General features: G+C 42.5%; 1 protein-coding gene across 1 annotated transcript; it reads right to left on the bottom strand.

Annotated features, from left to right (window-relative positions):
• Positions 1-46,155: 46,155 nt before the first annotated feature.
• On the bottom strand, positions 46,156-61,714 carry LOC139321081 (phospholipase A2 inhibitor NAI-like). Its single transcript, XM_070949697.1, has 7 exons — positions 61,494-61,714; positions 54,165-54,286; positions 52,658-52,786; positions 51,403-51,519; positions 50,685-50,837; positions 49,147-49,290; positions 46,156-47,543 (listed from the first exon to the last, which is right to left on the bottom strand). Exons 2-7 carry the CDS (start codon positions 54,211-54,213, stop codon positions 47,362-47,364), a joined length of 774 nt encoding a protein of 257 aa, XP_070805798.1. The 5' UTR covers positions 54,214-54,286; positions 61,494-61,714; the 3' UTR covers positions 46,156-47,361.
• Between the last annotated feature and the right edge of the window lie 10,375 nt (positions 61,715-72,089).

Genomic DNA, 72,089 nt, shown 5'->3' with positions numbered 1-72,089 from the left:
AACCATAGCTGAAGCTCAGTTGGGGACCCACTGCTTACAAGACTAGTGGTGAAGTACACTTTGGTTATTGCTTTGAAGTGATCACAACAAAGTTGCTTTTAAACCCTTCATATCTATAAAGGTATGAAGGATCTTTATACAGGCACACGGTGGCTCAGTGGCTAAGATGCTGAGCTTGTCAATCAGAAAGATCAGCAGTTCAGCAGTTCGAATCCCTAGTGCCGCATAACGGTGTGAGCTCCCGTTCCTTGTCCCAGCTTCTGCCAACCTAGCAGTTCGAAAGCACGTAAAAAAGGCAAGTAGAAAAATAGGGACCACCTTTGGTGGGAAGGTAACAGCATTCCATGAGCCTTTGGCATTTAGTCATGCTGGCCATATGACCACGGAGACGTCTTCGGACAGCGCTGGCTCTTCAGCTTTGAAACGGAGATGAGCACCGCCCCCTAGAGTCGGGAATGACTAGCACATATGTGCAAGAGGAACCTTTACCTATAAAGGAGGGGGCGTCCAGATCCAGACAAACAGGCAGATACCAGTCAATCAACCAGACATCGTGGGAGTAGTCAAGGACATGGAGACAGAAATGGCGATAGACTTGGTGCTGCCAAATGACAGCAACATCAGCAGTATGAGCAACTGGAGAAGTCCTAGGGCCTGAAGGAAGAACTAGAGAGGATGGGGGAAGAAAAGAAAAATCAACGAAGAATAATGAGGGGTGAGATAGAAAGAGTGGACAGGCTACCTGTGGGACTGAGGTCCGGTCCATTTAAGACCTCTCCCCTAGCCTTCGCTGCTTTCTTATAAAAGCTGAGCAGAGAGGTGGTGTGGAGGTGTTGGTATTTCGGAGAAACAAACAGGTGGTGTGCTTGTTTGTAAAAGCAGCCCAAAGTAAGATAACAGATAGATTAAAGTTACTGCTGACCAGCAGTAAAACTCACAAGGAGTAGAAACCAGAGTAATAAAAGGAGGAAGTGTCGTAGATGTGGGAAAAAGCAGAGGAGTACGCAGTGAGTATTAGCCTTTGTATGCTTGTGTGTTTGTGGCCTAAGCCCCGTATGATTGTGTTGGGTCTCTTGTAAAAGAACTTGTGACATTTTAATTTAGTTTAGTTCACTTTATTGTCATTGCGGTACATTGCACTACAATGAAATTAAATGCCGTCTTCAGTGTACATTACAACTATAAAAATGAAAACTCAAACATTTCATCCTTTACATTCTAGATAATTGAAATTGAAAACCCGATATTGCACTCTACCGTAGAATTCAATATGGTTATTGCCCTGGGATAGAAGCTGTTTTTCAGCCTATTTGTCCTTGTTTTTATTATCCTGTACCGTCTGCCAAATGGTAATAGTTAAAAAAAAAAAGGTGCCCAGGATGAGATGGATCTTTAAGAATGTTTTGAACTTTCTTAAGGCAGCGGGAGCTATAAAGCTATATACTATATTTTGATATATGTTTGAAAAGAAACTGAAAGATGCTGTACACCGCCCTGAGTCCTCAGGGAGAAGGGCGGTATATAAATTGGAAATAAAATAAAACAAATCCTTGTCCTCCCAGAAAAGAGGTTGGACAAACAGAGCCCATTGCAAAGGCCAGCTGTCTCTCTGGGGTCATTTAATTGACCACCTAGTTCTGAGCAAAGGTTTAACATCTATGACCCAAAAGGTCACTCCCAGTTCTTCAGTTCTTGTGCCGAGTATCCCATTTGATCCACTGACCACTGGAGGGCCACCACCCAAGTTGTCATCCTGTTGTCTTTCCTCAATGGGGTTCATGCCTTAAATTTGTCCAAAACATTTTTTTTAAGAAACTTCTCAAGCCAAATCTGGCAGTCTTGCTCACAGAGGGCTCTAAAGCCGAGAGAAACTGCTTTGACAGAAGGAAAAAGGAAGGGGAGAAGTGTTCTACCTGATTGTAAATGTTTACAATGAAAGGAAGGCCAGACATGTTATGAAGCAAAATAAGGATGATGATTTGGGCAGGTGTGGCACAAAAGTTTGTGCAAACAGAGAGGCATTTGCTAATAACTGGGGAGGGGGTGGGAAATGGGGGGGGGGGCACTCAGTCCAATTGGACCGGTGACCTTCAGTGGTAATTTGTGTCCAATACCTGTGGAGCAAACTAAGATTCTCTTCCAAAATTTCTAATGTCATAAACAATATATAATACCCTGTTTCCCCCAAAATAAGACATCCCCTGATAATAAGCCCAATAGGGCTTTTGAGCGCATGGCAATAAGGCCAAGCGCTTATTTCAGGGTTCAAAAAAATATAAGACAGGGTCTTATTTTCGAGGAAACACGGGGAATCTGGCATTCTTGGCTCTCAAGAGGGCTTGAAGGAAGGAACTGATTTTACAGAAGGAGAAAGAAAGGGCGAACTCTTGTACCTGGCCCACTGTTCCACAGTCTGAATCTTTTATTTGCTGAAGCATGATTAAGTAATAAGTAGCATGGTTTTGGCAGGGGTTGAGCCAAACTTTGTGCAAACAGGAGACACATTTGCTAATAACTGGGGAGGGGATGGCAAGGAGGGTATTCCTTCCAGTTGGAGTGGGGTGGGAATAGAGATTTTACAGTATCCTTCCCCTGCCATGCCCACCAAGCCACGCCCACCAAGACATGCCATGCCTACCAAGCCACACCCACAGCAGCGGTAGTAAATTTTTTTGAAACCCACCACTGAATTGGACACTTGGCTGCCACAATTGCTTGAAAAAGGGGTTCCTTCAATTGAGGTGCCTTGCTTTGCCTGGGGAAGTTGTCCACTCACACAAGCACAGAAGCCACCATCATGAGGGGCAGAGAGAATGCTCCCACAATGTCTTTTCCACAGAGGTAGAGCCTTGAGAGTCCACCTCACAGCCACTTCCGGAAGGCAAATTACCTTCTTGAAGGCAGATCCTCCACAGTCCCTGAAGAAGGTGATTCTACAGAAATGAATAGAGACAACATTGAAGCCTCACAATCGATTAAAAAGGAGTTTTACAAGTGTCTCAGATTTCTTTTTGCTTAGGGATGCCTTGTCTGTTATTCAACAGAACCTCCAGGCCACACAATTGTGTTCCTTCAAGAAGTGCCTAACTCGTCATCATGCAGCTTCTGCTGGGGCTCTTCTTCTTCTCCATCCTGCTGACTACAGGTATGGTCAGGGTTGTTGTCCGGTGTGTGTGTGTGTGTGTGTGTGTGTGTGTGTGTGTGTGTGTGTCACTGGAGCCCAGGAGGATTCTCCACATTGGCTACTTGGATGGTTTCTTAGGGACTGTGAAAAGTCTCAGGAACTCCTGAAAGATGGAAACGTTTTCTGGGAAAAAGAAAGCGGATGTAGAGTCAGAATAGACCAAAGTTTATCAAAAAGTATTTAACTCAAAAAAAAAATTATTTATTTATTGGTTCGATTTATATGCCGCCCTTCTCCGGAGACTCAGGGCGGCTTACAATGCGTTAAGCAATCGCCTTCATACTTTTGTATATACCTGCTTAGTAGGGCTTTCGGGCCCCCCAAACGGTGGTTTTTTTTTATACAAAGTCAGCTTATTGCCCCCACAATCCGGGTCCTCATTTTACCTACCTCGAAAGGATGGAAGGCTGAGTCAACCTTGAGCCTGGTGAGATTTGAACTTGCAGTAATTGCAGGCAGCTGGTGCTACTTAACAGCACTTTAGTCTGCTGTGCCACCAAGGCTCTATTCATGGCCTTTCATGTGACCAGCTTTGTCCTGGAATAACCACTATCCAAATTAATCATTTGTTTAGGAATGCAAGGAAAAGGAGCCACAATGAAGATTTCCCCCATACCCCTTAATTATTTCACTGCCACACTTCGCTTTAGTGCTTTTTCTTATTTTCTTTCTCTGCGTTGTTTGCCTTGTTAAAAGGATGTTTTCCTTTCATTCCATTCTTGGGACATGAATTGTCCTTAATCTGGCCCTGGCTCAGGTAATTGAGTGAGGGTTCTGAGGTGGACCATTTCTTTCTTTCTTTCTTTTTCTTTCTTTCTTTCTTTCTTTCTTTCTTTCTTTCTTTCTTTCTTTCTTTCTTTCTTTCTTTCTTTCCTTCCTTCCTTCCTTCCTTCCTTCCTTCTTTCCTTCCTTCCTTCCTTTCTCTCTCTCTCCCTCCGCCCCCCCTCTCTTTCTTTCTTTCCTTCTTTCTTTCTTTCTTTCTTTCTTTCTTTCTTTCTTTCTTTCTTTCTTTCTTTCCTTCCTTCCTTCCTTCCTTCCTTCCTTCCTTCTTTCCTTCTTCCTTCCTTCCTTTCTCTCTCTCTCCCTCCGCCCCCCCTCTCTCTTTCTTTCTTTCTTTCTTTCTTTCTTTCCTTCCTTCCTTCCTTCCTTCCTTCCTTCTTCCTTCCTTCCTTTCTCTCTCTCTCCCTCCGCCCCATCTTTCTTTCTTTCTTTCTTTCTTTCTTTCTTTCTTTCTTTCTTTCTTTTCTTTCTTTCTTTCTTTCTTTCTTTCTTTCTTTCTTTCTTTCTTTCTTTCTTTCTTTCTATTTGTTTTTCCACCTAACTCATCACAAGGTGAGCTTCAAGACCACAAAACCTGGCCAGGATGTCCCCCTTTAAACTAAAACTGAAGTTTTATCTCCTGCTACCTCCCAAATTTTCTTTTCAAATTGATAGGTGAAAAATTGCTTCAGATTTTTTATTCTTCAAATTTACGTACCACCCATCTCACTCTCGCGGCGACTCAGAATGGTTTACAGCAGGGGTGTCAAATTCGATTTCATTGAGGGCCGCATCAGGGTTGTGTTTGACCTTGTGGGGGGGGCAGGGGTAGGTGTGGCCAGAGTGGGCATGACATGACCTGCTCAATGTCACTCATATCAGCGGCATCTGTGGCAGCCTGAGTGCTCTGCCAGTGAAAACAGGCTCCTGAACTCCGTTTCCGGCTGTGAAGGCCTCCTGCAACTCTCTGCCAGCAAAAACGGAGCTCTGGAGGGCCGCGTGCTCCCACGTTGGGAGCCCCTTTTCACTGGCAGAGACACGGTGGGCTGGTCCATCACTGTTTCCAGGGTGGATCCCATGGGCCAGATCTAAGCACCTTGTGGGCCAGATCCAGTCCGCAGGCCTTGAGTTTTACACCTCTGGTTTACAGTGTTACAGTTTTTATGAAAGAAACTAACAACAGTCAATTTAGAAAAGCAACAAGCTTCCTTTCTTCCTATTTCTAACTTGATAATTCCCTGGGAATTTTGGCGGATTCCAAATGGACGAAAGGAAATTTGTTTTTGCTTTCAGTCTAACCTGTATTTCCTCACTTATCCCTTCCCCTCCCAGCCTAAAAGTTAGTTGTGGGCACCTCCTCTACCTCACAATGGCTTCGGCTAAACTTTGCCTCTGGAAGAGTTCTAGGTTTTGTTCTAGGTTTACCTTAATATGACTTGGATTGGGTCTCACCATCATCTCCACTATCCAGCCTAGGCTAAGATTGCTGAGAGTCCTGGTTCAGTAATATCAAAAGCGTTTCTGATTCCCTATCCCTGTCTTACTTTCTTATCTGCTTTCCACTTTTCTTTCCAGGAAGTTCCATGCAGTGTGAAATCTGTCTAGCAATTAATGGATATTGCTCTGGTGTAAAGGCAGAGTGTCCTTATGAGAATCATGTCTGCATGAGCTTGGTTCTGAAGTCTTATGATAAAACATGTGAGTAAGACAAGCCCCATAAATCTGATTGATCAAGTGCTGTCATATTGGTGATGTTCTCCTTCATGTTTTCCAACAATGCCCCAATCACCAATGTAATGAAGCCCATGCACCTTATTGCTGGTTGTCTTCTTCTTCTTCTTCTTCTTCTTCTTCTTCTTCTTCTTCTTCTTCTTCTTCTTCTTCTTCTTCTTCTTCTTCTTCTTCTTCTTCTTCTTCTTCTTCTTCTTCTTCTTCTTCTTCTTCTTCTCTTCCTCCTCCTCCTCCTCCTCCTCCTCCTCCTCCTCCTCCTCCTCCTCCTCCTCCTCCTCCTCCTCCTCTTTACTTCACTCTGCTTTTCCCAGCATTGGAGCTTTCTTCAGAGAGTTGGGCTTTCACATAATGTGTCTGATGTGGGATAATTTAAGCCTGGTTGCATAGACAGTATTGGAAACCTGTATTTGGGTGGGTGGAGGAATTCCTTTAAATCTGAGTGATGGCTCTGATCACTGACGTTTCTCTCTTGCTCCTGCAGACCAGGCCATCGTGAAAACGTGCACTACAAAAGATAATTGCAACTTATATAAAGATCGGAAAGATAAACTTCTCCCTAAAAAGATAGAAGGTGTTCCAGATGGATCTGTCATTAAAGAAGTTACTTGCAGCAAAGCCCCTCCCTCATTCGCATCCTTCTTCCCAGCATTCCTTGGGCTCCTCCTGATGAAGCTCCTCTTCTAAAACTTCTCTTCCTTCCACCCAAGAAATTGTCCCTTTTCTTGGCCTCTATAACCTTTCCAGCTGATCAGGTGGGCTCTTGGATGTTATGCATCGGTCTCTAAATTTTCCCCCTATTTCCTGTTTTCCTATATTTTCTTCTATATGGAAACCAACTAAGCAAAAAAAATATAATCAGCAGCATTGAATGTGTGCTTGGAGGGGGAAAAAATGGTGTAATTCAAATAAAGAAAACGATGAGTAATAAATAATAGGACTCCAGTCTTTGCCTGATTCTTTTGATTTGGTATAGGGGGGAAAAAAATCCACGTTTGGCATTCTTCAAGAAAGTTTGCTATTCCCTTCTTCCAGATTTGATATCCATTTATTTATTTAGCGTATGTATGGCATCTACAGACATCATGCAATTTCTGATATATAGATTGTTAGGTGTTTTGTGCCAGCCATGGCAGTCTCTTCAAAGGCCACCAGATGGGAGCAAAGAGGCACCTTTGATCCCACTGGTGGGTCAAGGGGCTCCAGCCTCTGCAGCCCCATTGGGGAGACTTAATGGCCCTCCGGCCCCCTCACATACATGGGTAAGGGAGGGGCCAAGGGCCCCTATAAGAACCTCTGCACAGGGGTTGCTCTTGCCGGCTTCTTCCCTTCCCCCCCCCCCCGCTTTTTCCCTGCTCTTGTTCTACCTTCCTATGGGACTGATCCATGGGCTCAATCCAGGCATGGATGCCTCCATGCCTGGGAATTTACTTTACTCTACTTTTACTTCTAAATAAAGACTCAGTTTGATTGCATCCTTGCGTGCTGACCTTTTCTTGGAAGCGCCCTCAACGAACCATCATTCTTCGTGAGATCCCTCACATAGATATAGTTTAAATAAAGCATAAAGCATAAACCATAATAAAATCTCCCTAATATGGAGGTACAGAATTGCAATGGGATTGATGCTATAGTGCAGGGGTGTAAAACTCAATTTCATTGAGGGCCACATCAGGGTTGTTTTTGACCTTTTTTTTACTACCAGTTCTGTGGGCATGGCTTGGTGGATGTGGCTTGGTGGGCATGGCTTGGTGGATGTGACATGGCTTGATGGGCGTGGCAGGGGAAGGATACTGTTATGTCCTTATAAGGACATCCGCCCTGATTGGCTGCCAGCCATCGGGCGGGAGATTTGAATCCCTGTCTAGGGGCGGTGCGTCTGCCGGGAGCGAATATAAGGAGAGCTCCGGCAGCGCGCCAGCAGTCTTCTTTTACTTGTTACTTGTAAATAAAGTTTGTTACATGTATCGAGCTGGTCACGTCTTCTGTTCCTGCGCCTGATCTAACACTGGCGACGAAGGACTAGAGAAGAGAACCTGAGAAAGACTCACGGCACGATCGCCCATGATCTAACAGATACTGTAAAATCTCCATTTCCTCCCCAATCCAGGGGAAGGTTACTACAAAATCCCCATTTCCTCCCGATCAGCTGGGACCCAGGAGGCAGAGAATAGATGGGGGTGGGGCCAGTCAGAATTTTTACTACTGGTTCTCCAGAACTGGTCAGAACCTGCTGAAACCCACCTCTGGACTCCCTGCCTTAGAAAAGTGAGGAAAATCCTCAGGGATGACTCACACCCTGGTAAGCGCTTCTTTACCCTCCTTCCATCGGGTAGGAGATCTAGAAGCATAGCCAGTCGTATTGAACAGGATAAAGAACAGTTTTTATCCGTGGGCTGTCAGGCTCCTGAATGCAACATAACATCATAAGTATGTAGTATGATAGACTTGCAGAGCCGGTGCAACACGTTCATATTGGTGCATTACATTATAATGTAATGTACGCATATATATGTATTGTATGTTGTTAGTATGATCTATTGGGTTAGGGATTTTCCTTCTTTCACTGTGAGTTATTGATATGTAATTATGTTGGGGGGGGTGCACTAAGGGAGGCTCAGCCAATCTCATTGTACACATGTTGTGCATTAACAATAAATATGGAATATAGAATAACAGAGTTGGAAGGGGCCTTGGAGGTCTTCTAGTCTAATCCCCTGCTTAGGCAGGAAACCCTACACCACTTCAGACAAATGGTTATCCAACACTTCCAGTGTTGGAGCACTCACAACTTCTGGAGGCAAGTTGTTCCACTGATTAATTGTTCTAACTGTCAGGAAATTTATCCTTAGTTCTAGGTTGCTTCTTTCCTTGATTAGTTTCCACCCATCGCTTCTTGTCCTGCCCTCAGGGGCTTTGTAGGATAGGTTGACTCCCCGCTTCTTTGTGGCAGCCCCTGAGATATTGGAACCCTGCTCTCATGTCTCCCCTAGTCCTTCTTTTCATTAAACTAGACATACCCAGTTCCTGCAACCGTTCTTCATATGTTTTAGCCTCCAGTCCCCTAATCGTCTTTGTTGCTCTTCTCTGCACTCTTTCCAGAGTCTCAACATCTTTTTTACATCATGGCGACCAAAACTGAATGCATTATTCCAAGTGTGGCCTTACTAAGGCCTTATAAAGTAGTATTAACACTTCATGTAATCTTAATTCTATCCCTCTGTTTATGCAGCCCAGAACTGTGTTGGCTTTTTTGGCAGCTGCTGCACACGGCTGGCTCATATTTCAATGGTTGTCCACTAGGACTCCAAGATCCCTCTCACAGTTACTACTATTGAGCAAGGTACCACATATACTGTACCTGTGCATTTTGTTTTTCTTGCCTAAATGTAGAACTTTACTGTTTTCACCGCTGAATTTCATTTTGTTAGATAGCGCCCAATGTTCAAGTCTGAACTGAAGATTGAAAATAAAGGTTAAATTGAATGGAAGGGGGCTTCCCATAATTCACTGTCAAAATAGGGGAAGGACACAAAGATGTCAGTAGCCTCACAAAGAAACAGAAGTCAAAGTAGGAGGCTGTTTCGTGCCTGCAAGATGGCCAACCTGGTCGTCCATTGCCCTATCCCTTTAAGACCTTCCTCTCACCAGCTCAGCCACTTGGCTTTCAAAGATGAGCGGAGAAGGGCGTATTGCTTCTTGGGTGGGAGAGAAGGATGTGGTTTTGTTTATAAAAGCAGCCTAAAGAAGCCCACAAGGAATCGAAACCGAAGTAGTAGAAGGCGGTGTAGAAGAAGTGCAAAGAACTGGAGGAGTGCGCAGTGAGTACTATCTGTTGAATTTTGTTTGTGTGTTGCCTAAGCCTTGTTGATTGTTGATATCCAAGCCTCTCTTGGATATTGGAGCCTGTTAACCTGGGTCTATGTAAAAGAACTAGTGGCATTTTAGTTTAGTTTAGTTTAGTTTAGTTTAGTTTAGTTTAGTTTAGTTTAGTTTAGTTTAGTTTAGTTTAGTTTAGTTTAGTTTAGTTTAGTTTATTGTCATTGCACATGGTACAACGAAATTAAATGCCATCTTCAGTGTACATTATAAGTATAAAAATAAAAACACAAACATGCATCCTTTACATTCTATATAATTGAAATTGAAAACCCGATATTGCACTCTACCGTAGAATTCAATATGGTTATTGCCCTGGGATAGAAGCTGTTTTTCAGCCTATTTGTCCTTGGTTTTATTGTCCTGTACCGTCCGCCAGATGGTAATAGTTCAAAAAAAAAAAAAAAGGTGCCCAGGATGAGATGGATCTTTAAGAATGTTTTGAACTTTCTTAAGGCAGAAATTTAAATTGGTTTAAATTTGTCCAAAATATTTTTAAAAGAAACTTCTCAAGCCAATTCTGGCATTCTTGGCTCACAGAGGGCTCTAAAGTCAGAGGAACTGCTTTGACAGAAGGAAAAAGGAAGGGGAGAACTCTTCTACCTGAGAAATTTTTATAAGGAAGGGAGGGGCAAATGCTTTGTGAAGCAAAATAAGGAGGAGGATTTGGACAGATGGGGAGCAACACCTTGTGCAAACAGAGAGGCACTTGCTAATAACTGGGGAGGGGGTGGTGGGGTGATGGTAGTGGCACTCAGTCCCAATTGGATTTATATATCTTTTATACCTCTTGTTTGTCCTAGGGTTTGCACTGTTAACAGGCTGACACAAAACAGTTTTTAACAGAAAATGCAAGCTGTTTGGATTGTGGTTGTTCCTCCCGTCCCCATCCCCCAAAAGGCTTTTGTTCAGTATATTTTTTAGAAATTAATTTGCACAGCTGATCATCTGTATGCTTAAGGTGTGTGGTTTAATGAATGGCTCAAAAGTCTGGAAAAAGAGGGAGCAGATCTGGGGTTAATGACAGTGTTGGAATCTCCGGATAGCAATAGCAATAGCACTTAGATTTATATACAGCTTCACAGTTCTTTACAGCCCTCGCTAAACCGTTTTACAGAGTCAGCCTATTGCCCCTAACAATCTGGATCCTCATTTTACCCACCTTGGAAGGCTGGAAGGCTGAATCAACCTTGAGCCTGGTGAGATTTGAGCTGCCAAATTGCAGGCAGCCGGCAGTTAGCAGAAGTAGCCTGCAGTACTGCACTCTAACCATCGCGCCACCAAGGCTCATAATAGATTTGCAGGTTGTGGTGGGTAAGCAACCTTTAAGGGACAAGACAGACGAGGAATGTAAACAAAGGAGCCTAGGCAGGGGTGAAATGCTACCAGTTAGCTCCGGTTTGGGTGAACTGGTAGTGATAAAAACTACAATTTCGGGAGAACCAGTAGTAAAAAAAAAAAAAAGCTACTGGTTTTGTCAAACCAGTAGTTTAAAAAGGCTACCGATTCCTCTGAACTGGTATTTCTGGCGATCAGCTATACTGTGTGGTTAAGCTTTGCTAGACAGCAGGAAATTCTGCTTTCTAGGTAAGCTAAATCGCGTGGCACAGCGGATTCCCCCCCGGCTGTTCTACTTACCTTCCCAAGCCTCCTTTTGGTGTGCACTGCACATGCACACACAGTGCGTACATGGTGTGCAGTGCGCATGCTCGTATGTGCAGCCAGCAAACCGGTAGCAAACCGGTTTGGATTTCATCCCTGAGCCTAGGATCCGTGGATTTCTAAAATGGAAGGTAAAGTTGGACATTCAAGCTGTCGCTCGGTGCAGTAGGACTGCGCCCACCTTAAAAACGGGTGGTGACGGGAGCAATGTGGCGCTCTCATGTGACCCCCCTCCTGCGCGAGCTACACTGGCTCCCGGTGGTCTTCCGGGTGCGCTTCAAGGTTTTGGTTACCATCTTTAGAGCACTCCATGGCTCAGGACCAGGGTACTTACGAGACTGCCTCCTGCCACCAGTAGCCTCTCACCGACCAGTTCGTTCCCATAGAGAGGGGCTCCTCAGGGTGCCGTCAGCCAAACAATGTCGACTGGCGGCCCCCAGGGGGAGAGCCTTCTCTGTGGGGGCACCCGCCATCTGGAACGAGCTCCCCCCGGAGATACGGAGGATCCAAGACCTACGCATCTTCCGCCGCACCCTAAAAACATTTTTATTCCAACAGGCTGGTCTGGCCTAACTCTCCCTTTTAAATTGGCCTTTAAATTGGCTTTTAAATTGGGTTTTAAATCTCTTTTAGATAAATTTGGATGTTTTAATCTTTGAACCTAAACCTAAATTATTTAATCTGTTTTTTAATAGTTTTTAACTTTTGTATGTCTTTGTATTTATTTATGGCTGTTCACCGCCCTGAGTCCCTCGGGAGTAGGGCGGTATACAAATATGAAAAATAAATTAAAAAATAAATAAATAAAAATGATTGGATAGAGATTCTTGGGACCACACGGGTCAGATTAAACCTCTGCTAGTCATTACAGCATTTCCACCCTGTCTCTGGTCTATGGACAAATCTTTAAAAAAAAGAATGCATTTTTGCATTTGGTGTCTTTTTGGAGTTTTCGGCAGGCCCTGCTGTGCTTTAGGGAGTTTCAGACACTACCGATTAAGTCCTTGACTTGCATCCCTTTGTTCAGTGACTGTTCAAAGTTACAGCTGGATCGAAAATGATGACCATCGCAGCAAAACCCCATAGTCACCTGATTAAAATTTGGGCACTTGGGCTCAGCATGTATTCATGATGGTTGCAGTGTCCCAGGTCAGCATGATGACTTTCCCAGCTGCCTTCCAAGAAGCAAAGTTTAATGGGGGAGGCTGGATTTTGCCTAACAACTGCAGTAGTTCACTTAGAAACTGTGGCAAGGAAGGTCGTAAAATCGGGTGCAACTGATTTAACCATTGCCTTGCTTAGCGACAGAAATTCTGGTCCCAATTGTGATCGTAGGTCGAGGACTAGCACTAGCACTTAGACTTATATACCACTCCACAATGCTTTACAGCCCTCTCTAAGTGATTTGCAGAGTCAGCCTATTGCCCCGACAATCTGGGTCCTCACATTACCCACCTCGGAAGGATGGAAGGCTGAGTCAACCTTGAGCCTGGTGAGATTCAATCTGCCAAACTGCAGCTAGCAGTCAGCAGATGTAGCCTGCAGTACTGCACCCTTAACCACTGCGCCACCTCAGCTCTTACAAATGTCACCTTACAGAGCATGAATGAGTAGCTAGAGAAATGCAACTGGAGCAATTTCCCTGCCAGTCAAAGCGGTCGTCTCTTGAAGAGGATTTCTCTGGGGTTTTGTTTTTTGTTTTTTGTTTGCATTGCATGGGAAGAGCCAATCCTGCCCTGATTCACATGAACCCCTGGCTCAGGCATCACTTTGGGAAGGGCAGCCATTGGACTCCATGTCCTCCATCTGAAGCATCACTTGGTGTCTTCCCTTCTTCAAGTGGTCATCAGCGGAGACCATCAGCCAACTGAGATACTAAGAGGAATTTCTGGGTGGCCAAAATTAAAATTAGGTGAGAGGAGGTGGAGAAGGGTGGTGGGTTGCTACCGGTTTGCCCGAGTCAGGTGTTGTGACCCAGACCCAACGTTGACTGTTTCCTATGATTCGATTGCTTATTTGTACCCTATGACTATCATTAAGTGTTGTGCCTTATGATTCTTGATGAATGTATCTTTTCTTTTTATGCACTCCAAGAGCATATGCAGCAAGACAAATTCCTTGTGTGTCCAATCACACTGGGCCAATAAAGTTTCTATTCTATTCTATTCTATTCTATTCTATTCTATTCTATTCTATTCTATTCTATTCTATTCCATTCCATTCCATTCCATTCCATTCCATTCCATTCCACCTCTGTAAGGTGAATTACCTTCTCAAGGCAGGTCCTCCACAGTCCCTGCAGAAGGTGATTCTACAGTAATGATTAGAGACAACATTGAAGCCTCACAGTCAATTAAAAAGGAGTTTTACAAGTGTCTCAGATTTCTTTTTGTTTAGGGATACCTTGTCTGTTATTCTGCAGAACCTCCAGGCCACACAATTGTGTTCCTTCAAGAAGTGCCTAACTCGTCATCATGCAGCTTCTGCTGGGGCTCTTCTCCTTCTCCATCCTGCTGACTACAGGTATGGTCAGGGTTGTTGTCCGGTGTGTGTGTGTGTGTGTGTGTGTGTGTGTGTGTGTGTCACTGGAGCCCAGGAGGATTCTCCACATTGGCTACTTGAATGGTTTCTTGGGGACTGTAAAAAGCTTCAAGAATTTCTGAAAGATGGAATGGTTTTCTAGGAAAAAAGAAAGTGGGTGTAGAGTCAGAGTAGACCAAAGCTTATCAAAAAGTATTTAGCTGAAGAAAATTTACCACACTCATGGCCTTTCATGCGATCAGATTTGTCCTGGAATAACCACTAACCAAATTAAAATTTCTTTAGGACAGCAAGGAAAAAGAGGCACAATGAAGATTTCCCCCATACTTAGATGCCCTTAATTATTTCACTGCCACACTTGGCTTTAGTGCTTTTTCTTATTTTCTTTCTTTATTTGACTTTAACCTGCATGAAAGAAACAAACAACGGTCAATTTAGAAAAGCGACAAGTTTCCTTCCTTCCTATTTCTAACTTGAGAATTTCCCTGGGAATTTTGGCAGATTCCAAATGGAAGAAAGGACATTTGTTTTTGCTTTCAATCTAACCTGTGTTTCCTCACTTATTCCTTCCCCTCCCCACCACAGATGAGTTGTAGGCACCTCCTCTACCTCATAATGGCTGGAAGGAATCTTGTAGGTAATCTAGTCCAACCCCCCACCCAAGCAGGAGACCCTGCACCATTTCTGACAGATGGCAGTCCAGTCTCTTCTTGAAAGCCTCCAGTGATGAAGCTCCCACAACTTCTGAGGGCAACTTATGTTCCATGGGTTGATTGTTCTCAAAGTCAAAAAATTTCTCTTTATTTCTAGGTTGAATATCTCTTTGTTCAGTTTCCATCCGTTATTCCTTGTCCGGCCTTCAGGTGCCTTGGAAAATAGCTTGACCCCTTCCTCACTGTGGCAGCCCCTCAAGTACTGGAAGACTGCTATCATGTCTCCCCTGGTCCTTCTCTTCTGCTAAACTTTATCTTTGGAAGAGTTCTTCATCTTGTTCTAGGTTTACCTTAATATGGCTCGGATTGGGTTTCGCCATCTCCACTGACCAGCCTAGCTAAGGGTCCTGAGGCTCCTGGTTCAGTAATATCGAAAGTGTTTCTGACTCCCTATCTCTGGCTTACTTTCTTATCTCCTTTCCACTTTTCTTTCCAGGTAGCTCCATGCAGTGTGTAAACTGTGTAGCAATTAATGGATATTGCTCTGATGTAAAGGAAGAATGTCCTAATGGGACTGATACCTGTCTGAGTTTGTTTCTGAAGAAAGAAGTTAATATACGTGAGTAAGACAAGCCACATAAATCCAATGGTGGGATTTATTTTTTTTACTACTGGTTCTGTGGGCGTGGCTTGGTGGGTGTGGCATTGTGGTCATGTGACTGTGTGGGCGTGGCTGGTTGGTCATGTGACTGGGTGGGCATGGCCAATTCGATATCACTCACGTTGAGGGGTGCCTCACCCAGCCCCTCCCCTTCCAGCCACTCCTTGTCACGCCAGCCTCAACGTATCTATAGTTCTGTAAAAATGTTGTTCACCTTTTTTTGACTTTATTATCTGCATCTACATACTATAGATATACTTTCATGGACCACTGAAAGGAGGAAATGGCTCACATGCTTTGCCCAAGAGTGTGATAGGGAGGTCACAAAACAGGTGTCAGCTTTGGAAGCCATATTAGGCCGGAAGCTGTCACCTTCTCATGTGTAGGAAAGTAGGAGGAGGATTTAGTAGAGGGGTTGTCTGTAGACATAATAGCATTCTTCCTGTCCGTCAAAGTCAGGCCGATCCTGCATCTGGAGAAGGAGTGGTTGGAGTGATGTCTCGAGTTGGGATGGCTGTTGATTGGAGCATGTGATCGACTGAGGAGTGAGGGGACGGTTTTGGGGGGTTTTGATCAGTGGTGAAATGTAAAATTTGTTACTACTGGTTCTGTGGGCGTGGCTTGGTGGGGGGGTGTTAATGTGACTCGGTGGGCATGGTCAACTTTTTTTTTTTTACTTTTAAAAACATTTTTTCCACAACTTTAAGAGGTTGTAGAAAAATATGCTTTTAAACGCCTCCGACGATCCCAGCTGAGCTGCGCAACCATCAGAGGCTTTTTTTTTTAACTTTTAAAAGCATTTTTTTGGCCGAAGAGGTGCAGAAAAAATGCTTTTAAAAGTAAAAAAAAAAAAAGCCTCTGATGATCGCGTGGCTCAGCTGGGCATTTGGGGGGAGGGGGGGCAAGGATTTTTGCTACCGGTTCTCTGAACCACCCACCACCATCGCTACCAAATCGGACGATCCGGTCTGAACCGGGAGCATTTCACCCCTGGTTTTGATTTACTGAGGGAAAACCTGGACCTCTCAGATTCGTCTTTTCCCAGATGTGCCAGTTTACCTATTCTAGTAAATAGAACTTTGGAAAATGCTTGCTTCAGAGTTTTTACTTGGAGTTTACTTATTTACTTTGAAACTCTGGTGCATTTTCTTCCCATTCACCCTCACATGCATATCAGTGGTGGGTTTCAACATTTTTTACTACCGGTCCTGAGGGCGTGGCTTGGTGGGCGTGGCAGGGGAAGGATACTGTAAAATCTCCATTCCCTCCCCAATCCAGGGGAAGGATACTGCAAAATCCCCATTCCCTCTCAATAAGAGAATAGATGGGGGCGGGGCCAGTCAGAATTTTTACTATCAGTTCTCCGAACTACTCAAACTTTTCGCTACTGGTTCTCCAGAACTGGTCAGAACCTGCTGAAACCCACCTCTGATGCATATGCTTATATGCGCATGTCTCACTAAACATGCTGATGTCTTCTTTTAAAACAACATGAAACCTAGAGAAATATCCTTAATCACCTTCAAGATCCAAACCTTGTTAAAGCGTGTTAAATAACATGCTTGGAAAGATCTGGACTCGGAAACCTGGAGGAGGAGGGCTTTAAACCAGAAAATTTAATGTTCTACGGAACGAGGAAGGAGAGCCATTTCATTGAGGGGTCCTTGGTATTCTCTGAGCTTGGTTGTTTTCTTGCAGATGTTTCATGAATCAAACTAGCTAACATTGTCAGTATGCACTCATGATATTATCTAGTTATGTTCATGAAACATCTGAAAGAAAACAACCAAGCTCAGAGAGAACCAAGAACCCCTTGTTTCAACCCTGAAGTACAAATATTCTCCTTTATTGGAGCCATTTCATTTTCAGATATTGTCGTAGCAAGAGAGGGGAACCCACAAAATTTTACTGCTACCATTTCTAGGATTGAGAATCTTACTGGGTGTGTAAGGATTTATATTCACAATTTTGGATCTCATGAAATAGATCCAGTATCACTACAATGGTAACAGTATGGGATAATCTCATTTATGAACAGACCTTGCTAAGAAGCTTTCCAACACAATTCCTTGACTCCAGTTTTTTTTTCTCTCTCTCTCCCTCCCTCCCTCCCTCTCTCTCTCATATCACTTCCTCTTTCTTTCTCCCCCTCTCTCTGTTTTTCATCTCTCTTTCTCTCTCATCTCTCTCTCCCCATATTCCATTCGCCGCCTCCATGGCTTGCTTGTTGCTTGTGCAGCCTACGATTTGAGGCTGTGGCGATTGGATGGGGGTAGGCCACACTGTCCAGGCAGGAGGCAGGCCTACAAGGCTGTGGCAATCAGATGGAGGTAGGCTGCAGCTGGCAGCCAGGTGGGCACTGGTCGATCACCCTTCCCAGCCCTGCTTCCCCGAGAGGGCACCCACTTACCTGTTCTGCTGCTGGAGCTTCATGTTTTCCAACAGTGCCCCCATCACCATTGTAATGAAGCTCATCCACCTTATTGCTGGTTGTCTTCTTCTTTTTTAGTTTTTTTTCACTCTGCTTTTCCCAGCATTGGAGCTTTCTCCAGAGAGTTGGGTTTTCACATAATGTGTCTGAGGTAGGATAATTTAAGCCTGGTTGCATAGACAGTATAGGAAACCTGTATTTGGGTGGGTGAAGGAATTTCTTTAAGTCTGAGTGATGGCTCTGATCACTGACGTTTTTCTCTTCCTCCAGCGATCGAGATCTTCCTGAAACATTGCAGTATAGAAAAAGAATGCAAGAAATATGAAAGTCTGATAGGGAAACCTCCTCCTTTTAGAATTCCATTCCTTCCAGATGGAGCTGTCATTAAAGAAGTTACCTGCAGCAAAGCCCCTCCCTCGTTCGCATCCTTCTTCAGAGTATTCCTTGGGCTCCTCCTGATGAAACTTCTCTTCTAAAGCTCTTATTTCCACCCAAGAATTTGTCCCCTTTTTCTTGTCCTGTATAATCTCTCAAGATGATCAGGTGGGGTCTTGGAGGTCATGCATAGGTCTCTAAATTTTCCTCCTATTTCCTGTTTTCCTATATTTTCTTCTATATGGAACATAACTAATCAGACAGAAATATAACCAGCAGCCTTGAATGTGTGCTTGAAGAAAAAAAAGGTGTAATTCAAATAAAGAAAACAATAATAAACAATAGGTCTCCAGTTTTTGCCTGATTCTTTTGATTTGGTATAGGGGGAAAAAATTCCATGTTTGACATCCTACAAGAAAGTTTGCTATTCCCTTCTTCCAGATTTGATATCCATTTATTTATTTAGCATATGTATGGCATCTACAGACATCATGCAATTACTGATATAGAGATATAGTTTCAATAAAGCATAAACCATAATTCATAAATCACCCCAATATGGAGGTATAGTATTGCAATGGGATAGATGCTATAATGCAGGGGTGTAAAACTCGATTTCATTGAGGGCTACATGAGGGTTGTTTTTGACCTTGGGGGGGGAGGTGGGGGTGGCTGGGCTGGGCTGGGCATGGCCCTCTGCCAGTGAAAACAAAGCTCGGGGGGGGGGGGTCACGTATGGCCCTCTGCCAGTTAAATTGAGATAAAAAGAACCAGCTTTCACTGGCAGAAGGCTTCAGGAGGCCGTCGCAGCCAAAAATGGAGCATGAGCTCCATTTTCACTGGCAGAGGCACCACAGGCTGGCCCTTTGCTGTTTCCAGGGCAACCCCGTAGGCCAGATCTAAGCAACTCTTAGTGGGCCTTGGGTTTGACACCGGGAGTTGCCTTCCTCTGACATCTGGTCTGAGTCGACCTCATCTTGATGGACAGTGGTGGTTTTAGTGGCTGCCGATGGGCTGAGGGACTTCCTTATTTCAGTTGCTGACCTAATGGACAATTCAGAGGCACGAGTCTCATCCAGTGCAGTTTGCAGTGTGACATCCATCTTGGCTAACAGACAGCGTTGCAAACGGATATCCCTGACCCCACATATCAACTGATCCAGAAGAATATCCTCCAGATTCCTAAATTCACAGTACAGGGCAGCTGATCTTAATGCTGCCATGTACTGTCTTATGGTTTCCCTTTCTGTCTGGTATTGATGTCAAAATGCATGGCGTCTAGTGACTCTCGACGGCAAGGGAGCATAAAATCCCTTCAGTTTAGCTAATAGGGTTTCCCACAGCATGTCCTGGACCTTCTGAGGTGCCAATAGCGCACGGGCTGTCTCAAACATGTCATGTCCGCAAACGCTGAGGAAAACAGCTAGCTTCCTATCTCCTGGAAGGTCTCCTTTGTAGTCGTTTAAGGCTAAGAAACAATCAAAACAGTCTAGGAAAGAGTCCCAGGTTTCCGTCACCTGGTTGAAAGGTGCAAATGGAGCCATGTTCAGGGAGGACAACGTCTGAAGTAATTTCAGTAGTGTGACATCTTGTCGCCGTGGCTCAGCTCAGTGCAACAGCTCTTCGTGAGTGACTTCTCTGGACCTGCCACCTCAGTTGTCACATCCCACCTTCGTCGCCAGTGTTCAATTCTCTGAGCAATGCGAGCAAGGACGGAGGCAAGGCAGGGTAACAGTTTACAGTCTCTTTGTTGCTAACAATAACGTCTAACAGTGACTCGCTCTGTGCAGTAATGAACAGGGTGAGCGAGAGAGCTTTTCCCAAACTGACAGCTCTTTTATAACTGAGCTGTCAGCGGCTTAGACAATCAGGACGCACCAATTTCAGGAGGTGGACCAATCAGCTGTGCTTCTCTGTCTTGTGTTTGCCGGCCGAACCTAACAAAGACATTCTTGAACTACATGTCTTAATGGCTTGTTCCAGTGCATCTCAGTCACATTGCAGCCCCTCGGCCAATATGATTTGATATTGATTTATTTTTTATTGATTTTTGTATCAGTGTCGATGTTGAACCTGCCCATCTCTCAGAGATTTCATTTTTCAACCATTTTATTGATTAGCTGTTTATTTTGTTTTATTATGTTCATTCCATTTGCATCCTGAAGGCAACTCTGTGCATTATTTTCCTTCTTTCCAGTTTAGTCTACAGCCCTGGAGTTTCTCTAGGGGTCTCCCTATACAAGAAAGTTTCATGAACACATCTAAGGATCTGGCTCAAAGGCACACACACACACACACTCTTAAAAGGCTGCACTTTGCAATCTTAATTAGTAGATTAGTACCCTCCTGACACTTGTGTTTTTCTCTGAAATTCTCACAGCCTTATTCAGTTACATTAAGCAGTGGTGGGATTCAAAGTTTTTTACTACCGGTTCTGTGGGCGTGGCTTGGTGGGCATGGCAGGGGAAGGATACTGTAAAATCTCCATTCCCTCCCCACTCCAGGGGAAGGATACTGCAAAATCCCCATTCCCACCCCACTCCAGGGGAAGGTTACTGCAAAATCCCCATTTCCTCCTGATCAGCTGGGACTCAGAAGGCAGAGAATAGATGGGGACGGGGCCAGGCAGAGGTGGTATTTATCAAACTACTCAAACTTTCCGCTACCAGTTCTCCAGAACTGGTCAGAACCTGCTGAATACCACCTCTGTATTAAGGTTTTTCTCTTGACAACCGTGGAGAGAAAGACACAGGGCTTCCCATAATTCACTATCAAGATAGGGGAAGGATACAAAGATGGCAGTAGCCTCACAAAGAAACAGAAGTCAAAAATAGGAGGATGCTTCGTGCCTGCAAGATGGCCAATACCTGGTCGTCTGTTGCCCTATTTCTTTATTTTGGAAAAAAAGCTGAAAGATGCTATTCTTGTCCTCCCAGAAAAAGACAAATAGAGCCAATTGCAAAGGCCAATTGTCTCTCTGGGGTCACTGAATTGACCACCTAGTTCTGAGCAAAGGTTTAACATCTACGACCCAAACTGTCACTCTCAGTTCTTCAGTTCTCATGCCGAGTGTCCTGTTTGACCCACTGACCACTGGAGGGCTACTACCCAAGTTTATTTTATTTATTTATTTTTGTCAAGCATATACAAGATTATAGATATAAGTATAAATATGATTATGAATCCATGAAATGGATACAAATAAATGGGGGACAGTAGGACAGGGATGGAAGGCACGCTGGTGCACTTATGCACGCCCCTTACAGACCTCTTAGGAATGGGGTGAGGTCAACAGTAGACAATCTAAGGGGGCTTAAAGTTTTGGGGGTTTGGGGAAGAAACCACAGAGTCAGGTAGTGCATTCTAGGCATTGACCACTCTGTTGCTGAAGTCGTATTTTCTGCAATCGAGTTTGGAACAATTCACTTTAAGTTTGTATCTATTGTGTGCTCATGTATTGTTGTCGTTGAAGCTGAAGTAGTCATTGACAGGTAGGACATTGTAGCAGATAATTTTATGTACTACGCTTAGGTCAGACTGAAGTCAGCGTAGTTCTAAGTTGTCTAAGCCCAAAATTTGGAGTCTGGTGGCATAAGGTATTTTATTGAGGGTAGAGGAATGGAGGACTCTTCTCGTAAAATATCTCTGGACTCTCTCAATTGTATTTATGTCCGATATGCAGTGCGGGTTCCAGACAGATGAGTTGTATTCAAGAATTGGTCTGGCAAAAGTTTTATATGATCTAGTTAGCAGTACAATATTACCAGAGAAGAAGCTACTCAAGATTAGGTTAACAACTCTTAATGCCTTTTTGGCAATGTTCTTACAGTGGGCTCTGGCACTTAGATCATTAGATATGAGTACTCAAAGGTCATTGACAGAGTGAGGGTCATCTATGAGGTCATATCTGCCCAGCTTCAAAGATAAGAAGGTATAGGCAGGAGGCTGCTCACATTAGTAGTGAAGTTAACTTGTTCGCATGTACGATGTCGTAATCTGGGGCTCTGTAACATAGTAAGAACCCAAATGTGGTATTTAAGGACAGCTCGCAGACGATGATCTAGGAAGAGCGAGTTCCTGTGTAACTTAGATATTTTTTAAATTTGAATTACTTCTATGGAGTCAATGGATGTTTCTATGGAGTCAATGGATGTTCCTATGGTTTCGACTCTTATTAGACAGGACAATTAATTTATCCAGCTTAAGTAAACATGATGGACAGAGATAAGGAAATGCAGCTTATGTTTGTAGGAGATTGGCTACTTGCTTGGTTACTTTTAAGCAGGTGTGGTGGGCGTACTTGTCACATAGGTAGCATTTCATGATATCCTCATTATTCTTGATAGTTTCAGAACATTTAAAGCATTTGCAGGAGTCGTTTGGGTCATCATTTGGTAGAGATATCTTTCTTTTGTGAGTGTTTGGTAGTGGAGTGTTTGGAGTTTTTGCTTGGCATGGTAGATTTCTTGTGTAGATGTATAGTTGAGTACTTCTTACTTGTTGCTATTCTTATTTGTTCTTATTTATTAATTTTTGATGTAATTCAACATTAATTAATTCAAATTAATCTCTGATTTGATGGTATGGATTAATTAATCTCTTACTTGCTGGTAATTTATGCCACACTAATCAATAATACTAAATATTCAATATGATAGACAATCAATTAATTAAATTAATTAGTTGGACAATAAATCAGCAATTAATGTCACTCTAACCAATTAAGATAAGCTATTAATCTAGTAGGCAATCAATTAATCAGCTAGACAATCAGTGATACTGTAATCAGTTACAATTGATCAGTTACACTAGTCATGTTAATCAATTAATAGGTCAATTAATTAATTAATTAATGCTACAATTGATTATATTATATTGTATTAGAAAGTATGAATTAATCAATGTTATAAGTATTGAGGTAATGAAGCAGTATTGAAGATGTTGGGCGCAGGGAAAAACAAGCTCTGGTGGGGGGAAAACAGACTCTGATGGAGGAAACAGGCTTCGATGGGGGAAATATGTTCTATTTTACGCTGAAATAGGCTCCGGCGCTCCTTTCTTTCCTTTCTTTCTGATCTTTGGTGGGGATTGATCTCCTACGAACAGTAGTGGGTTTCAATTTTGTTTGCTACCGGTTCGAGCGTGGGAGTGTGTGTGGTGAGACACTTCTGTGCATGCACAGAGATGTCTGGGTGGGTGGGCGCAGCCTCCCTCCGCCACTGCTACAGATTCACCCAATCCGGGGTGAACTGGTAGCAACCCACCACTGCCTACGATCGCTCCAACGATCGCTCCAACGATTGCTCCTACGATCTCCTACGATCACTCCTACGATCGCTCCTACGATTGTGCTCTGCTCCAAAGTTGTCACCTTGTTGTCTTTTCTCAATGGGGATCATGGTTTAAATTTGTCCAAAATATTTTATAAAGAAACTTCTCAAGATGAATCTGGCTCACAGAGGGCGCTAAAGGTGGGGGAAACTGCATTGACAGAAGGAAAAAGGAAGGGGAGAACTCTTCTACCTGAGAACTTTTATAAGGAAGGGAGGGGCAGATGCTTTATGAAGCAAAATAAGGAGGAGGATTTGGGCAGGTGTGGAGCAAAACCTTGTGCAAACAGAGAGGCATTTGCTAATAACTGGGGAGGGGGTGGCTGTATTGCAGGCAAACTCTGATTTCCATTGCCTGGAGTTTGATCCTGACTGGCTTCAGGATTGACTCAGCCTTCCGTCCTTCTGAGGTCAGTAAAAGGAGGACCCAGATTGTCGGGGGCAACATGCTGACTCGGTAAACTGCTATGACAATGCTCTAAAACAGGGGCGTCAAACTTGATTTCATTGAGGGCCGCATCAGTGTTGTGTTTGATGTTGGAGGGAGGGCTGGGGGGCATGGCCAGGGAATGTGGTCAGCTCGACATCACTCCTGTTGGGGATGCCTGTAGTGGCCCAAGTGCTCTGCCAGCGAAAAAAGGCTAACGAGCTCCATTTTCCACGCGGGCCTCCCCAGCTCTGTTTTCATTGGCAGAGGGTTGCAGGAGGCTGTGGCAGCTGAAAATGGAGCTCAGGAGCCTGTTTTCACCGGCAGAATCACCACGGGCTGGTCCTTCACTGTTTCCATGGTAGCCCCATGGGCCAGATCTAAGTACCCCATGGGCCATATCCGGCCCCCGGGCCTTGAGTTTGACACCCCTGCTCTAAAACACTGTGAAGAGGTATATTAGTCTAAGCTCCTTCTTCTTCTTCTTCTTCTTCTTCTTCTTCTTCTTCTTCTTCTTCTTCTTCTTCTTCTTCTTCTTCTTCTTCTTCTTCTTCTTCTTCTTCTTCTTCTTCTTCTCCTTCTCCTCCTCCTCCTCCTCCTCCTCCTCCTCCTCCTCCTCCACCTCCACCTCCACCTCCTCCTCCTCCACCTCCTCCTCCTCCTCCTCCTCCTCCTCCTCTTTTCTTCACTCTGCTTTTCCCAGCATTGGAGCTTTCTCCAGAGAGTTGGGCTTTCACATAATGTGTCTGAGGTAGGATAATTTAAGCCTGGTTGCATAGACAGTACTGGAAACCTGTATTTGGGTGGGTGAAGGAATTTCTTTAAGTCTGAGTGATGGCTCTGATCACTGACGTTTCTCTCTTCCTCCAGCGATCCAGGTCATCGAGAAACTTTGTGCAACAAAAAAATTTTGTGAGGAATTTGAAACTCTGATAGGGAACGTTTACCCTGTTAAATCACTGAACTTGGAGTTTAGAGCTGTCCTTAAAGAAGTTACCTGCAGCAAAGCCCCTCCCTCATTCACATCCTTCTTCCCAGAATTCCTTGGACTCCTCCTGATGAAGCTCCTCTTCTAAAGCTTCTCTTCCTTCCACCCAAGAAGTTGTCCCCTTTTTCTTGGCCCGTCTAATCTCTCCAGTTGATCAGGCAGGGTCTTCGATGTTATGCATCAGTCTCTAAATTTTCCTCCTATTTTCTGTTTTCCTATATTTTCTTCTATATGAAAATCAACTAAGCAGACAGAAATATAATCAGCAGCCTTGAGTGTGTGCTTGAAGAAAGAAGATGGTGTAATTCAAAGAAAATAAGAAATAAGTAATAAATAATAAAACCCATCATTGCCTGATTCTTTTGATTTGGTGTAGGAAAAAAATATATCCACATTTTGCATTCTACAGGGGTTGTTTGTTGTTCCCTTCTTCCAGATGTGATGTGTTTTGATATTGATATATTTTTGAATATTTTGCATATGGATATATGGATTCATTTGTCCTGGGGGTGGTGATGGAGTGAGTGGTTGGCACATTTAACAGATTGGCACATGGGACTTTTTTTTTTTTTTAAAGTAAGCTATTGGATTGTGATTGTTTCCACCAAAATAAAGACAATGCTGTTTTCATTGTTTCCTTTTGATCACTGTTTGTTTAGAAATTAATCTGCACACCAATTACTTTGTCTGCTGAAGGGGAGGGCTCTAATACGTGGCTCTGAGGACCGAGAAAGTGAGGAGATCTTGTGTTGATGCAAGTGTTAGAGAGTTTCTATGCATGGAATGAATGCTAATGAATGCTGGACCTTTTGACCTTTTATTGACAAATAAGTCAAGAAAAGTTTTATTGACTTCTCTCCTTTGGGGGGGGGGAGAACCAACTGAGACACCGAGAGGGACTTTGAGGCTGCAGAATTAAAATTATGAATACCATGTTAGATATTCAATAAGCCTTGGTAGTACAGTAGTTTAATGCACCCTGTTATTAACACAGCTGCCTGCAATTTCTGCAGGTTCGAATCTTACCAGGCTCAAGGTTGACTCAGCCTTCCATCCTTTCTAAGGTAGGTTAAATGAGGACCCAGTTTGTGAGGGCGATAAGCTGACTTTGTATAAAATATACAAAAGTATGAAGGCTATTGCTTAACGCACTGTAAGCCGCCCTGAGTCTCCGGAGAAGGGCGGCATATAAATCAAATTAAAAAAAAAAAAAAACAGTAAGTTTTTTTTTTATCAATGAAAATGAGCCTGGACTTTTATTTGGATACTCAAGCTGGATGTTGACATTAAATTAACACTCTATTTTGCAGCCTGCCTGGGTTTCCTCCCCAGGAGTGCTGAATATTGTGAGAACTGTCATGGATAGGAAGGCGGATGGAGGGAGAATGCAGGGAGAAGCCCCTCCCTTCACGGTCAGTGATTGTAATCCAGACGGGAGACACCACTTTGTCACGGGGGTGGGGGGAGGAAGGGGGTGCTTAGCAGAAGCAGAAAACTGGATTGTTAGAGCCACCACGAATTGCTGGAGGTGGGAAAGAGTCGGAGGCTCCATGCCTGGCGCCTAGAACTACATGGATGAGTGGCCTCGGGAAAGCAGCAGAAGCTGAATTTCTTCAGAGTTCATCTGAGGCTTGGGTGACTTTGGGCCTATCACCAAGAGACTGTGAATTCTAGTCCCGCCTTAAGCATGAAAGTCAGTTGGATGACATTGGGCCAGTTACGCTCTATCAGTCCAACTGACCACACATACATTCTAATGAGGGGAAAATAGGAAGAAAATGCAACATTGGGTATGCTCGTTGCTTTGAGTTATTTATAAAAATAATAAAGGTGAGATATAAATTAGATAGATAGATAGGTAGATAGATAGATAGATAGATAGATAGATAGATAGATAGATAGATAATAGAAATTATAATAGATAGATTAGATAGATAATGATGATGATGAAAGATAGATAGATAGATAGATAGATAGATAGATAGACAGACAGATAAACAGACAAAGACAGATAGATAGATAGATAGATAGATAGATAGATAGATAGATAGATAGATAAATAGATAGATAGATAGATAGATAGATAATGATAGGTAGGTAGATAGATAGATAGAAAATGATAGATTAGATAGAGAGAGAGAGAGAGAATGATGATGAAAGATAAATAGATAGATAATAATAATGATAGATAGATAGATAGATAGATAGATAGATAGATAGATAGATAGATGATATAGATGATAGATTAGATAGATAGATAGATAGATAGATAGATAGATAGATAGATAATAGAAATTATAATAGATAGATTAGATAGATAATGATGATGATGAAAGATAGATAGATAGATAGATAGATAGATAGATAGACAGACAGATAAACAGACAAAGACAGATAGATAGATAGATAGATAGATAGATAGATAGATAGATAGATAGATAATGATAGGTAGGTAGATAGATAGATAGAAAATGATAGATTAGATAGAGAGAGAGAGAGAGAGAGAATGATGATGAAAGATAAATAGATAGATAGATAATAATAATGATAGATAGATAATGATGATGATGATGATAAATAAATAATGATAGATAGATGATAGAAAATGATAGATAAATTAGATAGATAATAATGATGAAAGATAGATGATAGATAGACAGATGATAGATAGAAAATGATGATAGAGATAGATAGATAGATAATGATGATGAAAGATAAATAGATAGATAATAATAATGATAGCTAGATAGATAATGATGATGATGATAGATAAATAATGATAGATAGATGATAGAAAATGATGATAGAGATAGATTAGATAGATAATAACGATGAAAGATAGATGATAGATAGATAGATGATAGATAGAAAATGATGATAGAGATAGATAGATAATGATGATGAAAGATAAATAGATAGATAATAATAATGATAGCTAGATAGATAATGATGGTGATGATAGATAAATAATGATAGATAGATGATAGAAAATGATGATAGAGATAGATTAGATAGATAATAATGATGATAGATAGATGATAGATAGATAGATAGATAATGATGATGAAAGATAAATAGATAGATAATACTAATGAGAGAGAGCTAGATAGATAATAATGATGATGATAGATAATAATGATAGATAGATAGATAGATAGATAGATAGATAGATAGATAGATAGATAGATAGATAGAGGTAAGAGAGGCCTCCAGAGTCTGTGCAGAAGGCGATTCTACAGTAATGATCAGAGACAACTTTGAATCCGGATGGGTAATTAAACAGCAATTGTACAAGTGCTTCTGATATACAGTATGCTTCTGTGCTTAGATGCCTTGTGTGTTGTTTTGCAGAACTTCCAGGCCACACAATTGTGCTCCTTCAAGAAAAGATCATTTTTTTAACCTCCGTGCCTAACTCATCATCATGCGGTTTCTGCTGGGGCTCTTCTTCTTCTCCATCCTCCTGACTGCAGGTATGGTCAGAGTTTTTTTCCTGGGAGCTTCAGTGGAACTATAAGGAGGCTGTTCCATACTGGCCATGGGGGGTTCTCTAGGGACTGTGAAAAACCTCAAGAACTCCTCAAAGATGGAGCCATTTGCTGTGGGGGCAGATTCAGAACAGACCAAGGTTTATCAAAAGTATTTAAATCAAGAGCAGATTTATCAGGTGTGTTGTCCTTTCATGTGGAATGACCATTAAGCAAAATAAGAAGATGTTTAGAACACTACAGGAAGGAAGCGTCACAAAGATTTTCCTCATAGTTACATCCCCTTAATTATTTCACTGTCACATGTCACATTTGTTGTCATCCCCCCTCTTTTTTTGGGCATTGTCTTTATCTTCTGTCCTTGATTTTTTTTTATTTTTTTATTTTATTTATTGAATTTGTATACCGCCCTACTCCCGAAGGACTCAGGGCGGTGAACAGCCATAAAAATAAAACATGGAAATACAAAATTTAAAATTTAAAATTTAAAATAGAGATAAACATAAAGATTTTAATCTGCATTGTTAAAAAAAATAAATCACTTCCATTGAGGGCTACCATTGTTGGGACATCAGTTGGCCTTGATCTGGTCCTGGGCCAGATAATTGAATGAGAGTCCTGAGGTGGGTTTTTTTTTGAGCTTCAAGATAACACAACATGGCCAGAATGTTTCTTCTCAAAATAAAACTGAAAGTCTGTCTTGAAAATCTCTTCTACCTTAGGTGCCTCCACCCAAAACATCTCTCGAAATTAATGGGTGGGAGGGATAACCCATGGTTCAGAGTTTTTTAAATTTTATTTATGAAATTTAAGTACTGTCCATCTCAGTCTCAGAGAGTCTGACCCAGGGATGAAATTCAGCAGGTTCTGACAGGTTCTGGAGAACCGGCAGTGGAAATTTTGAGTAGTTCGGAGAACTGGCAAATACCATCCCTGGCTGGCCCCAGAGTGGGGTGGGAATGGATATTTTGCAATATCCTTCCCTCAGGAGTGGGGAGGGAATGGGGATTTTGCAGTATACTTCCCCTGGAGTGCGGTGGGAATGGGGATTTTGCAGCATCCTTCCCCTACCACACCCACCAAGCCACGCCCACCAAGCCACACCACACCCACCAAGCCACACCCACAGAACCGGTAATAAAAAAATTTGAATTCCACCACTGCTCTGACTGGTTTACAATTACCAGGTTTACAACTATCAGGTAGTCCTCAATTTACGAACACAATTGAGCCCAAAAATGGATGTTGTGAAGTGAGAAGTTTGTTAAGTGACTTTCGCCCCATTTTGCGACTTTTCTTGCCGTATTTGTTAAGCGAATCACCGCCGTTGTTAAATTAGTCACACGGTTGTTAAGTGAATCTGGCTTCCGTGTTGACTTTTGATTGTCAGAAGGTCGCAAAAGGGGATCACGTGACCCCGGGACACTGCAACCGTCATAAATACGAATCAGTGGTCAAGCATCCAAATGTAAAGCACGTGACCATGGGGATGCTCCAATGGTCATAAGTGTGAAAAATGGTTGTAAGTCAGTTTTTTCAAGAATAGAATAGAATAGAATAACAGAGTTGGAAGGGACCTTGGAGGTCTTCTAGTCCAACCCCCTCCTTAGGCAGGATTCCTTACACCATATCAGACAAATGGTTATCCAGCATCTTCTTTTAGCTCCACCTACTTTCCCCTCCTTTCCAGGTAGTTCCTTGAAGTGTGAATTTTGTGCATCAACTACTTCAAATTGTTCTGGTCCAGAAGTAAAATGTTCTAAGAAGAACAGTGTCTGCATGACTGTGATAACTGAAATTATCACAAGTGAGTAAGAATAGTCCAATTTTTCCCAGCAAGGAAATAAGTAACACGGGTTTTACAAGCTACATAAATCTGACTGACCATGCCCCATCAGGTTGGTGATGGTTCTTGAGGTCTTGCAACAGTGACTCCATCACCACTGAAACGAAACCCATCCACCTTGATGCTGGTTGCTCTCATCTTCTCTTTTCTTCTAATTTTCCCAGATTTATGGCCTTCTCCAGAGAGCTGGGTCTTCATATAATGTTGCTGATGTAGGATAATTAAAAAAAAATAAAAATATTTATACATTTTTCTTTAACGTACATTAGTGCTTGGCAAACAGTGTATTGTCTGGGTCAATTTACTTATACATAGTAATAGTAGTAGTAATAATAATATTGTTAACTTCTACCTCTATTATCTAACCATTAATAGAACAAATCCCATGTTAAAAAATGTTCTGCATCTTCTTTGTCTTTTATCTTTAGGATTAACCTGTCCATTTCTGCACATTTTAATATTTTTAAAATTAAATATTTCTGGCTTTAAATCTATTTGTTGCCTTTAACATTTTTTCTAACCATGTGTGTATTTTTGCCCATTTTTTTTTTTTTTTTTTGCCTTTGGGCATGTCCACCACATATGATAGTAGGAACCCAACATCTGGTTACATTTCCAACATTTAGCAGACATGCTTTTGAACATCTTTGCTAGCCTTGCTGGTGGCAGATGTAGGATAATTTGAGCCTGGTCACGTCGATAGGATTGGAAACCTGTATTGGGGTGGGTGGAGGAATTCCTTCAAGTTCAAGTGATGGCTCTGATCACTGTTTTTTCTCTCTTCCTCCAGAGGGGAAAATTCCTGCCAGCATGAAACGTTGCAGCAATGTAGATGATTGCAAGCATTATGAAGGTCTAAAAGGGAAGCTTATATCTGGCCAGCCACTCAACATAACAGATAATTTAGGTGGCCTTCTAATTGGATCTGTCATTAAAGACGTTATCTGCAGCGAAGTCCTTTCCTCCTTTGCTTCTCAGCATTCCTTGGGCTTCTTCTCAGCATTCCTTGGGCTCCTCCTGATAAAGCTTCTCTTCTAAAGCTCTTCCTTCCACCCAAGAAATTGTCTCCTTTTCTTGGCCAGTATGTCCTCTCCAGCTGATCAGGCGGGATCTTGGATGTTACGCGTATGTGTCTAAATTTTCCCAAATGGAAACCAGTTAAGCCATCAGAAATACAATCAGCCGCCTTAAATGCATGTTTGAAGAAAGCTATTTTATGTTAATTTATTCATTCAGCTTTTTTTTCTCTCTTATTCTGTGGATGCCATCTCAATCCTGAAGGCAACTCCGTGCATTACTTATTTTTTCTTCCAGTTTAGTCTACAACCCTGGAGTTTTCTAGAGAGAAGAAAGCTTCGTGAACATATCTAGTTGAGCTGGCTCAAAAGCATTAAACACACAGAGAGAGACACAGAAACAAAGAGACACAGATGCGCGCGCACACAAGTGGTGGGTTTCTACCGGTTCATCCCAGTTCGTGCGAACTGGTAGCGGCAGCAGCAGGAAGCTCTGCCCAACCACCCGGACGTCATCATGGACGGTCTGCACATGCGCAGAAGCGGTACACGTGTAAGCAGTCAGAATTGTAAACCGGTAGTGAAGGTAAGTGGAACCCACCATACACACACACACACACACACACACACACACACACACACACAGAAAATTAACAAGCTCCACTCTGCAACCATTTTTTCTTGTCTGGTAACAGCCTAAATTAGGATCAAGTTGTTTATGTTGGCATATGTACCAGAGGTGGGTTTCAGCAGGTTCTGACCAGTTTTGGAGAACCGGTAGTGGAAATTTTGAGTAGTTCAGAGTAACCAGTAGTAAAAATTCTGACTGGCCCCGCCCCTATCTATTCTCTGCCTCCCAAATCCCAGCTGATTGGGAGGGAATGGGGATTTTGCAGTAACCTTCCCCTGGAGTGGGGAGGGAATGGAGATTTTACAGTATCCTTCCCCTGCCATGCCCACCAAGCCATGCCATGCCCACCAAGCCACATCCACAGAACCGGTAGTAAAAAAAATTTGAAACCCACCACTGATATGTACTAATTCATATTGGCCTTCTTGGTTCATTCAAACATCACAAGGAAGCTTCATCTTCATCTTTCATCTACTTTGAAGAAAGCATTCTCTTTCTCCTGGAGAAATTCTCCATCCCCATTTACTGCTCACAACTTTGGTGGGTAATGTCGAAAAACCATTTGCATAGAACTTTAAGAGAAACACCAAAGGATGGAGCTACTGGTACTTTGCACTTCACCCTACTTACTCTGAGTTGTTCTGTTGTGCATGAGCGTGAGAGGCTGACCCATCACCAGAGATCAAGCAAGAGTCAATGATTGCTGTAGGTTATTGCTCCGCTTTGAAAGAAAGAGGTGCTAATTTAATCTGCACCTTAAGCAATTCAACAGATATCTTCAATAATTTCTTCATCCATGATTGCCATGCGCTGAAAAGCCCGATTGGGCTTATTATCAGGGGATGTCTTATTTTGGGGGAAACAGGATGTATATGTATATGTATATGTATATGTATATGTATATGTATATGTATATGTATATGTATATGTATATGTATATGTATATGTATATGTATATACTGTATATGTGTGTGTGTGTGTGTGTATATTTATATATTTATATATATATATATATATATATATATATATATATATATATATATATATATATAAAAATATAAATATTTTTCTTTTTCGAAGGCTTTTATGTGCATATTCTTTCTAGCCAGGTTTTACCTACGCAAGTATGTTGCTTTTCAGCAAGATACAAAAAGCCCAGAAACTTGTGAATGAGATTTCACAGAACTAGGGCTGAAGAACATCTTAGCTTGCGTAGGTAAAACCTGGCTAGAAAGAATATGCATATGTCTTTTTTCCTTTTTCGTAGGCTTTTATGTGCATATTCTTTCTAGCCAGGTTTTACCTACGTAAACTAAGTTGTTCTACAGCCCTGGTTCTGTGAAATCTCATTCACAAGTTTCTGGGCCTTTTTTCTGCTGACAAACTGCAACTCTGTGTTGCTCTCTGGGAGACTCAGATAGCTATTTCTGCCTATTAAGGCGTCATCAGTGAGCCACACCCACTTCTCAGATATCCTCCCTGTAAAGGTACAATGTGTCTTTTTTCCTTTCAAGACACATTGTACCTTTACAGGGAGGATATCTGAGAAGTGGGTGTGGCTCACTGAAAGTTTTGAGGTTTTATAACAAACCGCAGGAAGCTCAAGAACACCAAATGTTATCTTTTGAGAAAGGAAGAGCAATTTTTTAAAAATTTACTCCTTTCCCTTTTTTTCTTTGCCAGTACCGACTCAAAACAATCAACAACCACACGAATGCACGGATTAAAATTCGCTTTTGCAGATGCTCTTTTATGAACGCCCTTCTAAACAGTTTCTCTCTAATGTGGGATTGAACGTCTGCAGAACATGGCCAAGGAAACCCCTCCCAGTGAAAAACTTGGTCTTTAATCGCAAGGTGTTTTAAGTGCAGATTACTCATCATCTATTCTCTGCACAAAAGTCAAAGGATCATATTTATCTAAAGTTATGTAAAATGTGCTAAAACCTAAAATTGCAAAAATGTGGTGCTAGCTAAAGGCATGTTAATATCTGAAGTTACATCCGTTTCTAAGGCCAATCCTAACTTTCATTAACAGAGGGAGACAATCAAGATCAAACAGTTGTGCTCATAAATTTACATACCCTGGCAGAATTTATGATTTTTTTGGCCATTTTTTTTTTTAATTTGATTTATATGCTGCCCTTCTCCGGAGACTCAGGGCGGCTTACAATGCTTTAAGCAATAGCCTTCATTCTTTTGTATATTTTATACAAAGTCAGCTTATTGCCCCCCCAAACTGGGTCCTCATTTCACCTACCTTAGAAAGGATGGAAGGCTGAGTCAACCTTGAGCCTTGGAGAGATTCGAACCAGCAGAAATTGCAGGCAGCTGTGTTAATAACAGGGTGCTTAGACCACTGTACTATCAAGGCTCTTATTATCAGCGAATATGAATGATAACACGAAAACTTTTCTTTCACTCATGGTTAGTGTTTGGGTAGTTTCTGTTGTCGTTATGATTGAAAAAGAGTAAACAGAGTTGATTGATAATAAATGGCTTCAGCCAAACACTAACCATGAGTGAAAGAAAGGTTTTCGTGTTATCATTCATATTCGCTGAAAAATGGCCAAAAAAATCATAAATTCTGCCAGGGTATGTAAACTTACGAGCACAACTGTACTAATAGGCAAAGGTAAAGGTTTCCCTCGCACATATGTGCTAGTCGTTCCCAACTCTAGGGGGCGGTGCTCATCTCCGTTTCAAAGCCAAAAAGCCAGCACTTCCCAAAGACGTCTCCGTGGTTATGTGGCCGGCATTAATAAAAGCCAAAGGCACGCGAAATGCTGTTACCTTCCCACCAAAGGTGGTCCCTATTTTTCTACTTGCATTTTTTTTTAATGTGCTTTCGAACTGCTAGGTTGGCAGAAGCTGGGACAAGGAATGGGAGCTCACCCCGTTACGTGGCACTAGGGATTCGAACTGCTGAACTGCCGATCTTTTGATCGACAAGCTCAGCCTCTTAGCCACTGAGCCACCGTGTCCCTTTTGAGGTACTAATACCACTCTATAAAGCCTTGGTAAGACCACACCTAGAATATTGCATCCAGTTTTAGTCACCACTCTATAAAAAAGATGTGGAGACTCTAGAAAGAGTGCAGAGAAAAGCAATCAGGATGATTAGAGGACTGGAAGCTAAAACGTACGATGAACGGTTGCAGGAACTGGGCATGGCTAGTCTAGTGAAGACATGATAGCAATGTTCCAATACTTGAGGGGTTGCCACAGAGAGGAAGGGGTCAAGTTATTTTCTAAAGCATCTGAAGGCCGGACAAGGAATAATGGATGGAAACTGATCAAGGAGAGATTCAACCTAGAAATAAGGAGAAATTTCCTGGCAGTTAGAACAATTAATCAGTGGAACTGCTTGCCTCTGGAAGTTGTAGGAGCTTCATCACTGGAAGCTTTCAAGAAGAGACTGGATTGCCACCTGTCAGAAATGGTGTAGGGTCTCCTGCTTGGGCAGGGGGTTGGACTAGATGACCTACAAGGTCCCTTCCAACTCTGTTAATCTGTAAGCAGGAACTTGGCCTTCACTGTCTGATGGATTGCACATGTGGCAGCAGAACATTTAAATCCAGGGTGCAGTAACGTCAATTCATTTTCAAACAGCATCTGGGCTTAGGCCAAACTTGCTCAATCCGATCTGCTAGCGAGAGAGAAGCTAAATCTGGTGTGCATGCCACAAAAACAAGAAGAAAGAACAAAAAGAGCATATGCTGTAGTTTCTATTACTCCAAAAGGACAAGAGCAGAACATTTCACATGCTACTTTTTAATACTTGCCCTCAAATACTGGGAAAGGAAAGAGTGCATGACCTCAAGTGAAAGAAGAAGTTTTCTAATGTGGGTGTTTCAGCTTTCAAACTTTCAAACAGGAAAGACTGTAATGATGAAACCGATAAGGCCAATCTCTTCAACATGTTATTCGGTTCAGTCTTTGTAAACAGCAATGCCCCACATTTCCTAGTCATACCACAACTAATTACAACAATCTTTTTTTTTTTTTAAATATACTTCATTGGTTTTAAAATTATAGAAAACATCAAATCTCTATTAACATCTGAGGTGTCGTGTGTTTACATATTCACATTTTATATACATCAAATAAATTCGAATCTACCATTATTGAAAATAAACGTAACCTAACATTACAATCTCATTCTATTATTCCACCATTTGTACCACCTTTCCTATACTGCATTGAATTTTGAGTTTTTTGTTTTTTTTTAATTTGATTTATATGCCGCCCTTCTCCGGAGACTCAGGGCGGCTTACAATGCGCTAAGCAATAGCCTTCATCCTTTTGTATATTTATACAAAGTCAGCTTATTGCCCCCACAAACTGGGTCCTCATTTCACCTACCTTAGAAAGGATGGAAGGCTGAGTCAACCTTGAGCCTGGTAAGATTCGAACCTGCAGAAATTGCAGGCAGCTGTGTTAATTACAGGGTGCATTAAACCACTGTACTACCAAAGCTCTGGTAGTACTGTACTACCAAGGTTCACATCATTATTAAGATCACTTGTTAATTTTGCCATTTCTGCACAATCTAAGATTTTGTTTATTAGTATTACCCCTGGAGGAGTTGATTTGTCCTTCCAGTACTTTGCAAAAACTAGCCTGGCCGCTGTTGTGACGTGTATTATAAGATGTATCTTATCTTTAGAAAATCCATCTCTAATCATTCCCAGGGGATTTCTGTTTCAGGGGATAATTCTATTTCTTCTTCCACTATTTCTCGTAACCAGTTTCGTATTTTTGTCCAAAACTTTTTTGTCTCGGGGCAGGACCACCACATATGATAGAAGGTGCCAACCTCCTTTCCACACTTCCAACACGTTGCTGAAGCACTGGGAAATATTTTCGCTAATCTAGCTGGTGCTAGATACCATCTATGGAAAATTTTGTAATGGTTCTCCCTATAAGTTGCTGATTTAGTCAAATTGTAATTTCTATTCCAGGCCTCAACTAATTACAACAATCTACTACATATCAATTTTACAGAAGATACAGTTGAAAAGGCACTATGCAGCCTAAAACCATCTCTCTCTATTGGCCCTGATGGATTATGTGCCTACTTCTTAAAAAAGCTTTCCACTTCCATAGCAGAACCACTAAGCATAATCTATGAAATATCTTTCAGAACCAGCTCCTTGCCTAAACTACGGTCACTAGCCACGGTCATCCCTATCTTCAAAAAGAGTGACCCCAGCCTAGTTGAAAATTACAGACCAATCTCATTGTGTTGTGTCACCTGCAAAGTCATGGAATCAATCATAAACCAATCCATTACCCTCCACTTAGAGAAAAACAACCTACTCTCTAACAAGCAGTTTGGTTTCAGGAAAAATTTGTCCTTTAATCTGCAACTCTTACACTGCAAAAACATATGGACTACACAACTCGACCAGGGTAAAGCAATAGATGCAATTTACATAGACTTCTGCAAAGCCTTTGATTCACAACAAATTACTTTTAAAACTCAAATCTTATGGCATTTCTGGATCCCTGCATGTGGATAGCTGCGTTCCTGTCAAACAGGCAACAAGTAGGAGCCTTGGTAGTACAGTGGTTTAAGGCACCCTGTTATTAAGCTGGTTATTAAGACCAGCTGCCTGCAATTACTGCAGGGTTCGAATCTCGCCAAGGCTCAAGGTTGACTCAGCCTTCCATCCTTTCTAAGGTAGGTAAATTGAGGACCCAGTTTGTGGGGGCAATAAGCTGACTTTGTATAAATATACAAAAGGATGAAGGCTATTGCTGAGCACATTGTAAGCCGCCCTGAGTCTCCGGAGAAGGGCGGCATATAAATCAAATTAAAAAAAAAAAGTAGTCAAAATAGGGAATCCCCTATCAAACCCTGCACCTGTTAACAGTGGTGTCCCCCAAAGCAGCGTTTTAGAACCCACGCTATACTTTACATAAATGACCTTTGCTATCATATAATAAGCAACTGCGTTCTCTTCGCTGAGGATGTAAAACTATTATTTATTTATTTATTTATTTTATTTTATTTCATTTTATTAAATTTTTATACCGCCCTTCTCCCGGAGGACTCAGGGTGGTGTACAGCCAGAGATAAAACCCACAACAATATAAAAGTTAAAAGACGAATTAAAAGTATTAAATAAATTTGGCCGAAAAAGCTAAAATAAAGACAACCCATTAAAATAGCATTTAGGCCAGCCCTGCTTGGTAAAACAATAGCGTTTTGAGGGCACGGCGAAAGGTGCGAAGGTCGGGAATCCTATGAATCTCCGGGGGCAGCTCATTCCAGAGGGCAGGTGCCCCCACAGAGAAAGCTCTCCCCCTGGGGGTTGCCAGTCAACATTGTTTGACTGACGGCACCCTGAGGAGTGCCTCTCTGTGGGAGCATACTGGTCGATGGGAGGCTATCAGTGGCAGAAGGCGATCTCGTAAGTACCCGGGTCCTAAGCCATGGAGCGCTTTAAAGGTAGCGACCAACACCTTGAATTGCACCCGGAAGACCACCGGGAGCCAGTGCAGCTCGCGCAGGAGCGGTGTTACATGGGAGCGTCGAGTTGTTCCCATAATTACCCGCGCGGCCGCATTCTGGACCAGTTGGAACCTCCGGGTGCTCTTCAAGGGGAGCCCAATGTGATTAATATCACCGACAATGCTGCTACCCTACAAAGAGACTTTGACTATGTGTCAGAATGGTCAAACAACTGGCAACTCCAAATCTCAACTAACAAATGCTCTGCCTTACACATTGGTAACAAAAATCAGAACACCAAATACAAGCTGGGTGGACACAACCTCGTAGATGACCCTCATTCTGTCAAGGACCTTGGAGTACTCATCTCAAATGGTCTAAGTGCCAGAGCCCACTGTAACAACATTGTTAAGAAGTCATTAAGAGTTGTTAACCTAATCTTGCGAAGCTTCTTCTCTGGTAATATTGTACTGCAAACTAGAGCATACAAAACCTTTGCTAGACCAATTCTCAAATACAGCTCATCTGTTTGGAACCCACATTGTATATCAGACATTAATACAATTGAGAGAGTCCAGAGATATTTCACGAGAAGAGTACTCCACTCCTCTGCTCACAACAGAATACCTTATGCCACCAGGCTTGAAATTTTGGGATTAGACAATTTAGAAAGCCGAAAAGCCAGAGCTGTCTGAAGACCTCTCCATGGTCATGTGGCCAGCATGACTTTAATGCCAAAGGGGCACGGAATGCTGTTACCTTCCCACCAAAGGTGGTCCCTATTTTTTCTACTTGCATTTTTTACGTGCTTTCGAACTGCTAGGTTGGCAGAAGCTGGGACAAGTCATGGGAGCTCACTCCATTATGCGGCGCTAGGGATTCGAACTGCTGAATTGCCGATCTTCTGACTGACAAGCTCAGTGTCTTAGCCACTGAGCCACCATGTCCCTTCCACCCCGCTCCCCATACCACTCCCTTTATTCTGTTCTGACTCCAAACCTACTTTGTAATCAGATTGGAATTAATGTAAATAGCCAGCAATATCTGGGAATATTTGCAACTGAGATACCATTGTATTCTTAAATTTCTTGTGCAAGCTTGGAAAACCAGAGATTAGCAATCATAATTTCAAATCGCTAGATCGCTAAATTGCTGGCTGGGGATTTTTGGCAGCTGAAATCTACACATTTTAAAGTTGCCAAGTTTGGAGGGGGGAAAAAAAAAAGAAACCACTGATCTGAACACTGCAGAGAGGGTGGGCAACCTCCAGAGAATTCTAGCACTGGAGAATTGAACATTGTTGAGTTGGAAAACATCCCAGGGGGGGAAAAAAATCCTGTTGACAAGAAACTTTCCTTAATCTGACATTGTTCTTCAACTTTCTTCATCCCCTTTTCCTGTCTTGCAGATAGAGATGGGAAAATGGCTTCAATACAATAAAACTAATGGCAGGAAAGCACTGGCTTAGATTTATTTCTTGTCCTTCTAACTTTGTGTGGGTTATAAAATCCCACAAGCAGCTGAACCAAACTTCCCTCTCCTACATCACGGCCCTGATGTCATTTAGTCTCGGAATAAATAGTCTGCCAGAAAGAAACCAAGTACATACGCCAGTAAGAATTCCACAGCCTTCCTTCTAACGGTATGCTTTTTTTTAAAAAAATTGATTTATATGCCGCCCTTCTCCGAAGACTCAGGGCGGCTTACAATGTGCTCAGCAATAGCCTTCATCCTTTTGTATATTTATACAAAGTCAGCTTATTGCCCCCACAAACTGGGTCCTCATTTCACCTACCTTAGAAAGAATGGAAGGCTGAGTCAACCTTGAGCCTTGGCGAGATTCGAACCTGCAGTAATTGCAGGCAGCTGGTCTTAATAACCAGCTTAATAACAGGGTGCCTTAGACCACTGTACTACCAAGGCTCTATTTAAAACAACATTTTAGAAACCTTCCAGGAAACGACAACAACAATAAAATAATGACAGCGATTAAGTGCAATAAATAAATAATATTTATTTAGGCGGGAAGGGTGCAAAACATATAAACCCTCGTTGTCCTGTTAGAGTGGATGCCGAAAACGAAACTGAGAACAAAAATGGGACAAAGTTCCTGAATGAAGCTGCAACTTTTTTTGCTGACTGCCTCCCCCCCCCCAAAAAAAACCCCCACATTACCCTGTCCTTTTTTCATTGTTAACCCGAGGAGGAACAAGGATCTTTGTTCACAATTGCTGTTTGCATTTTCCAAAACGAGAGGCGCAACGTGCTACTTGAGGTCAGTGTTTCTCAACCACTTTAAGATGGGAGGATGCCAACTTGCAGAATTCCCCAGCCAGCACCTGGGTTGGTAATTGAGCTAAATCATTGCCCAAAATAAGACCTTCCCCTTTCACTTTTGGTGAAAAGGAGATCTGAACATTTGTGATTAGCAACTGATTACTCTGTGCGGCAACTGTAGCTGGATCACACACACACACACACACACACACACACACACACACACACACAAACACACAAACACACACACACACACACTTTGGTGACACCCAGGCTGAAGGCAATTAGAAATTTAAGTAAATGAAAGTAGATATGATATTGTTGCCATTATGGAAACTTTGGTGGGATGAAACCCACAAATGGAACATACAACTAGAGGGATTTAAATTATTTAAAAGAAATAGACCAAATAAAAGAGGAGGTGGAGTTGCACTATAGAGAAGAAGCAACTACATCTCTACAGAAATAGAGCACAAACAATGATGAAAACTGTCTTGAATGCATTTGGGTCAACCTAAAAGGGGGACAAATGACATCACCCTAGGTGTATACTATAGGCCACCCAACCAAACAGAGGCAATAGATTAACTTTTTGCTCATCAGTTAACTAAGGTATGTAGGAATAGAGTAGAATAGAATAGAATAGAATAGAATAGAATAGAATAGAATAGAATAGAATAGAATAGAATAGAATGAGTTGGAAGGGACCTTGGAGGTCTTCTAGTCCAACCCCCTGCTTAGGCAGGAAACCCTACACCAGTTCAGACAAATGGTTATCCAACATCTTCTTAAAAATTTCCAGTGTTGGAGCATTCACAATTTCTGGAGGCAAGTTGTTCCACTGATTAATTGTTTTAAGTGTCAGGAAATTTCTCCTTAGTTCTAAGTTGCTTCTCTCCTTAATTAGTTTCCGCCCATTGCTTTTTTTTTTCTACCCTCAGGTGCTTTGGAGAATAGGTTGACTCCCTCTTCTTTGTGGCAACCCCTGGAAGGACATCACAATACAACTACCCTGACATTAACTGGGAGACAAACTCCACAACAAGTGGAAGATCAAACAGGTTCCTGACAAATCTAGCAGACAACTTGTCTCCCAAAGACTTCATTCTCACTAACAGAGATGAAATGATAGAAGGTGTTGAAGCTACAGGAACCTTGGGGTGGGGGAGTGATCATGCAATATTGGAATTCAACATTATGGAAGCACAAACAACAGAACAAAGTCAAACTAGAGTCTTGGACTTTAAGAGAGCTAATTTCAATAAATTTAGAGAGAGCTTGGGAAGGATTCCATGGATGAGAATCCTCAAGGGGAAAACAACTCAAGAAGCTTGGGAAATTTTGAAAGCTGAAATTATAAAAGCCCAATCTAGCACAATACCATTGAAGAAGAAAAATAACAGCTCTCAAAGGAAAAATATAAAAAGTGGAAAGAGGAGCACATAACTAAGGCAAAACATCAGAAAATAGCCCGATAAATAGAGCAATATTTTTGAAACCAGCCTGGCTTCATACATTACATCGAGGTCCATATCATGTATCCAGAAACCAATTCAATATTCAATATCTGCAAAGGCAGACATACAAAATTGTATTTATTAAATGTCTATACACACACCATCACCTGCTAAGTGATTCTACTCTAAGCAAATCATAGAATATCTTTCTCGTAATAATGCCCAAAGCAAAATATTATACCTAGCCCAGAAAAAAATAATAATGATTTTCTTGAGTAGTATAGGTTTGCTCCTCCAAAACCCTTTCCTGTTGTGTAAATTGGGAGGGGTACCTTGCTTCTCCTTCCTGTTGCATCCTCTCTGTACATCTATTGCACCAGAAAACGATTCTCTGAAGAAGATGCATCTTTGTGATGACACAAATACAAATGGCACAGCCTCATGGTCCCTGGGGGTAGTGCTTCTTCAGAGATGGGACTTGTAAGATGTCCTGCCTATTAGATCTTATACGATAGGCAGAAAATGCAGACAGAAGGGGAGGGGGGAATCATGCAGACACAGGTAGTCCTTGATTTATCACCCATCTCCTCCCACTTAATGACTGCATGACTGTAACTTTTATCCTTATGATTTATATTTATTTATTTATTTATTTATTAGTCATATTTCTATGCCGCCCACTCTCCGAGGACTCTGGGCAGCTTAAACCAAAGACAGTATACTAAATAGCATATTGCCCCCAACAATCTGGGTCCTCATTTTACCCACCTCGGAAGGATGGAAGGCTGAGTCAACCTTGAGCCGGTGAGATTTGATCCGCTGATCTGCTGAACTAGCAGTCAGCTGAAGTAGCTGCAGTATTGCACTCTAACCACTGTGCCACCTCGGCTCTTGATATTGTTTACTAGTATGATTTGATTGCTTACCTGTACCCTATGACTATCATTAAGTGTTGTACCTTCTGATTCTTGACGAATGTATCTTGTCTTTTTATGTACACTGAAAGCGTATGCACCAATTCCTTGTGTGTCCAATCACACTTGGCCAATAAGAATTCTATTCTATTCTATTCTATTCTATTCTATTCTATTCTATTCTATTCTATTCTATTCTATTCTATTCAACTCAACTCAACTCTATTCTATTCTGACTGATTCGCTTAACAACTTTAAGCTGTTAAAGAGCCTTGGTGGTGCAGCGGATTAAAGTGCTGTTAAGTAGCACTTAGCTGCCAGCTGCCTGCAATTACTGCAAGTTCAAATCTCACCAGGCTCAAGGTTGACTCAGCCTTCCATCCTTTCGAGGTAGGTAAAATGAGGACCCGGATTGTGGGGGCAATAAGATGACTTTGTATAAAAAGAACAACCGAAAGCCCTACTAAGCAGGTATATACAAAAGTATGAAGGCTATTGCTTAACGCATTGTAAGCCGCCCTGAGTCTCCGGAGAAGGGCGGCATATAAATCGAACTAATAAATAAATAAATAAATAAATAAATAAATAAATAAATAAATAAATAAATAAATAAATAAATAAATAAAATAAACTGTGGCAAGAAAGGTCGTAAAATGGGGCAAAAATCACTTAACAAATTTCTCACTTAGCAACATAAATTTTGGGCTCAATTGTGGTCATAAGTCGAGAGCTACCTGTAAATGTATATTTTTCCTGTCAATGTTTACCCTTTAGGACATAGAAGTGGCCTCACTGCAGAAGCCGTTCCAGGGAGACACTGCCATCTTCATCACTCAAGTTCTTCATTATGGAAGTTCTTCTGAACCTATTTTGCATTTCTGTACTCGTTTCTTCTGGTAAGAAACATCTCATAATTCCTCAACAGCTGGGCAAACATCTGACATATTATGAAGGCAAGGCAGGCCTAAGCAGATCTTCTTGTTACCCCATGAAAACCCTTTCCAAGATACGCCTGCTCTAACTTGGAACTTCCAGAATTTCCCCAGGTAGCGTAGCTCCATACCTGAACTTGTGTAGACAACAACAGAAGAAGCAGGAGTTTTGCCCCAGGAAATGGGAGAAGATTAGAAGAGCGTCTCACCTCACAAGTTCCTGGGGAAATAAGATGGAGGAAATCGAAATCCCAGTTGGATTTGAAGTGATAATGGCCTCAGAAAGGATGCTTTATGGTCTATAAAACAGCCCATTGTAAAATGCCAGGCCCCTTTTCATCTTCAGTGCATTCTAGCTCAGTCTTTACATCGTCAAACTTTGATTTTTCATGCAAATTTATAATTTATTTATTCATTTATTTATTTATTCACATTTATATGCCCCCCCTCTCCCGAAGGACTCGGGCGGCTCACAACAATAAAAGGACAACAATAAAATGAAATAGAAAAATAATTCAATTAAAAACCCAACAATTAAATAATCATTCCCTTTATTTCCTAACACATCGTCTTTATCAGTTCGTTAAGTTCCTGTTCCATTTTATTCTTTCCAGGTTGATATTATTCCAGTTTTAAGTCGCATTACGGTCCTTCTTTTTTAATCATCAAAGTCTATCCTCTTATAGGCAAAAGAGGAGGAGAAAGATTGCTGGGTAATAAAAAAGATGAAGTAGAAGAAAGGCAACTCCGAACAAATATAAATATAAATATCTTAATATAAATATATTAAGATAAAGAATGAACTGTTTAAGAATAAAAGAAAATAAATATGAATAAATAGTAAAGTTAGAATCTAGTGATAAATTTTATATATGTGTTTCTGTATGCAAGTATAGAAATATTGAGATATGTTTTAAAAAAAAAAGAAAAGGGGGGAAAACGATTTTGGTAAAAATTGGAATCGAGTAAAATGTATTTGAATTTGATTAATTGTAAAAGATAAGAAATGGTCAACACTCTGTTCAAAAAAAAAGATGTGGGTGAATGTGGGAGAGCAGAAAAAACCAATAAAAGTTGTTTAAAAAAAAAAGAAAGAAAACTCAGCATAAGACAACTAGTCTATAGCAACTATCTGAACATAATCTGGGTTCCCAATTTCACACGTGTATAATAGTTCTTACACTTTTTGTTTTGTTCTTTTCAGGTAGCTCCTGACTCTGTACTTGGACAGAAAAATAAAAACATTCCCTAAAAAAAAAAAAGTAAAATATCATGCCCCGCCCTCTGCAGTCACATGATTGCATTTCAGGTGCTAGGAGACCAGCTCACATTTACAACTGGTTGCAGCATCCTGTCACCGTTATTTTCGACAGGTTTTGCTGATTCCTACGGGGTTGTGGGCACTGTTTTCCTAGATTGTTTGCCGGAAAACAAGCTCACTTGGGAGAATGGCTTAACGATCTCTGCAAAAATAGGAAAAAAATCCATGTCCAGTCCCATAAAGGAAAAAGTAAAGGAGTCCCTGTGGATTTTACTCTGCGGTGCTCACCTCTGTTTCAAGGCCATTGAGCCAGAGCTGCCCGAAGACATTTCCGCATCATTTGGCCAGAATGATGTCACAGAGCGCCGTTGCTTCCCACCGAAGTGGTACCTATTTATCTACTCGCATTTGCATCAGGGGTGAAATGCTCCCGGTTCGGATCGGATCGCCCGATCCGGTAGCGATGGCAATGGGAGATTCAGAGAACCAGTAGCAGAAATCCCTGGAATTTCTGGAAGGGACCTTGGAGATCTTTTAGTCCAACCCCCTACTCACGCAGGAGACCCCACACAAATAGCTATACAGCTTCTTCTTAAAAATGTCCAGTGTTGGAGCACCTACAACTTTTGGAGGCTAGTCGTTCCACTGATTAATCGTTCACTGTCTGAAAATAATGTCCAATAAGACATTGAAATAATGGACTGAAGTGGGAAGATCTTGGAAGACCAGAGTAGGCATAGGTAACCATAGGAGGATTAGGGGGGAAAAATGCCTTTAAAAGCCTCTGGCGATCCCAGCTGACTTGCCTGATCGTCAGAAGCTTCTAAAAGCATTTTTTTCTGCAACCTCTTAAGGTTGTAGAAAAAATGCTTTAAAAGTTAAAAAAATAAATAAATAAATGTTGGCCACGCCCACCCAGTCACATTACCCCTACAAGCCACGCCCACAAAATAAGCCACGCCCACAGAACCGGTAGTAAAAAAATTTAGAACCCACTTCTGCCAGGGCGGTCCTGCGGGCCAGATCGAAGCACCCCATTGGCCGTGACTTTGATACCCCTGTGGTAGGGTTTCAATATTTTAAGGCATAAAACCAACTGATCTTAAAGGGCTGAAATGAATTTTCCTTTATTACAGCCCAGTTAGCCTCACTCCTGGCTTGGCAAGATACCTTGGGCACCGTCTTGCGTAATGTCCTCTCATCCCAATTCCCCAATGAGATCCCCAATGAGACCATCAGACTCTTGCAAGAGCTCATCGAGTTTAAAACCATATTTTATTTGGAGGTCTGGAGGTGTCTCTCAGAGATTCAAATGGCTTTGAGTAAGTTCAAATGGCTATGTAACATTTCTCCCCCAAATATCCAGCAGGAAAGGAGGAAAACGAGGAATTTTACCGTAAACCGAGTCAAGCATTTTGGTCCATTTGAAGCAGAGGTTTAACACTGCTCGCTCATTGGCAGAACATGCTAACGTGATTACTGTAAACCCATACAATTGGCACCATATTTGCCATATTTTTGTGCCATGACTGCATCAAACTTCATATACATATACTTCATATACATCCAGAAACCAGAGTTAAAAACTAACCAAGCCTAACCAGCTGTCCTGATTAGATCTGCCATGGGAACACCACCATTACTCTTTACACTAACCCAGGGGTCAGCAACCTGGGGCTCTGGAGCCGCATGTGGCTCTTTCATCCCTCTGCTGCGGCTCCCTGTTGCTGGTCAGCTCCACAATTGATAGGGGTTTCAGCTGGGATAGGTAGAGGAAAAAGGACGCCGCACTAGGAGGAGACTATGATAGGGGAACCAGGCTTCCAGTTGGCTCCAGAATTGAACGGGGGCTTCCGGTTAGGACCTTTGTGACTCTTTGAGTGTTTAAGGTTGCCGACCCCTGCACTAACCTGGTAGCAGATCCCAGGTTTTAAGCATTACATTGTGCAAATCTTCAGAAGATTGTTTTGCAGGGGAGACACAGAGCTCTCCACCTTCTTAAGTATAGTACCAGAGTGGTATGGCCAAACTTTATTTGTGAAAAGCAGCAGCTTCTGTGCATGGGTGGCAGGCCTCCAGAAGTCCCATCCTCCGAGACGAAATCCTAAATCAAGGACGATCACCCTGGATGGTTGGTTTGATCACCTTGGATGGCCACTCTACCTTGCACATGTCTGTTAAGTACAGGCATTTTCCAGGAGAAATGTTGTTTCTGCGTATTCATGGCTTGACAAGCTATTCCTCATTGGTTAAAAAGAGGGTCCAAATTCAAGTCCCAGCATTTCCTCTGGAGACCTTGTGATGGTCAGTTAGTGAGAAAACTGAGCGAGTGGACTCAAACGGTGGCATGTTTTGGTGGTATGTGATATTTCTTGGTGAAATGCCACTTCCATGTTCTATGTTCTTCTTTCTGAGAAGGAGAAACAAGGAACCTTTAACGGCTGCTTCTCGCAAGAGGGGCCTCACAAGAGGACTGTCATCAGCAGGTGTGCAGCGAGCGTGAGGTGGAGACATCCTGTCAGCTGGGACACCTGGTTGGCTGGCCGGCAAGTGACAGTATCCGTATCAAACAAGTTCACTTTTCCAGAGTGTAAAGCATTGCAGATGGACTCCGTTGTGCAACCTTTCAGAGTGATGCGTTTTTCTAAATATGACAAACAAGAAGGAAAGTCACACAGAGCCTGGTGATGATGACCTAAGAAGTCCACTCATCCATGTAGTGGCTGCCTAACACAACACGCTAATCTTTCAACTTGTTTAACAAAGTGCCAGTATTATATTCACTAAATATGTGATTATAAACCATATCATAGTGCAGGGGTGTCAAACTCGCGTCGTCATGGCAGCGCCCAGGGGTGAAATACGGCCGGCACTATTCAGCTCGCAGGAGCTGGTAGCGCCGGCCGCAGGTAGTTCGGAGAACTAATAGCGCGGGCGGCGGGAGGTTCCATCCCCCCAAACTGGGAGCAGAAGGCTTTGTGCAATGCGCAGATGACGGTGTGTGCACATCAGCAAACTGGTAGGAAAGGTAAGTACATTTCACCCAGAGGTGGGTTTCAGCAGGTTCTGACCAGTTCTGGAGAACCGGTAGTGGAAATTTTGAGTAGTTCAGAGAACCGGTAGTAAAAATTCTGACTGGTCCCACCCCCATCTATTCTCGGCCTCCCAAGTCCCAGCCGATTGGGAGGAAATGGGGATTTTGCAGTAACCTTCCCTTGGATTGGGGACGGAATGGAGATTTTACAGTAGCCTTCCCCTGCCATGCCCACCAAGCCACGCCCAACAAGCCATGCCATGCCCACCAAGCCACACCGACAGAACCAGTAGTAAAAAATTTTGAAACCCACCACTGATTTCACCCCTGGGCAGCATCACATGATGTATTGTGACTTTTTTCACCCTTGCTAAACTGGGTGTGGGCAGCGCGTGACGCATCCGGCCCATGGGCTGTGAGTTTGACAGTCCTGTCATAGTGTAACATGATGGCTAGATAACAGAATAACAGAGTTGGAACCTTGGAGGTCTTCTAGTCCAACCCTCTGCTTTTAAGAAAGAGACCCTACATCATTCTGGGCAAATGGTTGTCCGGTCTCTTCTTGAAAACTCCAGTGATGGACCACCCACAACTTCTGGTACACCCACCTTGTACCACTGATTGTTCTCACTGACAGGAAAATTCTATTTAATTTTAGGCTAGATCTCTCTTCAATAAGCTCCCATTCTTTTTGTCCTGCCTTCAGGTGCTTTGGAAAATAGGTTGACACAACCCACCCAAGCAGGAGACCCTACACCATTTCTGACAGATGGCAATCCAGGCTCTTCTCGAAAGCCTCCAGTGATGAAGCTCCCACAACTTCCGAAGGCAACTTCTGTTCCACTGGTTGATTGTTCTCACTGTCAGAAAATTTCTCCTCATTTCCAGGTTGAATCTCTCCTTGTTCAGTTTCCATCCATTACTCCTTGTCTGGCCTTCAGGTGCTTTGGAAAACAGCTTGACCCCCCTCCTCTCTGTGGCAGCCCCTCAAATATTGGAAGACTGCTCTCATGTCTCCCCTGGTCCTTCTCTTCACTAGACTAGCCATGCCCAGTTCCTGCAACCGTTCATCGTATATTTTAGCCTCCAGTCCCCTAATCATCTTGGTTGCTCTTCTCTGCACTCAACATCTTTTTTATAGTGTGGCGACCAACGCAGTCAATATGTTTTAAGGTGATGTGTGAACGTGTTCATAATATAATCTCAGAATTACCAGAATATTTAGGCCCGAGCAAATCCAGGCAGTAATTTTCAGATCCAGTGCACTTGACTGTCTTCACAGGACACGGCTCAGATTCAGATTCAGAATAGCAGGCTGGGCAGTATTTCCCATTGGCTGACATATTTATTGGTGGCCCTGAAAAAAAAATATATATGAGCCCGATTAGTTAAATCAGAACATTTGAGTTCAAAAACGAACAACCCTCTTGTGGTCCTTGGTTCCATTAGTTTTCTAGGCCTCTCTAGGCATTTGTCATCCATAGTTGCTCTCAGACCTACTCCTGCATTCTTTTATACAGACAGTCCTTGACTTACAACTATTCGTTTAGTGACCGTTCCAAACTACAAGGGCACTGAAAAAAAGTAACTTACAACCAGACCTCATAGTTACGACTGATGCAGTATCCCCACAGGGTTCTTGTGGTGAGTGAAATAGGATACTGGATATGTTCACTGCTTTGACTTACTTGTAAGTATTTTTTTTTAAATCAAATAAATAAATAAACATTCCCACCTTGCCTTCAGAAGTCCTGGGTGCTCCATCACTGGAGATTTATAAGAAGAGACTGGACAGCCACTTGTCTGAGATGGTATAGGTCAGTGATGGCTAAGTTTTTTGCTATCGTGTGCCAGGAGCAGGGTGTAGGGGGTCACGCATGTGCTCACACCCATAATTATATGTGGTCCCACTGGAAGTTGGCCAAAGGGCCGTTTCTGGCCTCTGGAGGGCCTCGGGGGGGGGAGACCGTTTTCACCCTCCCCAGACTCCTAGAAAGGCTCTGGAGCCAGGTGAGAGAGAAAAACGGGCCACCCCCCGAGGTTCTCCGGAGGTAGGAAACAACTTGTTTCCCTATTTCTGGTGGACCCAGAAGGGCCAAAAATCAGCTAGCCAGTGCACAATGCGCACCAGAGCTGAGCTCACGTGCCCACTGATATGGCTAAGCGTGCCACATGTGTCATGTGTGCCATAGGTTCACCATCATGGGTATAGGTTCTATTCTATTCTATTCTATTCTATTCTATTCTATTCTATTCTATTCTATTCTATTCTATTCTATTCTATTCTATTCTATTCTATTCTATTCCTTCCCAACACTATTGATGCAGTCTTCAAAAAAATCCTACAACCCCTCTGATAAAGTTGTTTACCCATCTTGCAAAGGGAAAAAAACCCGGAAACATCTAATTTGCAATTCAAGGATTGTATCAAAGATAGGAAACTGTAGTCCTCCAGATCAAGGATGTCCAACCTTAGCAAGTTTAAGACTGGTGGATTTCAATTTCCCAGATAGGCATGCTGGGGAATTCTGGGAGTTGAAGTCCATAGGTCTTAAAAGTTGCCAAGGTTGGACACCTATGCTCTCGATCATTCTGAATTACAATACTCAACAGGGCCTCTAGTGGAGAATTCTGGTTCTTGAAGTTCTTGGAGGGCATGGCAACTTCCCAATTCTTTGGAGACGATATCAATGAAGGTTAGGACCGCCCATCATTTCTGACGTTGGCAGAGGAAAAGAAGAAAAGACCTACGTAGAAGAGAATCTTCTCTGCAGTCTTCTCCTGAACAACAGAGGGTGCTTTTCCGGAGGAATTCTCCTTGTCCAAAAGTCACCAAAACAGATGCAGAAGTACAGTTCTCAGAGAAATAGCAGCCCTTTTCTATAAGCGACATGTTTTTTCCTCCTGCCAAGAGAGAAGATTTCATATTGGATTCACTTAATTTATTTTATTTATTTTATTTTACTTTAGATTTATATACCACCCTTCTCCATAGGGACTCAGGGCGGTGTACAGCCAAGTAAAAACACGTAAATACATAATACATAAATTAAGAACAGATTAAAAGGAAATATCTCAATCTGGCCCAAAATTTAAAAAGACAAACGAATTTAAAATCATTTAAAATCATTTAAAAGGATTTGTTAGGCCAGCCCGGCTTGTTGAAAAAGGAAAGTTTTAAGGGAACGGCGGAAGGCACGGAAGTCTTGGATTCTCCTTATATCTGGGGGCAGCTGATTCCAGAGGGTGGGATGACCGTCTGATTCATTTAATAACTGCAGGTATTGCCAATCATGGCAAAAAGGTTGGCAAAACAGGAGCGATTCACTTAACAACCGTATTGCTTAGCAACAGACACGCTGGTCATAAGTTGAGGGCTTCCTGTATTTCCAAGGACAAAAATAAACAATCGTAGGGAGAGAAGATGGGCCAAGAGATCTGCTTGTCTACTGCTGCACCTTTCACTCACCTTTGGAGGTTTCTGTCAGGTCGATGAGACAGATGTCCTCATCCAATTCACACTTCTCTTTGCCACTTAGACAACTATTTCCCGTGCCAAAACACATTTCACACTCCAGGGAGGCACCTGAAAAAGTAAAATGGCCCATCAACTTGCAGGACAGATATTTCAGCCATGTATCCATGGGGTCACTTAAGGGCCTCGTCACTGCATTCCGTTGTGGTCCGCCAGCAGCCTGCAGAGCTGGCAGCAGAGTCGGACAGTGAGGAGGCTGGGGAGGAACATGGGCCAGTCCTGGAGTCTGGGGAAGGCTCAGACAAGGGCTCTGTGTCGGAGGCAGAGATGGGGCCATCTGGGAGGTACGTGCTGCCTCTGGAGCCTCCAGAGTCGGACCTCAGTGAGACAGAGGAACAGGGGGAGCCTGTGCCCAATGCGCGCATGCGCAGAGCTGCCAGAAGGCAAGAACAGTTAAAACAAAAGGGACAACTCAGGAGTAGGGCTTAGGGATGATTGGCCCCTCCTATAAGACTTAAAAGAGGAGCAAAGGCACGTGGGCCTTTGTAGGAAGCAACGTTGTTAATTCTGTTCAGTTTAAAGTCTGAAGCTCTGTTTGATACTGGACTCCGTGTGGCTTTGCCAATTAGGTCTTTGGCAGCGTGTCAAGGGAGATAAAGGTGGGTGATTATCAGCCTTATCCCAAAGGACTCTTTACAACTATTGGGGACTCATCTGTGAATGAACAGAATTCACAGCTGTTAAAATAAAGCAGGTTTTTGGGACTACTCGTGTGTTTTACTGACTCAGGAAGCCTAGGTCAAAACACATTCATACCATGTGCTAGTCTTTTGATTTGGTGGGTTTCTCCATGTCTGTGTACCAGAGGTGGTATTCAGCCAGTTTAGACTGGTTTGCCCAAACTGGTAGCAGAAATTGCGGGTCACACAGGAAATCTATACTAGGGATTCGAACCGCCAAACTGCTGACTTTTCTGATCGACAAGGTCAGCGTCTTAGCCACTGAGCCACCTAGCCAGATGAGTCAGTACCAGTGGTGAAATCCAAATTTTCTGTGGCCGTGGTAGGGGAAGGATACTGCAAAATCCCCATTCCCTCTCCATCCTAGAGCCAGCCAGAGGTGGTATTTGCCAGCTCTCAGAACTACTCAAAATTTCCACTACCGGTTCTCCGAACTGCTCAAAATTTCCACTACCGGTTCTTTGGAACCTGTCAGAACCTGCTGGATTTCACCCCTGATCAGTACTCACCAACAGATGGAAGTATTGTTGGTTCTGCATCCTTGGGTTCCTGAGTATGATGTTTCGTCACCCCTTCAACTGACGTTGATGTATCAGGAAGCTTCTTGTTCCTTGTGTTTTCTTGGGTCTCGAAAAAAGCTAATAAACAAGGATTGGCTTTAATGAAATCTTCGACCTTCTGACTTTTTTGGGGGGATTGCAAGTCTGGTCAAGTTCTGGCTATCTGCGAAGCATCTAGTCTGCTCTTCCTGGTCATCTCTAACAAAAGATGGAGTTGGAGACGGACATTGTGCTGGGACGGAGGGTGGCTTGGTTCTCCTCTTTCATTTGCTACCTGCTCCCTTTTTGGGTGGGATGCTGCCTTGAGTAAGACTGCAGAGGTCTTCCCATAACTGGTTTTGTTCCAATTAGAGCAACAATTCTACCTTCCCTTCCCCAAAACATATTTTGTTAGGTCCACTAGTCACTATGTTCACTACTACCAACTTGTGAGCACACAATAGTGGCCAAAATTGTGGAAACCTTCTGGGAAAAGTGTATTTTCTAAAACTAGCTAATAACACCACTTTTTTTTGGTGGGGGGGAGTAGTACCATAAAATTATATATCAATGGAAAGATAATTTAATCAAGAATGTAATGCAATAACTTTCATGAAGGATTTGCTATTAGAATAGCAGTTACAGTATAAAGAAGAAAAGTGAAACACGCAAAAAAAAAAGAGATATACAAAAATGTTCACTATAGAAAAAACAAGATATACAAAACTTATCACGTAAGTTAATACTTAGTTGGGTAACCTTTAGTATGAATTCTGGCCTTACAATGTCTTCCCATGGAGTGAACCAAGTCTTTTAGTTCTGCAGCTGTTCTAATGTGAAACCAAGATTGAATGATGGCTTCTATTAACTGGGTTTTATTGCTGGGTCGTTTCTGACTAACAAGTTTTTTTAGTCGGCTCCATAGATTTTCAATTGGGTGAAGGTCTGGGCTATTCCCAGGCCATTCCAGCAGTGGAATAGGATTATCTTGAAACTCAAAAAAAAAAAAAAAAAGTGGTGTTATTAGCCATCAAACCTCAAAAATACACTTTTCCCAAAAGGTTTCCACAATTTTGGGCACAATTGTAGTGTCTAATCGACCTAGCAACTGTATTGTTTAACAACATAAATTTTTGGCCTTGATGATGGGTGTTAAGGCAAAGAATACCTGTCCTGGAATCTTGTCTGGGTTTTCCATTTCCTCCCTCTTATTTCCCCAGGGACTTGTGAGGTGAGATGCTTTTCTAATCTTCTCTCATTTCCTGGGGCATAATTCATGCTTCTTCTGTTGTTGTCTACACAAGTCCAGGTATGGAGCTACACTACCTGGGGAAATTCGGGAAAGTCCCAACTTAGAGTAGGCGTATCTTGGAAAGGGTTTTTATGGCATAACTAGAAGATCTGCTTAGGCCTGCCTTGCCTTCATAATATGTCAGATGTTTGCCCAGCTGTTGAGGAATTACAAGATGTTTCTTACCGGGAGAAAGAAGTACAGAAATACAAACTAGGCTCAGAAGAATTTTCATGATGAAGAACTTAAATGAGGAAGATGGCAACGTCTCCCTGGAATGGCTTCTGCAGTGAGGCCACTTCTATGTCCTAAAGGGTAAACATTCACAGGAAAAAATAGACATTTACTGGTAGTCCTCGATTTACGGACCAAAACTTATGTTGCTAAGTGAGAATTTTGTCAAGTGATTTTTGTCCCATTTTACAACCTTTCTTGCCACCGTTGTTAGTGAATCACTGCAGTTGTAAAGTGAGTAACCCGGTTGTTAAGTGAATCCGGCTTCCCCATTGATATTGCTTGTCAGGAAAAGGTCGCAAAAGGGGATCACACGACCCCCGGGACGCTGTAACAGTCATAAATACGAGTCAATTACCAAGAGTCTGAATTTTGATCACGTGACGCTGGGGATGCTGCAACGGTCACAAGTGTGAAGAGCGGTCATAAGTCATTTTTTTTCAGTGCCTTTGTGACTTCGGACGGTCACTAAATGAACTGTTGCAAGTCGAGGACTATCTGTTTTCTCTTTAAGAGAGCAATGTTTTTTTTAAAATTTGATTTATATCAAATTATATCATATTAAATGTTTTGCAGAAAATATTTTGGTAAGTTTTTGTTTTCTTCTTTTTTGGGGGGGTGTGGGGGGCAGTGGTGGGATTCAGCCAGTTCGCACCACTTCGGGAGAACCGGTTGTTAACTTTCTGAGCAGTTTGGTGAACTGGTTGTTGGAAGAAATCATTAGGGCAGAGAACCGGTTGTTAAATTATTTGAGTCCCACCACTGGTGGGGGGTGTTAGAAATCCTTCCAGAAAAAGGACAGCCTTTTGCAAATCTTTCTCCCAATTTCTTCACTGCTTCTGAATAGGGAGTAGTATTCTCCCCTCATTGTGACCGCGGGGTTCCACGTCAAACCGTAGACCACATCATAACTGGCTGTAAGCTGGCAGATACTGGCTCAGTGTCTGATTTTTTTTTTTTTTAATAAAAATGATACTGCGCTTCAATGAAAACAAGCCTTGGTAGTACAGTGGTTTAATGCACCCTGTTATTAACAGAGCTGCCTGCAATTTCTGCAGGTTCGAATCTTACCAGGCTCAAGGTTGACTTAGCCTTCCATCCTTTCTAAGGTAGGTAAATTGAGGACCCAGATTGTGGGGGCAATAAGCTGACTTTGTATAAATATACAAAAGTATGAAGGCTATTGCTTAACGCACTGTAAGCCGCCCTGAGTCTCCGGAGAAGGGCGGCATATAAATCAAATTTTAAAAAAATAAAAAAAAATGGATAGATAGTCTCGAGATTGGTATTTGAACACAGATCTTTTAAAACATTTATATTTCTTTTCTTTTTTTTTACAGTTCTATTTATAGTTTTTTTTCTTTAACATCCATAAGCGCTTGGCAGACAAAGCATTGTCTGGGTCAATATATTTTACAAACAGTAATAATAATAGTAATATTGTTTAGATATACATAATCGTAATCCTTCAATTTCTAACATTTGTGTATACATAGTGATTATAATATATTCTACTCTAGATCAGTATACATAATACTAAAGTGTGTATAGTCAAGGTTATGGTTTTCCCAGTTGCAATATATGGCTGTGAAAATTGGACCATAAGAAAGGCTGAGCGCCAAAGAATGGAGGCCTTTGAACGATGGTGCTGGAGAAGACTCCTGTGAGCCTCTTGGACTGCAAGGTGATCAAACCGGTCAGTCCTAGAGGAGATCAACCCTGACTGCTCTCTACAAGGCCAGATCCTGAAGATGAATCTCAAATACTTTGGCCACCTAATGAGAAGGAAGGACTCTCTGGAGAAGAGTCTAATGCTGGGAAAGATTGAGGGCAAAAGAAGAAGGGGACAACAGAGAGTGAGGTGGCTGGATAGAGTCACTGAAGCAGTCGGTGTGAGCTTAAATGGTCTCTGGGGGATGGTAGTGGACAGGAAGAAATATTCTATATCTATCCATCATCTCTTGCTCTTTTTAGAATTTCAACTCTTATTGACCTTTTGGTAAATCTTTCATGCTTCTCCCTTGTGATCTTGTAGCTGCTTATATCACATTTATTTAATCTAAGCATTTCATCTACTGCAATCCCTATCTCTTGTTGTTGGATCTCTAGAGTACCCATCCATAGTTTCATTTTTGAACTCTTAGAGGATAATCCGTTTTAAGAATTATTACTATCTCTTCCATATCTTTATCCACTTGTGTCATTTTTAGAGTTTTCTCCTCTGTTTTCTGAACTTTTTGTTCATCTTTTATTACCATTTGTTCAATAAACTATACTATACTATACTATTACCATTTGCTGGAGGTTTTCTAGTCTCACATCTTTATTCTGCATCAATTCCATCATCTCCCTATGATTCCTTGTCATATCTTCCTTCCATTTATATTTCACTAGCTGATAACCCGGCATTGCCCGGGTATTTATAGAAGTCAAAGCATTTGTATGACAGGGAGTCATTGGGATGGACCTTTCTTCACCCTACTCCCATGCCCATCATCCCTGCCCTTTCCCTTCCCCCTCCCATGAGCTCCTCTTTCCCGCCCTTTCTACAATCATGGCACTTTGTCACAAATCCACCAGGGGGCGCCATCTGCCTCTGACAGGGAGACATTGAGAGGGGCTTTTTTCCCCCCCTACTCCCATGCCCATCATCCCTGCCCTTACCCTTCCCCCTCCCATGCACTTCTCTTCCCCGCTCTGTCTATGACCCTGGCACTTTGCCCCAAATCTATCAGGCTCTTTCCAATTAGTCCACTGGAGGGCGAACATCACAGCTGGCTTTCCAGAGGAAGCTGCGAAGGAACTGACATCTCAAACAATTGCTGCTCTAGGATGCCGCACTTGCTCTCCTCAATGGCCCAGGCATTCCAGAGTTATGCTTGAACACACACACACACACAGACATACACACACGCACATACCAAGGATGTCTTACCCCCATCCCAGTATGGGTAAGTCATCTGTGTACCAAGTTTGGTTGAAATTGCTGGAGGAGTTCCAGAGTTATGCAGGAATACACGCACACACACACACACACACACATCTAGGGGTGCTAAGGGTGTCTTACCCCCACAGTATTTGATTCCAGATGGTAAGTCATCTGTGTACCAAGTTTGGTTGAAATTGTTCAAGCCGTTCCAGAGTTATGCTGGAACAAATATACATACATATCCTTTTAGATAGATAGATAGATAGATAGATAGATAGATAGATAGATAGATAGATAGGGCTCTACCAATGGAGATGAAATGCTAATATATTTTGCTAGCCCATGTATGATATGCCATAAGCTAAATAAATAAATGAATTAGCTGCTTGTTTTGTGGCAACTACCACCCTTTTCAGAATTCACCAGTGTTATATCTCCACCTGTTTTCTGGATAGGAAAGAGATACATGACACCCAATTTCTCCCACGGCTGGGAATTAAAAAAGAGATTATTCCGGTTTCTTGGGCGTTACCATAGGTAACCATGACCTCCTAGCTTTTGAAGTTTTAACCTGATGTATTTTAACTTGTAAGTTTAACTTGTTTCTCCACTCTGCTTTTAAGCTACAGTTTTAGTCATATACAGGTAATTCTCAACTTATAACCGCTTGTTTACTGATTGTTCAGAATGACAAAGTCACTGAAAAAAGTGACTTATGACTGTTTTTCACACCTGCAACTGTTGCAGCTTCCCCATGGTCACGTGATCGAAATTTGGCCACTTGGCAACTGATTCCTATTTATGATGGTTGCAATGTCTTGGGGTCACATGATCCCCTTTTGCGACCTTCTGACAAAGTCAATGGGGAAGCCAGGTCACTTAACAACCTTGTTACTTATGTAACAACTTCAGTGGTTCACTTAACAACCGTGGCAAGAAAGGTTGTAAAATGGGGCAAAATTCACTTAACAAATGTGTCATTTAAGCAACATAAATTTTGGGCTCTATTGCAGTCCTAAGTCGAATACTTAATATGGTTTTATTATGCTTTTATAAACCGCCCAGAATCACTTAGAGGAGATGAGCGGAGTGGAAAATTTAATACTGCACCCCTTTACTGTTCTAGTGTTTCTCTAAAGCTTCCACTTTTAGGGATCACAGAAATGGCACTGGTGTCCAGACCATTACTGTGACACACACTACACTTAGTGTTGTTCTGGAGAAAATAGGATGGGATGGGATGGGATGGGATGGGATGGGATGGGATAGGATAGGATAGGATAGGATAGGATAGGATAGGATAGGATAGGATAGGATAGGATAGGATAGGATAGGATAGGATAGGATAGAGCTGGAAAGGACCTTGGAGGTCTTCTAGTCAAGCCCCCTGTTTAAGCAGGAGACCTTATCCAATTTGAGACAAGTGACAAGTGACCAGTCTCTTCTTTAAAACCTCCAGTGATGGAGCGCCTGTCAGCGTCCCAGCACTGACATATAATAAAGAGAGGAGAAGCTTGAACTTTTGCCTACTAAATCCCTTTGAAGATTCTGTCTCCTCGGAGATGGGAGAGGGGGGAGACATTCCTGTGATCTGACGAAGAAGAGATCAGGAAAGTGACTTGGAAGATAGCCAATGAGAAGCAGAGAATTGGGGATCGGAAAGGGAGGGATTGAGGGGGCAAAGGTCAGTACTGACCGTGAAAGAGCCAGGATCAGGTTGCTGTGCTCGAATAAAGAGAAAATTTCCTTAAAGATCGGCAGTTTGGAAATTCATTTATTTTGAGATAGCATCGAAACCTGACAGCGCCCATGATTTCTGAAGGCAAGCTGTTCCACTAGTTGATTGTCCTCACTGAGGAAGTTTCTCCTTAATTCCAGGTTGCTTCTCCCTTTGATCAGTTTCCAACCATTGTTTCTTGTCCTGCCTTCAGGTGCTTTGGAGAATAATTTGACCCCCTTCTTCTTTGTCGCAGCCTCTCAAATACAGAAATACTGCTATCATGTCACCCCTAATTCTTCTTTTCTTTAGACTGGCCAGACCCAAAATCTTCATATGGTTTAGTCTCCAGATGACGTGTGTTTGTGCGTGTCGCTCTGGGTGTATGCCTGATTTGTCCATGCTCCACAAACTACAGTATTTTTGTAGATGAAGTCACGAATCCTGCAGCGAAGAGAATTTCCGTGAAATTCTCCAGAGTGACATTAGTCATTTTATCACTTCAATCAGAATAGAGCTGGAAGGGTCCTTGGAGGTCTTCTAACCTAACCCCCTGCACAAGCAGGAGACCCGATACTATCCCAGACAAGTAGCTGCCCAGTCTCTTCTTAAAGTCCTCACAAGGATGGAGCACCCATAACTTCTGAAGGCAAGCTGTTCCACTGGTTAATTGTCCTCACTGTCAGGAAATTGCTCCTTAATTCCAGGTTGCTTCTCTCCTTGATTAGTTTCAATTTGTTGCTTCTTGTCCTGCCTTCTGGTGCCTTGGAAAATAAAGTTCACTCCATCTTTTTTATGGCAGCTCCTCAAATACTGGAATACTGATATCATGTCCCCCCCCAATCCTTCTTTTCGATAGATTAGACTTCTTTCAATGCAGCACCTGGGCGGTTCTGGGTATATGAATGTCCTCTCCTTATATAGACCATCGTGGTGAACCCCGCTCTTCTGCTAAGGCAGGGGTCTGCAACCTTAAACACTCAAAGAGCCGTTTGGACCCATTTCCCACAGAAAAGAAAACACCAGGAGCCACAAAACCTGGGTGGGCGTGGCCAACTCGACGTCACTCACTTCCACCAGTCACATGACCCCTGCTAGCCACGCCTACCCAGCCAGTTATTAGGGCAGAGAACCGGTTGTTAAAAAACACCGGGAACCACAAAACCCTTTTGACATCTCTCTCTCCCTCCCTCCCCACTTCTCTCTCTGTATCTCTCTATGTCTCTCTCTTTCTTCCCCTCTCTCTATATCTCTCTGTCCCTACCTCAGTCACTTCTCCATCACCTGCTGTCGCCCTTACCTTCTCATGCCAGGCGAGGAGTGACTTGGAGGGAAAGGCGAGGGGCGGGGCCAGTCAGTGGTGGGATCACCCGACAGGCAGTCACATCAGAGGGCCCAAAGAGCCGCATGCAGCTCTGGAGCTGCAGGTTGCTGACAGTTGTGCTAAGGGATGGCACTAAGAGAAAGTTTGCAAAAGTTCCTTGCTTTTCTCCCCCCCCCTTTTTTTTTTTGGTCCAGAAAGGATGGCAAGCAAGAGAAGCTTGAGAAAGAATCGAAATATAATAATAATCGAGAATAGACAATAGCTGGAAACTCCAAGAATGACCTCAGTTTAAAAAAAAAAAAAAGCATCACATATTTGCAAGACACTACGATCCTTGCCACTAGAACAAGGAACTGAAAAAGGGAAGAAAAAGGTTTGAGAAATCCCAACACTGGTTTTGACAACAGCTAGGATTTGAATATATATGCTAATTTTAAAAAAACCCCAAAAAAACAAAACTGTGGGAAATTTCTATTTCCTTGCAACAGTGCCAGTTTGAGAGTTCCGGGGGCAGGAGGTTCATCGGGAGGAGAAAAAAGAAAAAACCCCAAACCTCCCATTTCAGGAAGTGGCACAGAGCGATCCAAAATTCAATGACAGGTAGTCCTCGATTTACAACAGTCTGTTTTGTGACCATTCCAAGTGACAACAGCACTGGAAAAAAAAGTGACTTATGAACGCTTTTCACACGGCCGTCCCAGCTTCCTCACACTCACGTGATCGAACTTGGCAAACGGTTCATATTTATGTCCCGGGGGGTCATGCGATCCGCTTTTGAGACCTTCTGACAAGCCAAGTCAATGAAGGAATCCAGACTCACTTAACAACCATGTTACTAACTTAACAACTGCTGCGGTTCACTTAACCACCGTGGCAAGAGAAGTCGTAAAACGGAGCAAAACCCACTTAACAAATGTCTCGCTTCACGACATAAATTTTGGGCTCAGTTGTGGTCGTAGCTGGAGGACGAGCTGCACATCCTAAACCTGACACCATCCAGTTCCTGATTCGAGAAATACGTCACCTACCCCCACCCCCACCCCCGGATTAACCTGTTCTGAGAACTTTCCAAAAGACAAAATACTTTCATTGTTAGAGATCTTAAAGTTCAACAAGATCAGCTGCGGTTGCTGATCCTCATTGCTGACGGTTAATAAATCCGGACGATTATGAGAATCCCATAACTGGCAAAGCCATGCTTTTAAATTCTATTAATATCACAGAAGGAGAGGAGGGGGCAGAGAAATAACGCCATAGCCCAATCAGAGATCCCTGCAAGTTCTTACCGTTTCCCAACCTTCAAATACATACCCACTGTCTGCTTTCTCTCTGCTGATCCATCTACCCCCACGGGCCATTTTACCAGGAAACACAGAAATCCAGAAAAAAAAAACTTTAAAAACCACAGGGCAGGATTTTACAAACTGCTCTGCGTTACATCCAGAGTTGGCTTCGGTGTCTCTTTTGCTTTTCCTTTCCCTGCGCCTTTAACAGCAGCTGAATCTCTTGGCAGTCGCTGAAGATTGTTTTGTTTTTTTCTCTCTCTCTCTTCTTTCTTCACATGACTTTTATCATAGTTAGCAAAGTTTCATCTGTTGCTTTCCTGAATGACGGCTGCAGATAAAAAAAAAAAAAAGAAAGAAAAAGAAAAGAAAAAAGGAGGCCGATCCACAGCTAATGCTCCGCTTTAAAAATAACTCTTGGTGAAGTCAAGTCCTAAGCGAGGGAAATTCCAAACGGCTAACTTTCAGCACTTGAGCCAGATTAAGGAGCAGCTCGGCATTGTGGTTTGCACAATTTGATTTGTTGCATCAATTCAGGGTAGACAGTTAGGCTACGGTTCAAGGCGTTGTGGAAATCCAGAGAAAGGGCTAACTCAAAAGATCGGGAGTCATAGTTGTCTTCAGCTTCTGTAGTAGCCTGTGAAAATGGCCTTGGGAGAGTGCGGGTTGTTCTTTGTAAGGTAAAGGCAGGGGAGGGGACAAGTAACAGTAACAGAGTTGGAAGGGACCTTGGAGGTCATCTAGTCCAACCCCCTGCTCACCCAGGAGACCTGTACTAGGGATTCGAACTGCCGAACTGCCAACCTTTCTGACCGACAAGCTCAGCGTCTTAGCTACTGAGCCACCTAGTCAGGGCTTTCTGACTTGCAAGTCTGTGTTACTGTAGCTTTACAAGAAAGATAGCGTTGGTATCGTGGTTTGTGCTTCCTCCCTGAATTACTTCGCAGGCGTGGCGCAGTGGTTAGGACCAATACTGGTTTGCCAGCATTGCAGGCAAACTCTGCATTCCACAGCCAGGAGTTCGATCCTGACCGGGCTCAGCTTTCCATCCTTCCAAAGTTAGTAAAATGAGGACCCGGATTGTTGGGGACGATATGCTGACATTTGTAAAACTCACAGAGAGGAGTAGTGTAAAGGACTACAGAGCGGTATATAAGTCTAAGTGCTATTGCTATTCTATAAAACAGGGGTCCCTGACACTTGGACCATGGCCCCACTACTCAGTCGTGGCTCATTCGGAACTGGGCCGTGCAACCTGGAATGGAACATGGAACCATCCCTAACCCCCCAATCCTCCACCAGTCCAACAAGTCAGAAAGTTTGGGGACCACTGTTGTAAGGGCAAGAGAGACTGGCTTCGTAGCTAGCTGTGCAGAACCATTCCTCATCTAGAGATCTCTACTGGATTGGTATTGCACTGGGACAGGGGTGTCAAACTCGATTTCATTGAGGGCTGCATCAGGGTTGTGTTTGACCTCCGGGGGGGCTAGGCAGGGCATGGCCAGTGGGGCATGGCCAGGTCAACATCACTCATGTCGGGGGCACGTGTGGCAGCCCAAGCACTCTGCCAACAAAAACAGGCTCCCGAACTCTGTTTTCGGCTGCGACGGCCTCCTGCAACCTTCTGCCAGCGAGAACAATTAATCAGTGGAACAACTTGCTTGTAGAAGTTGTAAATGCTCCAACACTGGAGGTTTTTAAGAAGAGATTGGACAACCATTTGTCTGAAGTGGTGTAGAGTTTCCTGGCTAAGCAGGGGGTTGGACTAGAAGACCTCCAAGGTCCCTTCCAACTCTGTTATTCTAAATATTGAGGTGATCTTAAATCAGCATTTGGAATCACTAATTTAATTTAAAACAGAGCTCAGGAGGGCTGGGGGTCGCCCACAAACATCCGAGTTCCGTTTTCACTGGCAGAGGCACCACGGGCCAGTCCTTCGTCAGGACGGCCCCACAGACCAGTTCTAAGCACCCCGAGCCTTGAGTTTGACAGCTCTAGGACCAAAGAGAACCTGTGCTGAAAGAACAAAGGCAGGCAATGCATCTGAATTTCAGAACTGGCAGGGTCAGTTTTTATTTTTTTTTTTGTGGCCGAAACCACTTGGGAGGTACCTCTCTTTGCAGATATCTGCCCATCCTCTGACTTCACTCATTGTTTCCTGAAACTGAGGTGTTGGTGGTTGGTTGTTTTTTTTGCTTTGGGTGGGGAAACCAGAGTTTCTCAACTGCAGAAACTTTCAAGATATTGAGAAACCCTACTCCAAAGCGTAATTAAGTTTCTTTTCTTCCGTTCAGTCGTGTCTGCTCCTTGCAGTTTCTTGGCAAGGTTTTTCAGAGCTGGATTGCCATTGCCTCCTCCCTGAACCCAAATCAATCACCCAGACGGCTTTCATGCCTAGGGTAGGACAAGAACTCACCGTCTCCCAGTTTCTAGCCTGGTGCCTTAATCACTAGGCCAAACTGGCTTTTAATTGGGCATCTCTTACGAAGTTTCATAAAATCTGTTCCGGAAAAGGAAGTTGGTTTTTGTATCACCTTAAAGGCCGATGTATTTTTGCAAAGGTATTCACAGCAAGAAACCTACTATGTTCAAAGGAGCAGCGAAAAGTCATGTAAAGTTTAACACAATGGAGAGAATCTAAGAGCACCTTGAAGAGTAGACATAATGCATTCCATGGTAAGGTGGCAGAAAATTTTGCCTTGTATTGGCTACAATGGGGAAAGACAATTTCCTTTTCTGGAATTGGTTTTATGAAATCTCATAAGAGATGCCTAATTAAGTAGCTCAGCAATGTTTTCAAGAAGGGGGAAAAACAGATTAAAATAAACAGCTCAAAGCTAAAAGGCAGAATTAAACAGCCCAATTTTTTTTTAAAAAAAACGCCTTTAACTTAAAACACTATGATTGATATGAGATGCTATGCTATGCTATGCAAAGCCAGAGTTGCAAATGCTGTAACAATGGTGCCCACACATGTCTGCCCGACATGTGGCAGAATATTTCGTGCCCGTACAAGCCTTATCAGTCACCTGCAGACACATCGTGGATAGCCCACAACCTGTTAGATAGCAAGATCCTCTTTGAACATGATGGACAGACATCATGCTATGCTATGCTATGCTATGCTATGCTATGCTATGCTATGCTATGCTATGCTATGCTATGCTATGATGTTGTTTGTTTATTCACGTCACAAGCATCACAATTAAAATAAGGCATACTATCAATAAAGGAGAATATTTGTAGCTTAGGGTTCTTAAGATAGGGGTCTCCAACCTTGGCAACTTTATGACTTTTGGACTTCAACTCCCAGAATTCCTCAGCCAATGCTGGCTGATGCTATAGAGCACTGCACACCAGAACAACTAGACACAAGAACAGTTTTTTCCCGAATGCCATCACTCTGCTAAATAAATAATTCCCACAACACTGTCAAACTATCCACTAAGTCTGCACTACTATTAATCTTCTCATCGTTCCCATCATCCATCTCTTTCCACTTATTTGTTTGTTTGTTTGTTCGATTTATATGCTGCCCTTCTCCGGAGACTCAGGGCGGCTTACAATGCATTAAGCAATGCATTATGACTGTATGACTGTAACTTTATTGCTTGTATTCTTACGATTTATATTTGATATTGTTTCCTGATTGCTTATTTGTACCCTATGACTATCATTAAGTGTTGTACCTTATGATTCTTGATGAACGATGAGCCTTGGTGGCGCAGCAGACTAAAGTGCTGTTAAGTAGCACCAGCTGTCTGCAATTATTGCAAGTTCAAATCTCACCAGGCTCAAGGTTGACTCAGCTTTCCATCCTTTCGAGATAGGTAAAATGAGGACCCGGATTGTGGGGACAATAAGCTGACTTTATATAAAAAGAACACCGTTTAGGGGGCCCCGAAAGCCCTACTAAGCCGGTATGTACAAAAGTATGAAGGCTATTGCTTAACGCATTGTAAGCCGCCCTGAGTCTCTGGAGAAGGACGGCATATAAATCGAACCAATAAATAAATAAATAAATAAATAAATAAATAAATAAATAAATAAATAAATAAATAAATAAATAAATAAATAAATAAACGTATCTTTTATTTTATGTACATTGAGAGCATATGCACCAAGACAAATTCCTTGTGTGTCCAATCAACTTGGCCAATAAAGAATTCTATTCTATTCTATTCTATTCTATTCTGAGGAATTCTGGGAGTTGAAGTCCACAAGTCGTAAAGTTGACATAAAATTTAAAATATAAAATACAAGATTAAAATATACGCAAACTAAACAGATCTTGCCCAGAAACTAGCAACGTTAATTGCACTCTGGCACACTGCCATGAGGGTCCTCAAATGTACACTGACTGGGACACAAAGGGCAGGTATAGATACGTGTTGTGGTTTGCAGGTCACCACAATCGCAAAGGGCAAAAGCCACCGGATAGCCCTATATGTCCAGAGTGTCTCTGGGACTTACTGTACCTGTGCGCAGTCTATTCAACGATTTCCATGCTTCCCAGCTTTCGTCAGACCTTGGTTTCATTCAGTGTTGGTTTTGTATAGCTTTCCATAGGTCCTCTCTGCTTTTGAATTCTTCAAAGCTTTTCCTAGATTTTAGTCTCTGCTGAGTTGTTGTAGGCCATAGAGAGAGTATTGTCTATATATGGATGATATCTCTCTGTATGCTGCTGCTTTTGGTAGGGCAATGCTAGCTAGGTGATAGATTTTATCTAGAGGGGTAGGTTTAAGGCTTCCGGTAATAATTCTGCTAGCTTTATAGACCAACACTTAAAATTAAGGCGAAGAAAGAAACTGAATATTTTTTTTTAACATGGGATTTGTTTTATCAATGGCTAACTAGCAGAAACAGAAGTTAGACATCCGGAAGCAGAAGAGAATGATTAATTCCCTAAGGAAGGCTTGTTAAAATTGGATGAGCAAATACTATTGTTATCATGGGATCAATATTACTGTTATGAATATTACTGTCATTATGATTACTATTTCTCAAAATGAACTGTACTCAGACAGCACACTGTTTATGTAGACAGTGAAATTTTTATATTTAATAAAAAACTTTTTAAAACTTTAAAAAAGAAATAATTCTGCTAGCTTCATTCAGAGCAACATCTACTTTCTTAGTATGTGTTGATTTGTACCAGATTGGACAGTTGTATGATATGATATGATATGATGATATGATATGATATGATATGATGTGATATGATATGATATGATATCCAGGAGCCTGGATAGCTCAACAGACTAAAAGCCTGTTATTAACATTCAGCTGTCTGCAATTATTGCATGTTCGAATCTCGCCAGGCTCAAGGTTGACTCAGCCTTCCATCCTTTCTAAGGTAGGTAAATTGAGGACCCAGTTTGTGGGGGCAATAAGCTGACTTTGTATAAATATACAAAAGTATGAAGGCTATTGCTTAACGCATTGTAAGCCGCCCTGAGTCTCCGGAGAAGGGCGGCATATAAATCTAAAAAAAAAAAAAAAAAAAAAAAATATGATATATGATATGATATGATATGATATGATATGATATGATATGATATTTTTTATTTTATAGTTTTACCCTGGAGTTTATAGGCTTATTTAATGTAGGGAGCCTCAGGGCAACTTAATGTTCCCTTCTGACTGCAAATACCGCAAAGAAACCAACAGCTAAAGGAACAATAGCAGAAACAGCAATAAAGAAAAATTACAAAGAGGATTATGGCCCACCAGGAGTCGCTATTACTCAGTATCCTTGTTCTAACTCGCCTAAAATTTCCGATCTGTCATCAGATTAAGCACCAGTTTTGAATCTGTATCATGCCATCGTATTTACTTTTTTTTTTTTTTTTTTGCTTGCTGAAAAGGACATATGTGAAGCTCAAGAGAGAGTACGAATGGAGCTAAGGGGCCCTGGGAACAACCTCTGTATAGGTTTAGGCAGGAGTGGGCTTCAAAAATTTTAGCAAGGGGTTCTCTGCCCAGTTGCTGGGTGGGCGTGGCCATGGTGGGTGTGGCCTAGTCGGCCTCCTGCACCACGGTGGAGGGACGTTTTTGCCCTCCCCAGGCTCAGCGGTGTGTTTCAAAAAATTTTACTACTGGTTCTGTGGGTGTGGCTTGGTGGGCATGGCTTGATGGCCGTGGCAGGGGAAGGATACTGTAAAATCTCCATTCCCTCCCCAATCCAGGGGAAGGATACTATAAAATCTCCATTCCCTCACCAATCCAGGGGAAGGTTACTGCAAAATCCCCATTTCCTCCTGGTCAGCTGGGACTTGGGAGGCAGAGAATAGATGGGGGTGAGGCCAGTCAGAATTTTTACTACCGGTTCTCTGAACTACTCAAAATTTCCGCTACTGCTTCTCCAGAACTGGGCTCTGAAACCCACCTCTGCCCGGGCTCTAGAGGCTTTCCTCAAGCCTCTGGGAGGACTAAAACAGACTCCCCAGGCTCCAGAGGATCCTCTGGAGGCCGGAAACGGACCCGTTTCCAGTCTTTACGGACTTCCGGTAGGCCCGTTTTTCACCCTCCGCAAGCTCTGCACTTACCTGCATCCAAAACGGGACTCCTGGGAGGGAAAGGGAGGGGTGGGAAGGGCCAGCCAGGAGTGGGATTTGGGGGTTCTCCGAACTGCACGGAATCTTAGCTAGAGGTTCTCCCGAACCCCTGCGAACCCCCCAACAGCCCTCCCCTGTTTTGGGGAGTCCTGCAACTGGTGTAGAAGAAACCAGATGCACTGAGAGGATCTTTGCAGATCAGGGGAAGAGATAGAAGTGACGGACTACAATCTCTGAGCCCAAAATTCTACATCTTAATCTAGATCAAGTGCGCACGGCTGAGTAAGAAAGGAGAACGAGAACTGGTGACGTCTTTTAAAGATGTGGTTAGAAATTGAACTCTACCTGAAGGTTCAGAGTTGTGTACTAACAAGTTAAATCTTCATATCCTTTCAAAAAAAATCAATCCAAACCAAAACAAAAAACTCAGCACATCATTTCTGCACTAATGCACATGCTCTTTGCACACTTCTTAAGGTGTGGGAATTTTTGCAAGTCTCCATTCCTAATAAGAATTTCTGGCATTGTATTTTTTATTTTATTTTCCATTCCCCTAGGAAATTGGCAAATCTATCCATTGGTATTTGATGAACTCCTAAAATTGATTGATCCTGTGCCATCAAGTCAGCGTCAACTCTTTGCCAAATGTGTAGATTTTTTTTGTCAGGCTAATTCCTCCCCAAGTTGGTTCTCAGATCTTGTGTCTACAGGTAGTCCTTAATTTACGACTCAATTTACAATTGAGCCCCAGATTTCTGTTGCTAAGTGAGCTTTGCCCCATTTTATGATCTTTCTCGCCAGTGGTGGGATTCAAATAATTTAACAACTGGTTTGCTGCCCTGATGACTGGTTGGGTGGGCGTGGCCATGTTGGGCGTGGCCAGGGGGTATGACAGGCAGCACTCGGTCTCCTGCACCCCCCTGGGAGCAAAAATGTGCCCCGTTTTGGGCCTAGGAGCCCTCCCTGCACTTACTTGGGAGCAAAAATGGGGTGCGTGGGCACTCCTGGAAGGGGTGGGACAAGAAGGGGCGGAGCCAGCCAGCAATTTAACTACCAGTTCAATCAAACTGGCTGAATCTCACCACTGTTTCTCACCATAGTTGTTAATAACACCGTTGTTAAGTGAATCTGGCTTCCCCATTAACTTTGCTTGTCAGAAGGTTGTAAAAGGGGGATCATATGACCCTGGGACATTGCAGCCATCATAAATATGAGTCATATGAATTTTGATCAAGCTCTATTCTGATTGAAGTGCTCAAATTTTGATCACATGATCTAGGGGATGCCACAATGGTCATAAGCACGAAGAAGCAGTTGTAAATTCCTTTTTAAAATTTTAACTGTGAATGTTGGATAAACAAACAATTGACTATCTGTGCACAGTTTCCCAAGCTTTTGCTCCTGTCCCTTTTCTCAGCCAGAGATCTGGAAAGCTGATGTCAGGCCTGGAAGCCATCTTTTACCTTTGAGCCTTCAGGCCTGCCATAAATTCTACTGTGGGAAAATGGGAGGGGGGGGATTGTATGGAGTGAAGATGATATGTAGTCAAAATAACATTCTTTCCAGAAAGTCAAGACCACTTTGCCCTGCAGCTGTGCTGAGAAGACTAGGGAGGTATCTTCTGTTCCGGAGGGTACCTGATTGGTTCATGTGATGAACATGTGGGTGAAGGGCAAGGACTTGAACTTTCTTTTGGGTAAGGAAAGCCCAGAAGCTCTCAGATTCGGGTTTTTCCACATGTGCCATCTCTAATAAAAATTAGCTTTGAGGAAATTCAAGCCTTGGAGTTTGATTTCGTTGGGGGTGTTACTTGGAACCCTGACAGCTGAATTGAGTCATGGAGCATCCAATAAGGAAGAAATTGGCATGGAACAGGTTCAGACCTGTGAATGAAATCCCGGATCGATGATAACCTGTTCTAAATTATCCTCTGGTGCCTCAATGCCTGGGCTTCAACCAAACCCTGTACACACCTTACTAAGAAATCTAAGGCCCAGTCCATATTTAATTAGTATCGATGTGCAGCATATTTGAATTCCCCTGTTCGTTTAATGTGACGTTGATGCTTTGGGATGCTTGAACTCTGGTTACCTTGTCCTTTAGCCCATCGTAATTTCAGTTCTACTTAACTTTCTATGGAATCTCTATCTGGATGATTGCACTTTGCTGCTTGCAATCTATTTCTGCACCGCACTTCCTCATATGAAGGCTTATCAGGCATTCTGATTTGATCGTGACTTTTCCTATCTTTTCTTCCAGTCTTCCAGTCGTTTAGCAAGAAAGCCTTGGAAAATATATCTGTAACTTTTGTTTTCCTCGTGGATCTTGTCTAATTCTCAGAGGTTACCTGGACAAGTACCAACAAGCAAGATTTTTCAGGAGTGGCTTGCCGTTGCCTCCTTCCTAGGGCTGAGAGAAAGTGACTGGCCCGAGCTGCCTTTGTGCCTGATGCTGGACTTGAATTCATGGTCTCCTCGTTTCTAGCCTGATGTCTTAATCACGACAGCAACCCTGCTCTCTTAAGGTCTGTAGCAAAGGGGACCAAAACGAAATTTTGGTCACCACAATGAAAAAAGATGTGGAGACTCTAGAAAGAATGTAGAGAAGAGCAACAAAGATGATTAGGGGACTGGAGCTAAAATATATAAAAAATGGCTGCAGGAACTGGGTATGTCTAATTTAATGAAAAGAAGGATCAGGGGAGACATGATAGCAGTGTTCCAATATCTCAGGGGCTTCCACAAAGAAGAGGGGGTCAACTCATTCTCCAAAGCACCGGAGGGTAGAAGAAGAAGCAATGGGTGAAAACTAATCAAGGAGAGAAGCAACTTAGAACTAAGAAGAAATTTCCTGAGTTAGAACAATTAACCAGTGGAACAACTTGTCTCCAAAAGTTATGAATTCTTCAACACTGGAGGTTTTTAAGAAGAGATTGGACACCATGTCTGAAATGGTATAAGATTTCCTGGCTGAGCAGGGGGTTGGACTAGAAGACCTCTAAAGTCCCTTCCAACTCTGTTATTCTATTCTATTCTATTCTATTCTATTCTATTCTATTCTATTCTATTCTATTCTATTCTATTCTCCTCTCCTCTCCTCTCCTCTCCTCTCCTCTCCTCTCCTCTCCTCTCCTCTCCTCTCCTCTATTCTATTCTATTCTATTCTATTCTATTCTATTCTATTCTATTCTATTCTATTCTATTCTATTCTATTCTATTCTATTCTATTTGAGTTATAGGATGAGAGGCTCCCTGCCCTTCTCAGTGGGAAGACTGTCCTCTGTCGTCATATCAGGAACTGTTTGAGGAAAGTTTTGAATCTCCTTCCTTGTAATTGCAGTCACATCAGGATTGTAGCAGTAAAATACGTGGTTCCGTGCAGCTGGCCAGAGATAGGTGGGACCGCAAAGTTATTTGAAGTTTACTGTACAAGGAAAGAAGTGAGTTCTTACCCTTTGGACTGCAGAGGTTATAAAAGAGTATATATACTTTTATGGCCCTGTAATAATATGAGGTGGCTACTGAAATAATCCCATCCTGGAATGGAAAGAGTAGACTGCGTATGGTCTTGAGGGACACGCCTGTGTTTATCTTGCAAAACTGTAAAGTGAGGCATGAAAATTTGACCGCATCTAACTTCCCAGCATTTGTGTGTGAGGAATCACAGTGAGTTTTAGGGTAAGGATTGAAGCCATCCGCCCACAGGATTTCTTTCATAGGGCCCATGAATGGACCACTCATTTCCATCAGTCTCAACTCAAGTGGCTATGGAGAAGCATTGCTACATGCTCTCTAAACCAAGAAAGACACACCGAGTTACTTCTGAGCAGTTTTCTTTACTCTTCACCCATAGACAGAAAGCTTCTCAAACTAAAGCAAAGTATTTGCATTTCATCAGAGGTGGAAGGGACCTTGGAGATAGTCTAATCCCCCACACAAGCAGGAGGCCTTATTGTCAGCGTTGGAAGCCATATTAGGCCGGAAGCTTCCATGCTGCCACCTTCTCATGTGTGGGAAAGTAGGAGGGGGGATTAAGTAGAGGGGTGGTTGGTAGACATAATAGCATTC

Source organism: Pituophis catenifer, unplaced genomic scaffold (genome assembly GCF_029215685.1).
Source record: "Pituophis catenifer annectens isolate HBS135680 unplaced genomic scaffold, rPitCat1.0.hap2 SCAF_9, whole genome shotgun sequence".
NCBI classification, from domain to species: Eukaryota; Metazoa; Chordata; class Lepidosauria; order Squamata; family Colubridae; genus Pituophis; species Pituophis catenifer.
This window is presented reverse-complemented; position numbering and strand designations above follow the sequence as displayed.

Excerpts from the sequence above, each read along its gene's own strand:
- LOC139321081 (XM_070949697.1), bottom strand. The coding sequence starts at position 54,213 with ATGAAAATTCTTCTGAGCCTAGTTTGTATTTCTGTACTTCTTTCTCCC. Across the intron at positions 52,787-54,164 it reads TTCTGTACTTCTTTCTCCCG|CTTTTTTCGAGACCCAAGAA; the intron begins GTAAGAAACATC and ends CTTGTTTATTAG. Across the intron at positions 51,520-52,657 it reads AACAATACTTCCATCTGTTG|GTGCCTCCCTGGAGTGTGAA; the intron begins GTGAGTACTGAT and ends TTACTTTTTCAG.